A 72,089-nucleotide genomic window follows, 5' to 3' on the forward strand; every position below is an offset into this window, starting at 1 on the left:
GCAAAGTCAGATCGGATTAGATTTGGATTCCACATGACCAATTTAGTACAATCTAAATCTAACATTTTAAAGTTCATATCCGACCTATAGATTTTTCGGACTAATTAGATTGAATTAGGATTTCAGATTAATTTTACTTATTCAATACCAACCCTATTCCAAATTTATCGTAACTAGTATTTTATTTTTTTAGATTCCTCCTGTTGAAGTTTTTTTGTTCACGTCTAGTAGAAAGAGATACTAATCACGACTCCAGAGCTTTACTTTGTCTAATATTGTCTAAAATGAGATTTTCAATACATCTGAAAACCACATCAACCCCATTTTCGTTACTCCATTTGTTTACGCCTGGCATAAATATTTTAGTCTTAGTTTTTACTTCAAGTCAGGCTAATTGATGACTATAACTAGATTTACAAAAAGATGTTTTAGCAATGAGACCTCTAGTGGCATTAACATTGGTGTGGTTTTGTTCGGAATATAACAAAAGGAAAAAAATCAACGAATTTCTGCTGTTGAACTAACATTACATATACCATGGGTGTCATAGCCATTATACAAAGCATAGACGACTAATCCCAAGCTAGCTACAGGATAATAATAACTCGGTAAAGGGTTGAAAAAAAAGGTTAAAAGTATTCCCACAGAGAGGGTAAAACAAAAATATAAATAACATGTACATCCACGAAAGACAGAAATTACATGATTGCGCTTAATAAGTCTCATCATACGCTGTATAATAACCGCCACCCCTTCTGGATTTATCAGCCTGCAAAGCCATGACACCGTTAGCACAAGTGGGACACAAAAACAAAGCATAATTACTGAACAACTGGGTTCTATAGATGGAAATACCCTATTGATCAGATTCTCAAATGCATCAGTTCCATTCTCTTGGATGTACTTCTCTGCAGCAGTTAGAATGTCATCTCGCTTACCAAAGGTGTCCTTTTTCCTTGGAACGTACCAGATGTTAATGGTTTGAGGATTCACATATATAGGTCTCACGTAATGCTCATATACATAAGCAGCACCGCTAAAGTAAGGAAGGACCAACCAGCATGTTGCAATTAGCTTTGCATAAGGCCATATCGGAATCCTGAAATACATAGTTGTGAAAATTCAGCCACATGTTAAAGAAATTACCCTTGTAAATATATTTGTCACAACTTACTAATACAAAAAAGCTTGATATAACACAGAAAATACATTACAGCAATTCAACATTCTCTGGTTACACTATGAAGAATATTCTCAGTGAAGCCTTTTGTAGTGCCTTCCATAATAGCTCTTGCATTCATGCTTATGTACTAATATGTAATTAATAATTTAGCAGCTTCTTTTTCTTGATTTCTCTTAGCATAAATTACATCCTAATTAATCATCAAAAAGACTAAGATTTCATGAATATCCCCAAATTGACAGGAGGCCAAAGTCAGCCTTACCCCCCTAAAAACTAGTGGCATAAATTAACTAACAACAATTTCTCTAGAAAACCCAACAAACTTATCACCGCATTTACATAGTACTCAACAACCTTCAAGAACAATTAACCCAAACAAGAAAAATGATAAAAGAGATAAAAAAAAAATGGTGGCATACCATTCAAGGAGTTTTGCAAATGTAAGTTCAAAGAGGGTGATTAAGGAATAGAGAACCCAGTAAGTGAGCCATTGCTGATCATCAATAGGAGACTTGGTCTCAATTGCCCTAATCGAAGCATATCTGCATCATAATACAAAAACCCACGCCAATCAGAAATCACTCTATCATTCTCAAACAACATTCTGACCTAACATTTCGATGGAATAAATGCAAACGAAACATTTAACAAAAACAAAATCCTAAGTGTAAAGAAAAGAGGAGATTTGAGATTGCACTTACAGAGGATAAACAAGACTAACCACAGGCCTGCAATAGAAACAAAAAATAGACAATGTAATATATCATCAGTCTAAAAGAAAAGAAAACGCAAATTAGAGAGAGAAAAAAAGAAGAGAAACATACCCAGCAAGGACATCGAAATTTTTGAGAAGAACCTTGAGGAAATTACCAGCCCCAGATCCCATTCTGATGTATAGAGTAATTGCTTCTCTTAAGGGCTTAACTTTTTTGAGGGGGCTTCTTCTGTCACTTCTCTATTCTCACTCGCAACGGAAAGAGGAAAAAGAAAAAGAGTGTGTGAAGTGCTGTGTGCGCAATTTAGCACTGTGTGTTGCGTGTGAGAGAAAAAATTCAGAAAGATGAAGAAAAAGCAGGAGCTAGCGGTGGTGAAAGTAACGAGAAAAGAGAATAATTGAACAGAGTGGAATTGCGGTGGGAAGTTTGTTTTTTGTGTATCCGATACTACGATAACACTATCTGCATCTCACCGTATATTACGCCCTAGATTTCATCCGTGGTTGGGATCGATTGTGGAACACCGTGGTCCTCTGGCAGTGAAGTTTTCTCCCGTCACGATTTAATTAGCTGGGTTGGTTCACCAAATAAACGTTATTTACCTAGGCGCTAACTAACCCTTAATTATATAATAAATAAATCACTAATTTTTTAATGTAATTTAGTATTGATATATTTATTCATTTTCCAGAGAAACAGGTGTAATACTCTTAAATATTTATTTCTGAAACTGTTTAAAAATTTAAACTTACGAAGTCAAATTGAAGGTGAAGCAAAAGAATCTTGGTTTCCGTGGGTATCACGAAATTGCCGCCACCGACATTGTCCTAACTAAACTACCAACCTCTTTTTATTTTCTTTTGTTTTCTTAAAACATTACTTTACAGTATGCTTAATGTAAGGGCTTTATCCTTTGTGCTTCTTTTTTTCTAGAATAACTTCACTTTATTTGTGTGATCAAAAAATAACTTCCTCTACTCTGTATTAATATCTATTTAAAGGATTTTAGTTTTATATTATGTAAGAGGGATTATATTATATTTATAAAGATTAAAAAAGATAATTAAGTGTACACTCAACTATTAATTCGACTGATAGTATTAGAATGTTGTGAAAGAAAGAATAAAATATTTCATTAACGGAATTAGTTATTATTAATCATATATAAATTTCTTAAGTGGATTTTGTTACTACATATTAAAAGTTTATTACTTTTGTTTACTATTAAATATATACATTATACGGAGAGACCAACAAATAAATTTACATTCAAAATTACCTATCATATGTAATAATTGATAGACAATCTTCTCTTTCTTTATATATTTCATTCACCATAACAGGACTTATATTACAAAATTTTATGATGAACCTATATTTCAAATGGGTATTTGTGTGTGAGATGTATTAATGTTCGATATTTTAAGATATTTTATTGATACTTAACAATAAAGTATCTAATTATGACAATGTTTAATAGATATGATTTTAATTTAGATTCACACAATAACAATTATATAATACCATACTTTTAAGAATTTCTATATACTTCTCAATATACATATATAACATATTGTATCATATTATTTTCAAAATAAACATATTGACAATCATATACGTGTCGTATCTAATACATGTATCATATCCGGGCTAGTGCGGGTTACGAATTTTTGTGGGTCAGCAGACTCAATATCCTAGTTCGTGCTTTTTTAGGCGGGCTTGTGGACTGGCCTGTCTGGCCAAGCCCATATTACCACCCCTAGTTGGAATGAAGTATTGATAGAAGCTTTCAATGTTTGTTCTTCAGCTTATAACTGTTTAATTTGTTATTTAGATAATGATACTAAATTTTGACAATTTTTTCTTACAATCTGAGGTGACATCTTCAAAGTGATTTTGAAATATAAATAAATGAAAAAATGAAAAAATTAAAAGTCATTTAAAAGATGTCACCTTAAATTGTAACCTTAAATTGTAAGATAAAGTTAACAAAATTTAGTTATTAAAAAACCATTTTCCTTATTATTTTTACACCAATAATGAACTTTTGTGAAAGAGCATCTATTCCTTCTTATTCTTTTAAAGCACACAACAAATTAAATTTTGATGTTAAAGATCAAAGTATCTTTTTAACAACATTTATTTCTTCAATTATGTCACCATATGTGAGAATCCTAATTACAAATGTCATCATACATATATACATTAATTATCCATACTTATCTGAATTATTTCAAACTCACCACGAAGTTAATGATGTTGTCTAGTCTTTATAGACCCTTGATGCTTCTTGATTTGAACCCAAGTTTTTTTAATCAACAAATATATATAATTATAGAGTTTTTTTTATTGTGCTACCCTATTAAAAAACATTTATCTATTATAAATATCATAAAATCAAATATAACAAAATTGCAGGTCCCAAAATACACCGATGGCTCAGAACAAATAGTTCTTGGGTTTAAATTTTTTAAGCTTTAGTGCATCAAACTTCTTTTTGTTATGAGCACTTCATTGTTTTCAAGTATACCATGTTTAATTACCTATCAATACTTTTGAGTCTAAAAAAAATAATCAACATGCCTTGAAAAAACTAAATTAATTCAAAATTTTAAAATAAATTAATTTTAAAATTTTCTGAAAATTAAAAAATCAAAAACATATTTAATCTTAATTTTTTTTGTCCAAATTCTGGGTCACCGTCTCAATGGTCACACTGATCATAAAACAAAGGATTCGTCGGCTCCACAAATGATGTTTAATTTTTCATTATCAGTTGCCACTGCAAAGAAGTCTAAAAAAGAACATTACTCATGATGCCTAGAATTTTTTTTCCTATATTTCACTCATAATGATATGACCTCTTAAATAGGAATATTCTAAAACCGTAAACATTTTAAGAAGTTAATAATTTTGTCAGCTAAAATACTTAAGAAATAAAAGATAAGAAAAAACACAAGACTCCAATGTTCATTCCAGTAAATTTAGTAATCTCTTAATTATGATATTATTAATACCGACTCAATTTATTAAATTTAATAAACTATTATTCTAACAATAATATGTATAGTAATTACTATCCCTTTTCTTTATTTTGTTATTTATGATTTAATAAAACCAATAAAATGTTAATTAACTTCAATAAATTTTCACTAAAATGATTTAATATAATTTTTTATCATCTCTAATGATGGATGACTTTAATTTCTAACAACGTATTTGGATCTAGGAATGAATATGAGGGAGAGTGAATAGACAAATTTAAAAATATGGAAAGTTGATTATGATGTTATTTAGACTAAGAGATAAGAGATTTAAAGCAGTGGATAAAAGATTTTAAAGAAAAAATTTGTAAAAATATGTGAATGATGCAATTGATATAATAGATTAAATATGTTTTTAAAATTAGTTTCTATTAATATATTATAAATATTTATTGTATTAGAATAAAAAGATATTTTATGAAGTTTAATTAATTATATTTATTAGAATAAAAGAAGTATTTTATTGTATTTTTTTATATTATATTATTTTTTATAGAAATAATATATATAATAAAAGATATAAAATATTATTAAATATTTTTCATTCTAATATATATAATATATATCGCAAATTTTTGCAGTTATGCGAAGAAAGTTTAAAAAAATATTGACTTCGTTCTTCGTGAAAAGATGCATTGATTGTTTAACTTGATCTACAAATTCTTACTTCCTAAAAATCTCTCGTTGGAATCAAACATTACGTAAAAGTTTAGTTTAATTCATTCCAATTCAAGTCGTTTCCCTCTATCTTCTGATCTCAAATTAAATTCTATCATTTTTGTTATAGTGTTACTTATCATTCATATTATCCCTTTAAAATTGATGTAAAGTAAGTTGGACTTGATGAGTCAGTCTACCAAAACGAAATAAATATTTTTAATCCGCTAATCTGTTTTGGTCCGGTCCGTCTAACTTGCCAACATGAGCGACAAAGAGTGGACTTTTTTTATAAAATTTTTATTTAAAAACAAGTTAAAAGATCAACTTTTTTATATTATACTTTTTGTAAAGATATAAATATACATTACTATTATAATTTAAATCATTAATCTTATAAACTAAGTTTCAATTATTAATTACAATGAAGTAATTTAACATGTAAATGTAATAATTATTTTAATTAATCTAATTAAAAATATTAATTGATCAATTAAAAGCTTAAAAAATATTTATATAAATAAATATGCTTTAAATATTCATTTATAAGTATATATAAAGACAAAAATTATAAATACAAATTTAAAATTTTTTGAAAATTAAAAATTAAAAATGATTTAAGAAAAAAGTAGTGGGCTAGCCTGTCCTGTGATAGGGCAGGTTACATTTTCTGGCCCATTTATGGTAATAGGTCAACCCAATGATATCCTCTTTGGCGGGTTAAGGACAGGCGAACAAAAATGAACCGGACTATCCTGTCTCGTTACTCCTATTATGTACTAAAATGCAATTTTTAATTGAATTACTATGTGGTTATCACAAATAATTTGTAATGTCCTTTTACATCCAAGTTATAGTCATGTGGTATGTTTATTGATTCCTCCGTTGTTTTATACGATTGGTCCGAACATTCAAACTTAGGAGCCTATAGTATGATATTCTCTACTGCTTTTTCTTTCAAGTTAAATTTATTGTCTTTTGTTAAAATTGTAATGCACATACTCTTTTTACTCGCACTTACACAAAAGCTCTTAGTTTTTCAAAGTATACCTCAATCAAATATTATATCATTCACAAAAAGCATGCACTTAGGGGTAACATTTTGTGTGTCATTGATATGCAAATTATATGCAAATTGGTAAGTCCTTCGTAAGCACCATGAGTGAACTCTTATATTATTAAATGTTTAGTTTAAGGATGTAAACCTGAATTCGGTCTTTGCTTCATTCATTGAATATATTGTTATGGGCGGAAGAAAATAATAATTTTGGCATGTTATGGGCGGAAGAAAAAGTTTCTTAAAAAAAATGTGTGAAGAAAACATTGCATCCGAGAATAGACGACTCATTCATCAGACGTGGTCCCGAGGAAAAGCACCCAAAAACGTACGTTTCTACAAGTAACCAGTGGCTTTCAGCCACAAGAAAACAAAGCAAACGAGTGAGATAGTAGTTGATAATTGAATATATATAATTTATACATGAAATCTCCACAGAGGCATTGCTACCAAGAAAGCTAGTTGCATGTTAAACCAATGCCGAAACTATACAAATTAAATTGAAGTTTGGTTACTATCCAAGCAGCTGTGATGGCCATGAATCTGCAGCTGTGGGATACCTTGCATGCGGTTTACTGATAACAGAACTAGAATTTGGAGCTACTTCGTTAACATTAGGAGCTGGAAACGAAGCTTGAAGATCGGGACGAAAAGGGACAAGCAAAACTGCAGATCCTTGCTGCAAGTTAGGTTCCATAGTATGCAATTGGAGACTCTGTCCTGGAAAATTTGACTGCTCCAGTGGCTCAAGTTCCAAATTAGGAGGTACATTCAGGTCAGGTTTAGATTGAGCAACTCTTGCCTGTATCTCTCCTTGAAGTTTCTCAATTTGAGTTTCTAGGCTACAATTCTCCTCCTTCAGCTCATTTTTCTCCATGGTCACCTGCCCAAGGAACGCAATCATGTGAAATCAAAAGAGAAACAAGGCTACAGTGTGACACTACATAAACTTATCAATTTTAAAAATATGATGAAATGGTAATTTGCTCAAGGATCTGGCCGAAGTATTAAGTAAATACAAAGTGTTTCCAGTCATCCACATGTTATTTAACACTCTCAAAAGGGTAAAAATGAAGGAGGAAAAAGAGAGTCCATCTTACATAATGCGATTCAGACAACAGTGTGACATTCTCTTTCTTGAGGGACTCGATCTGAGAGAGTAAGTCTTTTAGCAACCTAGCCGCTTCACACAATATAGAAGCCTTTCCATTGTTCTCATTCACATCTATCCTCACAAAAAAAAATACCAAGAAAAGGAAGACAAAAAACACTTAAAATCATGTTGAGTAATAAGAAACCAAGGATGTAAAGTCTGAACATATTCAAGATACAGGATAGTGGCACAAGAGGTTACCAAGTGCATTGGCAAGATCAAGAAAGAGTTCATTCAAATGTTCACGTTTCATTTTCTCCCTTTCAGCCTTGTGAATTTTCTTGGGAACTTTCCCTTGGTTCATTTTACCAGAAGAAGACCTGAAGCAAATCAAGTTTACAAGAACTGAATCCAGATGAAGAACCTGTAATTCCACATAAAACTACTCATGCAAGAGATGAACTTGTAATTTCACATAGAATAGTGTCATGCAAGAGAAGTGAAAAAGTAGTGATATTAGTCCTGTTCTTTTACACTTCTCAATATGTAATTATTAGAGAAGAAAATTAAGAAAGTAAAATAAATTAAGTTTCTCACAGATATTAAAATTAGTTTAAATATTAATCAAAAACAATTTTTTGGAAAAACTGGGTGAAGAACTTCTATAAATTAGCTATTTTAAAATTTAATTTAAAATTTTAGAAGAAAATTTTATCAATAGTTCTGGTCAAATCTTTTGTCCTAACAAGTACAGCCAGACAAATTAACTAATAGCTTTCCTCCACAGAATTACAATTATATTTGCATCAAATCAATAGATCAAATGTTTCAGACAATTTCAGTAAATTTGTCCACATGAATTTGAACCAAAGAAGTACAAAAGGAATTGCCACTGTGAGAAAAAACTACCAGCCCTTGTCACATTCTTTAAAAATGAGAGACAACATGAGCATATCGATCTTATTCTTGCAGTTGTCCCAATGAAATGACATATCACCATTAAAACATGAGAATAGCTGACCTGCTTTTTGATGTCTCAACAACAGCAGGAGCCACACCTTCTGATCCCATGTGAACAAAGCCTTCCAGCACCAAAATTCTAAAATTTCCCAAACAGGAAACAACAAAACTACTTCAATACTGACTGCACTTACTCCTCTTATAAAAAGTAAGGACTAGTAAATTGAACACCCCAAGAAATATTTAATTTTCTTTTTTGAGTCGGATACCAAAGAAAAATCCATGTTTCTTGATACAATCAATTCCCTCCCAAGCAATCCAATCAGATAGAGATATGGAGAAAAGAAGTTGAATTCCCAATTTTAATTCTCACAATTCTTAGCAGCCAAACAGAGCATCAATAAATTCAGAGGATAATAAAAGGGGATAACTGAATAAAACAAAGAAAACAGAAAAATTGCATAATCGCATAAGAGAAAGAGGTTTTGCTTACTAACCGCTAAGGAGACTGAACAGAAATAGAATTGGAACAGTGAAATTGAAGGATGGAGTTTGGAGTAAAAATAAGAGAGTTAGAAAATGAGAATTAGGGCAGAAGAAAGAGGAAAGAGGATTGGGTTGTCGCGATGGCGTGTGGCGGGATAGCACCTGTCACACGAAGGCGCGTGGCCAGGTCAAGTTCATTCAGTGCAATCAGCAATCACCGATGAGTTCGCCACGTGATTTTCTTTTAAACATTTTTTATTTACACAAACTTAAATTCATACTCCCGTAAGTTTTCTTAATTTTTTCTCCATATATATATATATATATATATATATATATATATATATATATATATATAATTATTACTATATTCACCTTTCTCTGTTTTGGATAGATTGTTTGAGTGAGAATGTGTAACAAAGAAAATAAAATAAAATAAAATAAAAGAGATAATTTAAATAAACTAAAAGAAAACAAACATCATTAAAAAATAATATATTTATATAATGCATAAATTATAATAATAATTATTATTTTATTTTTATTTTTATTTATTTTAATAAAAATTACATACAAATTAATTAAGGTATATATATATATATATATTTTAAATTGTATGACTTAATTGTTAAAAATGTTAAGATAATAGATCAAATTAAGTTGTTTCTTCATGAGATCGTGCGGAAAATGTAGAACGCGTATGGATAATTTTTTCTTTTACATCATTACAATTACTAGTAGCACCCCTGTGACTTTTAAAATACCCATGCATCCCAAGAAAAATAAAAAATAAAACAAACGCTCTCACATGATCTTTGACAAAAAGAAGAATAAATAGTGACAATGCATGAACTCAGGGATAATGTGGTGGACTTCAATGGTGACTATATGGTGTGATGGAGACATGTAAACCAGAAAACCATAAACAAAGTGAAAGTGAAAGCAGAAAGAGTTAGAATTAGGGTAAAATTATAACTTCAAGGATATTTTGATCATTTTGCTTTTTACTGTGGGACGCAGGTAGCAATCACAGGGTGTAGGAAGAAAAGCTTCTTTCGGTTTTGAAGAGATCTTAGGCTCAAAAAAGAACTCCAAATCCTGATAGCACAGAGACACCAAAGCCCTTCTAATTATTTTCATTTTGAACACATATACTTTTAATTGTTATAAAAAAAAATGCAGTTTTAAGTTTTTAGGGACAGTTCTCGAATTTATCCTACTATTGAAAATAAGGAAAATATTTTTTAACTATTAAATATTTTTATATTATTAAATTTCGACAAATTTCTCTTATAATTTTATATATTATTTTTTAAATAAATTTTTTTATTCTTAATATTTTAAAATTATTTAAAAATAACATTTTATGATAAAAAAGTTATCAAAATTTATTACTCAAAATATTATTATCCTAAAAATAAAATATTAGTCTTGGAGAAGTGTGCAAAAGACATATTAAGAAGTTTTGGCGCGTGGCCTCCACAAGGATGCATCAGATGGAACCAAAGCTAAAGGATTTTCCCAACGCGTGTGCCAACCAACTTCCCATGGGAACCACGGGGACCATGTTTGCCATGTCAATTATTTTCCAACTCAGCTTCTTATTTTTCTCATATATTACACTTTTTAATTTCTTCCATACCTAAAAAAGAATGAAAATACCCCACATAAAGTGTCTAGTATGTGAAAATAGTAAAATTTGTCATACCTAAATTATAATTTTTTCCTATAATAGAAAAATGTTGAAATAATCATATTTGTTGTTAAAAATGACCATATTTTAATTTACTCTTAAATATTTTTAAATTGAACTTAAAATATAAAATATTGATTAACTTATATATAAATATATATTCATTAATTTTTAAATCTCTTGTATAGAAGAATGTTTGAGAAAAAGTTATTTATATATAAAATTATCATAATGTTTTTTAATGATTATTGATATAAAAAAAACTGTTGACAAAAAGAAAAGCCAATATGACAATTTTATAATAACGATATTTCATCAGTAATCACCACCAATGATTATGTGTATAGTTGTTATCATTTAAATCTTTTTATGAAGATTATTAAAAGAATTGTTTGTGTAAGTCTTACCTTCAATATTTATTTGCTTGTGTCATTGGTAGCATTATATACATACACTTTTGTGTTTGTAATTCTCCATGTGTTATTAGTGTCTCCTCCAGTCTCCACCTCCATTGGTTTATGTTTCATTTAGTGTGTGACATAATTGTTTCTGTCTTTCTTAGTGTTTTTTTTTTTGCTTTGGATCCACATTGTAACATTCAAGATAGTTATTTGTATTTATTATTTCATCATTAATTTGTTGAACTAATTAATAAGTGTCATTGAATTATATATTTGTTTAGAATGTGTTGCTTATAGATATTAATTGATTATATTAAATAAAAAAGCTTATAAGGTGATTGGATTGAATTGAAACTTGCATTTATAAATTTAAAACTTGATTTGTTGTATATATTTAAATGTAACTTGTAGATTTCAATTAATTTGAAATAGATTGAGTAATTCAAATTAAATTCACAATCATTAAAATGTATATTAGAAAAATTCATGAAAATGTAATGATGTTATAAGAGATTAGTTAGATTTGTTATTGAAGTAAAATGTGATATCTAATAGGAGAATGCTAACTAATACCATCTAGGTTAAGGCATAATTAACTATCATTAATTTCATCATTTTTACATTGAAAATTGAATAATTAACTCAATTAATTAAAATAATATAAATTTATATAACAAATTTTATAAAAACAAAAATACACTACTAGTAAATCTCGTATTACATGAAATTTTACTTGCAAATTTGTTAAAAAAATTTGCAAGAAAATATTTTTTTCTGTTATTTTTTCTAAGAATTTTAATTAACAGATAATTCATTTGTGGATAATCATTTCCTACAAAATTATAAAATTTGTAAGTATTTCTGAAACGTATTTTATACATTATATTTTGCAAGAAAATTGATAACAATTTCTTGCAATTTTATTTTCACAACAAAATTTGTAAGTATTATCTACGAAAAAAATTTAAAACAAAATTAACAAGAAGTATGATTGTTTTTAGTAGTGATATCTTTTAGAAATTTCCAAACAATATCTCTCCATTCAATGAAGTCTCACATTCATATTTAATTAATTTTTTTGGTAAACTTTTTAACGGTTAACATTATTTTTTTATTGGTTTTTATGTTAATTAAAACTTGTTTTTACGTATAACTATATTTTATTTTTTAGCAACATTAAAATATAATTATTTAATTAATTAGATTTGGATTAATTCAACATACAAAAGTAGTTATTATAAACTAGGAGTGAAAAATAAACTTAGTTTTGTCCAATGCAATGTTAGTGATGATAAAGGAAAAATTAAGTGTCCTAACATGAATTATTTTAAAGAAAAATACTCCACACTATCGAAATTAAGGAGCACGTTGATGTGATAAACATTGGTAAAATCTTAATGCAAGTAATATTACTTGCAATAAAATAAATAAAATTTTAATATAATTAGGTTATAAATTAGAGAAAGGAGAGAGATAAAGAGAAGAATAGGAAGAAATCATAAAGAGAAGAATAGGAAGAAATCATAGTTATATTTAAACACTCTTAGTCCAATATATCTTGTTAAGTTGTTAAGGTAAGGAAAAGAGACATTTGAAATTATATTCATTTTATATTTCATTATAGAACATAGTTGTTAAGGTTAGAGTTGTCAAAATGGGTTGGAATCCGCGAGCCAACTCGGCTCACCACGAGTTTGGATCGGGTTGGGTTGAAATTTTTTTACAAATTTTAATACGGGTTGATTTTTTACCCAGCTCATTTAGAACCCGATTCATCCGGGTTGAACCCGTGGTGAGCCGGGTTGGCTCACCAACTCGCAGATAAAAGTGTCACACAAGTGTTTTTTTATTAAGTTGGGCTTTACATTTGGTCATGTTAGGTTTTTTTTTTTTGCCAACACATGAACAATTTGTATTTTTTTTTTATTTTGTTTCATATTTGGATTGTATTAAAGTTTATTTAGATTTTAATTAGAATTATAATTTAGTTTTGATTGAAAAATAAATAAAAAAATTATATATTTTTTAATTAAGTGAACTCGTGAGTCAACCTGTTTAACCCGCCAACCCGTAGTGGGTCAGGCCGAGTTCGAATTTTTTTGGCTCGCTAGAAGGTGAGCTAGGTTAGGTTGGCTCACTAAATCATTAACCCGTGGTGGATCCGGGTCAAGTTGGCTTACCCGTTTTGATAGTTCTAATTAAGGTAAGCGAGGTGTCCTATAATTTCATTATATTTAATTATTTATTCATATTTATGCTCAGTGAGGTCTGTTATCATCCTTTTTATTTTTATTTATATTATTTATACATTAATCCTATTTATATTATTTATCTATAATTATGTATCGATCTTCTTTAACTATTTATATTTTTTGATTTTTAATATTTATTATTTGTTTTGACGAATAAATATGAAAAGATTAGTCTTATTTTTTTAAATAATAATTTTATAATAAATAAAAAATTGATGACATTAGTTGGAGGCATAACCTTGAATATTTAAATGAGTAAGTTACTTAAGATGAAACATTTTTGTATTATTTTGTTATTAATCATGATGAAACTCATTTATCCCAACTAGCCAAATTATATTCAAATTTTTCTAATGTAAAATAAAATGGAAAATTTTTGATTGAAATGTCTTGATAAGAAATTATGTTATATGAATTTTGTTCTCACTTTCATATTTCATTATTTGTGTACGAATTGTTTTTTTGAAAATATCAATTTAAATACATGGAATCGCCAAATTACCTAGACTTGTTTTATGTTGCGACTACAACAACCTTTTCGAGAATTAGTTGGATCACGAAAATTGTTCACAATTAAGTTATTTTTTTAGGAATATGTTTTGTTGACTTTAACATTGGTTTCGACTATAGAAGTGTCAATCATTCTAAAAAGACCCATAATAGAGGTGGTAATGTAGGTTTGGTTCGGCGAGTCGGCCTGCCAAAAAAACGCGGGGTGAGTCAAGATATTGAGCCCGCTAGCATGTAAAAGCCTGACCTACAAAGTCTGCAGCCCACGCGGGCTGACCTGCTTGGGTTGATTCGCGTGGGTTGACCCACATAAAAAAGAGAAACTTGCACTTGTGTATATAATTTACTTTCCTTCTAAACTTTTGCATGAACATTCCAAATTCTTATATGAATGGAAAAGATAAGTATTATGTATTTTTGAATGTCCTAAAATTTGAAAAATACATCATGTACGTCAAAGTATGAATATGAATATGATGACAATGTTGAATTATCAATTTATCATCCAACTTCCTAAAGCCTTTGTTTAATTTTGTGAACTTGTTAAAGTTTTCCAATTTGTTGAACATTAAAAGCTTTACAATAAGAGTTAAAAAAAAGAACGAGTCAACCTAACCTACATTTTACAGGCCAAGTCAGCTCGGCCCACATTTTGTGAGTCATGTGCGGGGTGGGCCTAAATGGGTTGGATCAGCGCACATTACCATCCCTAATACATAGTACATAGTGGTCAATTTTGACATACCTCCCACACTTCATATTAATCCCCTAATTAATATGTTTCCTCCATTTATGTAAAAATAAAGTAGGAGTTTTGAAAAAATATAGGAACTAAATAAGATATGATATTAATATAATACAATTTTAAAATAACCATGTGTTGATGTTGAAAACAACATCAATATAATACAACTTTAAAATAAGAGATGATATTATCCATACAAATGAATGTTAGTAACTAGAAAAATTTGTAATTATAAACTCTAGTGGAATGGAAAGAAGAAACATATAGTATCGTGGTGTAAGCCCAATGCCGATTAGGTCTTTGGGCCAAATGATGCTCAGATTCTAGGTTTTAATCTCGATCAGGTCATATGTATAAGGATGTTAGAGAATATTAGAGGTTTGGCGGTTAAAGACGCATTTAAGCGAGTCAACGAATTTAATAGAAGCAATAAAAGAGTGAAGAGAACTTTAAAGACCCTTAAAGGTTGACATGTTAAAATGTATGGGGTCAGAACTACATAAAGGGTGAAGAAATTATAAAAAATGCATAGCATAGTGAATGCTTTGACTGATTGGATTTAGTACTTTTTGCCTAGAACAAGTACAAATAAAAGAAGAAAAAAAATTATATATATAATTAGTAATGAAAAAAAGAATGAAAATAACTGATATACATAACATACTAAAGGATATATATATACTTGCTAAGGAAAAGAACTATGCGTTATATTATATACATGATATAATGTGATAGAAATAAAAAAAAAATGATAAATATCAGAAGATCAACAGGAAGCCCCAAAGCTGAACAAAGTGGCTTACATGTCTGCATGGTTTTATATTACCTAGTACGGAAAATTACAGGATTAGAACATAGACAGAACTATGTTTTGTAACAAATAAGGATTCTGAAAAGAAGATCACAGATTCTTGCATCCATATATATAACGGATAAGGCTTCTGAGTTGATAAATGGAGAACGTAATATTAAATTAACGTCTTGTAACTTTACAAGGTATTTGTCATTACTTATACAATTTTATTGTAGTGACACACTAACATATTTGAGTATTCAAATGGCGCTTACAAGTTCCTCTACTGGTGCATGTGGGAGGAGTTCTTATGTCAGCATCATTGTTTGTGCCATTGTGGGGATCTCCCAGAGTTGACCTATAGATAAAGCATTTAATTATTAGTCTATGCTGGTGGATGTTGTCTGAAATTCTAACTTTGATATTCATTTGAGTACAATGATTCAAGAATTATAGAAATTGCATATATTTTTATATACTGTTCACTGATACATAGATTCTTAGAAAAAGTGGTTAAGATGCTTAGAACATAAACGAACCAAGTATGACCCTAATGGTCATCAACAACAAAAAATAAGTTCATCAGTAATTACCAAAAGGTGAGGCAAATTGAGCTTTGTTGTAACATCAGTAGACCTATGTAAACAGAATAAATCCTACAAGTAAAATGCTAAAAATATCTTAAACTTTTGTTGTAAGTTAGAACATATAGAAACCTTTGGCCAAAAGTAGGTATTGTTTTATGTTGTTGAAGCTTAATTTTTCTCAGGAAAACATGTCACAATCACACTGCTTTATCTGTGTGCAAGAACTCAGAAAGAAAAAGGGAAGGAAGGGTACGTAACATCAAGGAAAGAAAAGCCACATCTCACATGTGCAACTCATATTCTATAAGACATGTGTAAAGACAAGAGAAAGGAGACAAGACCCGCGAGACCAGTAGATTATTGAAAATAGCCTGCTACAGCAATCTAGGCTTGAAGCACAACGGTATAAATCAAAGTTACCCTTTTCTAATTTCAAGGTGCAGAGTGTGTGTGTGTGTGCATGTTCCCAGCCACAGCTTGCATATAAGATGCTTCATATTCTATCTGCAAAAAGAAGAAGATAATGATGAATGACGGTTTTTTAGTCAGAGGACTTCCAGGGAGAAACGAATACATTGTGTCTTCTGTGGTGGCAGAAATGGGTACAACTTGAATGATGAAATAGTACAGGCCAGAGTTCTAAGCCAGATTACTCATCATCACACTGAAACAAGACCCTTTTGAAGTTTGAAGCGACTCAAAATGTTCAAACATAGAGACCAGTTAAAAAGACCAAATGCTGTTGTCACTAAAAATATGGATGATCACGGATTAAAAATATTTTACAACCTCCCTGTATCATGCAAACCATGCAAAAAGATAAAAACTGAAAAGAAAAACATGTTAAAAGATCTTATGACGATCATCATGCTTTACAAAGGTAAACTGGGGAAAACTCAAAGAAAAAAGATCAAAATGTCTGAGATTTGGAAAGTTGTAGCATATAGTTGATCGATCACCTTATACTGACACTGACACTTTTTCTTATGAAGGGAAAGTATGGAGAAAAAGATACATTTGGTTGTATTACAGCATGCAACAATAGTTAATATCAATCAACCATGAATTAACTGAATATAATCATAGAATAAAACTCTAAAATAAATGACGAAGTAGGTAAATGGACCTGGCTATCAACATCTGCAGAAAAGAAGACGAAGAAAGTACTGTAAGGATAAACTGATCTACCAAGCAATAAATGCATTGTTCTTCGGTACAATGTCATGTTATTCATGAGTGATGAGGCTATATGAACTCACATCATTTAGACCTAATCTCTTTAGGCAATTTGTGCAATAATGTGGTTAAAAATTTCAAAACGGGACCTCTGGCAGGACATATTATGAAAATGACACACATTTGTCTTGCTCGACTCATCAATTGCCCCCTACAATGGATTACCATGATCATGCAACTTACATTTGATAAAGGAAGCAGAAATAAATTAATCAAAGTTGAGGAGCTTTGTTTTACTCAAAAGTGCTGAACTTTATATTGAGTAAGTAGGAGCCAAGGGGACAGAAAATTCTGACATTGACTTGTTTAATTTGCAGACTAATACATCATCCAGAAACCTGCTTGTACTGACTAATAATCATGTTGAGGTAATTATTGTACATGATTGTGTTATTATTCTGAGTGCATCATCAATTGTAGAATTTGAGGCATGAGTTGTTATATGTAGCCCCATCTCCCAATCAATTCAACCCAATTATATGATACTTACACATCATTATTGAATTCCCATTTCCTCCAATATAGCATATTAGGAGTATCATAGACATGCTACGGCCTACACATAATTTTCATTTGTCTTCACAAAATACTGATGCATCTTTAATTTGACAATAGCTGAGATAAAAGTAAGCCTAAAAGTGCACACACTACCGAAGTGGAAAGAGAGACAAACTAGACCCTCATTTGTTTCGCCATTTTAGAGTCCACATGCTAGATGCACCAGGCAACAGCTAGGACAAATCCTCTTCTCATCACAAACATTACATGTGAGGGATGCGACTCACCGTGTTTCGGCAACTGCATTTTTGCATTATTGTACCTCCCAAACTATCACTTGTCACTATACATATATCAAGACGGAGATGGAAACAGACACGTGGCTTTACATTACTGGTCTTCAGGTTAGTTATATAACTAGCTTACAACCTCCTTACTCATTACCATAGCTTTCTTAAACTCAACTGCATAATCACATAACTCTCCACCTAATTTTTATTGTAAATCTAACATCAGCTCACACTTTCAAATCACAAACATTATGAAGAGTATTATATTATGTATTCTTTTTAATACATTAATTAGATTCTCTTTCATTTATGTTTTTTTATTCATTTCCTACGTATATATACTTTACAATAAATGCAGAATGGTTCATTAATATTATTTGAAATGGAAACAAAAATGCTGGAACCGGTTGAAACGAGAGGCGGACAGTAGAGTAAAGAACACACACATGCTTTCGCAGCATTTATCTGCCGACAGCTGTTGCAATTTATTTATGATACTTTGTGATTTTAATATTGGTACCTCAGTTATTTCGAACTTTGAATGGTTTGTTGAGTTTCAATGGGAATCTTGGTCTGTGTTTGGGGTGATGAATATGAGTTATAAACTCTCCTTTTGAAAACAAGGATTGTTTACTGAGATTGAGGAAGCATGATCTACAGTGGGAGTTTGAATTGTAGTTAATAGTGTATGTTCGTAATCGATGTGTGGTAGAGAAGATGTTGATAAAAAGTGGAAACATAAGAAAGAGAAAAAAAGAGTGGAGGTGATGGAAGGTGGTGGGTCTACACCTGTAATTACTTGTGTCGTAACTAGTAACCACCAAGCTGTAGGCTAAACGCCAGTAGGGAAGCACATGGTGCTGCCTGAACATGTATCATATTTCCCTCTGAGAAACCATGCCAAGATTAAGAGATTTTCTGGGCCCAAACGAAGGAATTAGGGATATTATGGGCCAAATATATAGAATCTGTTGCTTCTTAGCAGGTAACTTGGAAGCCACTTTTGTGCCAAAAATCTAGCGAATTTGTTCACGATTTACAGAAATTGGTGGCCTAGCTGCTCTAACTCATGCTACATATTTTTGGGGTATATCATTTACCCAGGGGGACCAATCCTGTGCCTCTTTGTACGATGTCACTTATTAGATTCAGATCCATGTGAGCAACCATGGGTACGACCCTGCTGCTATTTCCCACTCAACATTTCTTAATCATGTCACCATGTCACAAATCAAACGTTTAATTCTCAGACAAAATAACAAATTAAAAAGCCATTTCGATTAAGATGCTTCTTACTTGGCTTATGGATGGAGAAGGAGATAAGGGTGTGTAGCAGAAGCACGTGGGGACACAATAATAGAGAGATACCCGTTTAACTCGAGTATCTCAAATTTGTTTGGAAGCACAACACTGCAACAGCAGGGTATAGAGAGAGGATTCCACACTTTATATCAAAGCAGTGCCACAATTTAGTGTCAATATAATATCATCGCTCAATGCGCTTTTCATACTCTCACTATGTGTTTGAACTATTAGAACAGTGTCAAAATTTGCAATAAAAGGGAATTAAATACATTAATATTTTAATTTTTTGGAAACATGAATATGTTAACGCCTTAAAAATGACAATTTTCATTTTAAGAAAACTAAACAAACCTAATCCTATATTTGTTTTCATGGTTTTTAAGTGGAGTGATGTATATAAATAATACTTGTTTGGCAAGAAAATGAAATAGAGAACACTTGCAATTATATGCCTGATTACCAAAATTGATTTAAATACTTCCATATCAAATTTGACTAAACTTTATTTTTATAAAAATATTATCTCAAATTAATTAAATCAATCAATGAGTTGGTGAGGTCGAGTCTATCATATCCAGAAACTTAAATGTTTTAAATTAAATATTAAAATATAAATAATTGCATAATATATAATAATTAAAACAAGGAAGTGTCATGTTATATTTATAAGATTTGCATGTACAGAAGTAAAGAGCAACAATTAGTTGACACTAGATGGGGAAATAGATCAGTTAGGCTTGGTTAAACCTGTTTACATTTGACTTTGTCGAAAAGTTTTAGAAGGTCTATGTTTTATCTATTTTTTTTATGTATATTTTAAAGATCTAGTTTGTATAAAAATCTTATCTATCAGTCTATTTCAATTTTTTTTTTCACAAAGGTCTTTAAAAAATTTGTAAATTGATCATTTTATTGACCTAAATAGAACTTTGGTAGTAGTTTTCTTACATTAATATCACATGTATTATACTATATATATGTGTTTGTTTTTAAATTATTTCCTAAAGTCTTAGCCAATACGTTTACCTGGTGGAGGCAGGAAGGGGTGCAACGAAGGGTTACTCTCTTTGAGTAGGGAGAAACAAGTGGAAGTGAGGGATGAAAGAGACGAGGAAAAAAAACATAGAAATTAGTGGTATTGCCATTTATGTTTTGACTATGCTGATACCATAAAATAATATAATATAACAGTAATTATAGTTAATTATATGCCTGCAACTTTCGTTCTTCCCGTAAAATGACTGTGAACTTATCCGTTCTTCCCGTAAAATGACTGTGAACTTATCCGATGCAATTTAACAGCAGAAACTTTGAAGCTGTAAGTGCATGGTGTCTGGACTGAAAGAAACAGCGATCTTTCATCTATTCCTTAAATCAAGACATTAGTTACGGTGCACCAAACAGCACGCATCAGAATCTAGAAATAAAAATATTATGAATTATGTTTTATATGCAGAATATATATATATATATATATATATATATATATATATATATATATATATATATATATATATATATATATATATATATATGGGAAAAGCTTCATGTCCGAGTTATGGTTGTATGGCGTACGTAGTGAGATGTGGGTGATGATTTGGTTGTAGAGGTGTAACTAGCGAAGGCTAGGTGGGAAGCCTCTTAGCAGTGTCATTATCAGGTTACTGTTCTGTGCCCATAATTGGAACCTCACCAAGGTACATTATTCCATTGACCATTCTCATCAAGTAGCAGATTATGTTAATCAGATGTGGGCTTCTCCGATTATGATTTAACAAGCACATATATATACTATATTATTATATATTATTGACATCATCTCCATAAATAAAGCTGCTTTCGAATCCCATTCTGCACAACAAAGTTTATAGTGGGGGGAATATCCTAATCCCCCTTTCCCCTTCCCTACAATTTTTAATTGCATCACCATACAATTTCCTCATTATTTTACACAGGGGAGGGATATTATTAGATTCCAAAACATACAACAATAAATAATACTATAAAGAAAAAGCAAAAATATATGATGATGATATAAAGTGACGTTGTTAAGAAGTTTAAGATATGTTAACAGTTTTAGCGGACGTGGTTGTAAAAGACACATGTATGTGGTGTTGGAAATGCAGAAGAGGGGAAGATTGAGAAGAGAGTACTGTAAAAGAGTAAGTTTTGAAAAGGGTTTTGAAGGGGGGCATGAAACTGGAGATTCCACGTTTTCCCTTTGGTGGGCAGCGAGAGACCCAATCATGCATTGAATAGGAGGAGCATGGCCCATAAAATGAAGGGTCCTGATTGATGGAATGGTGGGGCATATCTGAGTAGGGTCATTAAGACTCACCATGGATCTTTCTGTGATGCCAGCAACTGCTCCATTAAAAGGGCGAAAAGAAAATTAAAAAAGAAAACAGAAGATGGAGAATGATCCACCTGTTTGTCAGTGACATTGTACATTGGTTTGGGCAATAACCAGCAGCCGGACCCCACCACCTGAGCCAACACCTGGAACCGATAAGGTTTTGACCCCACCGTCCTATTACCCCCATCTCTCTGAAAAATCTTAATCATTGATGCAGTAAACCTCGAGATTCATGGCAGAGATTTAGAATCAGAATGATCAAAAAGCAATGTAAATTTTAATACTACCGCTTCATTTTCACATCTTTCTTACTCACTCTAGCGGTAACACTGTTTCATCCCTTTTACCACACGGCCTCTGTGCTGTGGCCCAGAAAGAGAGACGGAGAAAAACAAAACAACCCAAATGCCTGTTAGGTGGGAAACTTTGCAAACCTCATGGAATCGAATGCAACTCGCTCCTTTTCTTCTCTTTAGCATAAAAACCATAACATTACAAACCAATTAATTAAAACCCTATTCAGGACAATAAATAAATAAACAAAAGATAAGATATCGTGTAGTGAAATAACTCAATCAAAGAAGACATTTTTTTTTACCAGAAAAAAGAAAAGAAGAAGCAGGCAGCGAAATACCCAATTGTTAAATAGTGTCATCTGCCAAACCCTAAAAAACCCTCCTCCTCCTCCTTTCTCCCTCCGTCCCCTCCAAAATATTAATCACACCAAAAAATTAATTTTGGGAATAAATAAAACTGAATTTCGAAGATCATCAAACCAACCTCACGTGTGTTAAACACATCCATCTATCCATCATGCATCCGCCAGCATCAATCAAAGTAGACCACAAGTAAGAAGAAGAATTTACGGTGATCACACCAACACCACATCACATGATATGATATGGTACCCTCTAGGAGTGGTGACTGGAGGTATCATGGCGATCATCGGCGGCACCTCCACGATGCGATTGCGAGCCGCTCGCCTGAGATTCGGAAACGCCGATAACCGGACGATAAGGACTAAGCCCCGCAAGCATACTCAAATGCCCTTCGTTCATATTATTATTGCCGTTGTTATTACTGTTATTATTACTGCTTCCCCCGACAGCGCCAATCCCAGAAGAGCCCAGTTGCTGACTCGGCAACAGTGCCATGGGCGTGGGGAAGTTCATGAAATGCAACCCACTAGACATGGTGCCTCGATACAAGGCACTGTTGTTAACCGGGGGGAAGGTCCATATGGGATCGCCACTCATCACTTGATTGGTGTTTGAATTGGCCACCATCCATATGTTGGCGGCGTGGCTCGCGGGAATCGTGCCTGCACTCGACTGGAGGAGATAACTCCCCATTTGGTGCTGCGAGGAGGAGGAGAGGTCTTGTTCCGTTGGTCTTCTTTTTCGGCCTAGGGTTGATTCCTCCGCGCTTGTGTCGGACAAATCCAAGGTGGAGGAGGGGGCTTCGGGCTTCGCCTGGAGCATGGATGTGTTCAGGTTGTTGGATTGGAAATTGAGGAGTGTGGAGGTGTTGGTGGGGTTGTTGTCGGAGGATAAGGCGATGCCGGGGAACAAGGTGCGCCGTTGTTGGAGGGAGAAGTTGGGGTTGAAGTAGGAGGACCGGAGCTGGGAGGGGACGGACATGGAGGAGCCGGAGCTGCGGAGGGAGATGTTGAGAGAGGTGAAGTTGGCGGGGATGGTTCCGGTCCCGGTGGCGGCGATGACGGCGGGCTCGGCCTGCTGGAGGAGCCACTCGATGGTTTCGCCATCGGACTTGTGACCGAGTTCGCGCGTGAGTTGGAAGACGCGGGCGGCGCAGAGAGCGGGCATTCGGATGCGGCGGCCACGACCGTCCACCTTCGTGTGCCGGTCCTTCGTCGACGTGCGTTTGGGCGGCGGCTTTTTGCTGTTTGGAGGCTCGGACGGCGCCGCGAGCTGGTTGGATCGGGTGGAATTGGACGTGCTGGGTTCCGCGGAGATTGCTAGTGAAGGGTAGGGGGAGGAGGTGGAGCATGAGGCCGCTTCTTGGTCCTCTTTCTTCTCCAGGAGCTGGAATGGGAAGTTCTGACGGTGGTGGTGGTGATGATGGTGGAGATCGTCGCCTCCCTCCATGATCGCATGGAGAGCGTTTGAGTGTGTGTGTGTGTGTGTGTTTTTGTGTATGATTGTGTTTGTGTGGGTGATCGTTTTTTCTTATGAGACAGGTTGTGATCAGTGAGTTTGTAGTTTAATTTGTGTGGTGGGTCTTTCTGGTCTTTAAGAGGAGGGAGATGTGTGTGTAGTTATTTGTTTTGTGTAAGGGAATGAATTTGTTTTGAAATAGAGAGAGAGAGAGAGAGAGAGAGAGAGAGAGGGGATAAGGGAGAGGTGGGAAGCAACAAAGATAATGAGTGGGAATTATATGTGTGAGGTTTAAAAAGCATGATTTTTTTGAGAAAAGAAATTGGTTTGTTGTTATGTTTGGTTGTGATGATTTTGAAGGAGTAAATAAAGGGTTTTGGTTAGTGTGGAAGTGGAGGAAATGAGAGAGATTTGAAGGGTGTTAAACTAAAGTAAAGTAATGAAAGGGGAGAGAAGGGAAGGGTTTTTATTGTGGTTGGACAGAGTCTTTGGTTCAGAGTCCACGTGAGGTGCTCTTTTTATGATTCAATCCATAAAGACAATGGTGGCCGAAGTGGGACCCGATCCCAAGTCAAAAAATTGAAAGACCTGGAAAGGAAAGATTATCGAGCGGGTCCCGTCTCATTCAAGTAATCATTTCATTTTGCCTTTGGCCTTTGCCTTTTGTTCTGCACCTTTGCTGGGGAACTTTGGGATTCCTCAATCCACCCTTTACCTTTTCTTATCATTCTAATCCTCCTTACAAACCACACCTTAATCCATTCATTTAACCGCTAATAAGATGTTTCAAGTATTTCAGATAATGAGTGGGATTGAGGAATTTTGTAGTCACTCAACATATATGCTATTGCGGGTTATCATGTTTAGTCCAAGGACCACAAGTGGCACATGGAAATGGATCTAAATCCTTGTAAAGTTTCAGAGAGAAGAAGCACCATTTCTATTGCTTCGCTAATGGGGCTTTCCCTCCCTTCAACTTGAGGCTGACACTGTTCCTTTTACGCCAACGTGACCCAGCTCCATTCAACCCAATTTCCCTTTCTCTGCATTTATGAACACCCTCTACTTTCTTCTTATACCCTAAACTAGCTCCACAAACCAATAAATTCAATTTAACCCACAACTTCACTCTGTCACATATGCTATATGATTGAAACAAATGAGGTTAACACGTATTGAACACGACAGTGAATCTTGAACTCCATCACCCTCTTCGGGAATATGGCCAAGCTTTTCCTTTTTTCCCATTTTACTTTCTTCGCGCTTTTTCTTCCACATATATTTACACACTTTTTCTTTTAACCCTCCACTTTCAAGCAGGTAAAACTTCAACTGTACTTTCGTTACTCTCAAATACTCAGCTTCTTTCATCACTTATTGTCACATGCAAGCCCACCAATTCGACAACGACAAAATACCCCTTCCCTTACTGGAAAAACAAATAGGACAACTTCTGTTTATTTCATTGCATCTATATAATTAATCACCAACCAATTTAATTCTGATGCATGCAAATTCACTTAACCTGCCTCTCCATTTACTTTTCATTACTGTACTTTCTCATCATGCAATTTCATCCATATCTTAACCATTCAAATATTGCAACAATTAAAACCTTCACTCATATTCTTTCCCTTTGTATATATAATATATTAAGATTAAGATTAAGAGTAAGATTATTGCGGCACTTTACAACTTTGTTACATAACAAATACTATAATTAATAACGTGCTTATTTCAAATTACTGAAAGTCGACCTCTCACCTACTTTACCTTTTTTTTTTTTCAAGAAACTGAAAATACAAATAAATGCGCAACTTAATTCCTAAAATTTTAGGACACAATAGAAAGCGCCCACGTGAGATTCCTCAGCTTTTTACACCACACATGTAAAAGCCCTTGTCGCCAAATTACATGCCAAGAAAGGCAAAGACTAACGTACCGACAAGTTGACAAATTTTTAAACGCTCCCTTCAATCCTTGATAACGACTCTAAACTCAATAGTAAAATCCATAGTCAAAATCAAACTCATAACATGTTTTTAACTCCTATCAAACAATATGCATGCATGCCCTATATATGTATATATAAATTAATACACACTCACTCCACAGTTTTTTCTGTCTCAAAACACCAATTTCATATGTCTTATGCAAAAGTATGTTTAAAAATCTCAAAACTTCTCTGCGCACATAAAACAAACAGTTAAGCGTCATTCTTGACACGCATGAAACTGCTAATTGTATTACTCTCGCACCTTATCCTTACGCACGGATATCAATTAATCAGCATATATATATATGATGATTTAGTTAATCCTATTGATGAAAAATATTATTAAGTTGTTGATAAGAGTAAACGAACATTGAAAAGGATAGTGTTATTACGTAAAAGAATGAGTGAAATGTACGTGTTGTGTCCTATCCACGAGGGTTTGGCAGAGGTGCGTTGTAAGGAAGTGGACCAGATAGATATTAAAACTGTTGCTGCCCTAATTACCACATACATGCCTTGCTACTTATGTATGTCATATTGAAAATGACATCTTACCCTCCGCAAAATCAACATATATCTTCTAACAATGCGCCATATTAAGCTAAAAGACTTGAAGATAAAGCAGAAAAGACGTAACTATAATCTTTTGGTTTCCCACAAAAATATCCAAATTATTTTTATTTAAACATAATCTAACCATGATGAGTGTTTAGTTTTAGCATTTTCAAACTGCTGCCACCAAACAGTAACTTGCTGATAAATCGGACAAAATAGCTTGCGACCCAACAAGAACAATCTCAGAACCGGCCGGTCAAAGCATGTTTGGTCCCACTCTGGTTGCATTTAAATTTTGAAAATATTTTAACCCAAAGTTTAATTGTATTAAATGAGGATGCTATAAGGATTTATATAGATAGGGGAGATTAATAGGGATTCATGTGAAGGGATATAGGATGGTGACACTAGGTAGGGCAATTAATTGGTATTCTGTGTTTGGTGGTTGCTGTCATTCACACTTCACAGAGGACTCGGATTCCACTATCTACTTCTTCTTCTTCTTCTTCTTTCCTCTCAGATTCAGAACTACAAATAAAAATATCTATTCTCATACAACTCACACACCATGCTTTCCACTGCATTAATTATCCCTAATTAATAATTTGTCTGCGCTAAATCACGCCCTTCAATCACCTCTTTATCTAACTACATTTTCCCTCTTTTCCTTCTGCATGTTTCTGCTTAATATTGATAAAATAGTATTCTATTGACAACTATATATTTTTATATATATATTTGGGAAGGAATAAATACACACTTTAGTAAATACTGAAAAAAATATTATTATTATTATTATTATAGTAATTAATTTAACAAAAATTAGATAATTAAAGTATTCATGATAAAATTATAAATAAAAAAACATTTTTTATATTAATATTAAATTAAGGATATTTTTATAACCCGTTATATCATCTCTTTTGTTGTCATATCAATAACATTAATTACAATTTTTCTTTTTAATTTAAACAACTTCACCTTTTTTTTTTCACTCTAACTTCAATCAAATAAATCATAAACCCTACTTATTATGAAAAAAGTTTACTAAACAAATTAATAGTAATAAATAACAAAAAAAAATACTAATCTATTGTCATTTAGGTAGCCTCCATATTAAGATTGACCTTAAATTGTTAGATCACTATTATGAGTTTACACTAACAATATAATGTATCCTGACATAGTTATTTAACTATATCCCGTTGTAAAGATTTTAAAATGTTACGGTAATAATTTCATGTTTATATACAACAATGATTGGACAAATTTTACAACAAATCGTTACAATGAAAATTTTCTGACATTTTTTAGTGATGGTGCATAAAAGTTGGGATGAATTAAACAAAATTTTGAAGTGAAACAAATTTCATTAGCAAATGAGGCGTAATTAACGAGAGGAATACCTAGAAAAGCAACACTATAATAATAAAGAGTTTTTATGTATGTTATTTGCTTTTTACATCAACATAGGTTCGATATGATAACTTAAATTTATATATGTTGAATAATATCTCCGACAAAAAATTATTTTAAATCACATCAATTTAACATAAATTTACGTCGGATAATAATATTCTGATGTATAGTTATCGCTCGCTATAAATAGGAAAAAAAAATTCAAAGTTATGTTTAACTATATATACATTCCAACTTAAATTAACGTTGAATTTATCTTAGATGTAAAGAAAAAACTCTTTCATATTTGAACATTGAAGAATTAATGTAAAACTCGTTGATTTATTTATAATTTATACAAATACCATGTTATCTTTTTTTTTATGTGTATTATTAATAAGTCAAAAGTAATTTGAATGATGTAAAGAGTTGGTTTTGTGTGGGTCTAAAGACACTGTATATACGATGAAGATTATTTTATTAAAAGAATGAATTAAACAATATATATTTGGGTAATTTAACGAAGAGAATAATTGGACGTGAATTACTTAAAATAATTAGGTGCATAGATATAGGTATTTCTAGGATCCAATTATTAATGTGCAGTAAGAAGATAATGGAAAATCATAGAAGATATATATATGCATCTTAGTTGGCAGTGACGTTTGATAAGAATTGGCCAAGTGCCTCTTTAGTTTAGACAGTTGGAATCTTGGCATCCATCCACCTAAACTCATCACTCATTTACACTTTCAATGCACTAAAATTTGTAAGCCTTTCTTTATTATGTTTATTATGCATCGATACTTCAATTTGGATTATGTATATGTATTCGATATGTATTGTGTCCGATATTTTAAGATACTTTAACAATATTTATCAATAAAGTATTTAAGTATTTCATTTATAAAATAGTAGTACACTATAATAAAATCTTTGAATAGTGACAAATTTTAGTAAAAAACATAACTAGTCACTATATATGACCAAATTGACAACTAAAATAGTTCCAAAAAATTATAATCGGTCTCTAAATTGATAATTAAAATAGTTTAAATGATAAAATAATTTTAAATTGGTCACTAACATTTGATACATGGTTTTGACTACCAAAATAATTGGTCTCTAATTAGAATTTTTGGATTCACACATTAACAATCATACATTTATTATGTTTGTAAAAATTATTGTACACTTTTTCATTATTCATATATCACATATCGTATCCTAATATTTTAAAAATAAACGTATCGACGTATCGGATACGTGTCGTATCCGATACACGTATCGTATCTGTGCATCATAGCACTCCATTTCACAACCAAAAAGAAAATCAAAATAAGAGACTCAAAACTGAATTTATTTAAATTAAAAAACAATGAAAATTTTACAAAAAAAATAAAATAAAAATAACTTAGTGTTAACTTAACCAATGTTGACATTTTTATTTTAATGTTTATTTAAATTAGTGTTACAAGTTGATGCTAAACGAATTTCAGTTTTAATGTGAATTTAATTTTTGTATAAGCGTGACCAACATTAATAATGATGATATTTAAAAAGGTATTTCATAATTCTAAGTAAACAATTCACAATCACCTCCATCTTCATTTCAACACAAAAATAATAGATAAAGTGAAATAACTTTTGTTGATAATAAGTTGAATTGAAATAATAATGAAAAAATTCAACGACGAAAAAATAGGAGAAAAGGGACTTGATAAAACGAATGTAGCGTGTTATTCACGAGTAGGTGAGTGCGAGTATTGATGCATTTGTATTTGAAGATTTAACGATTTGGGAGTGATGATTTGTTATTGAAAGCAAACAACCTCATATTTGTATATAGAGATGATCTGCGTGGATTGATTATAGTAGGTGACGGATCTTCGACTAATATTTTGGGACTGACACAATTTTTATTAAATTATTGTTTTGATTCATTTTTTCGTTCAAAAATGTCAAGTTAGTTCTTTAGTTCAAAAATATTTAATTTAAAAATTTGATACAATTTGATATTTTTGTTAAATTTTTTGAAATGGGACAAGTATTTTTCATCAAAATTGAAATTAGAATTATGTCAGTTATACTAACAAAACAAACCATCATTATTTACAATTTCAATTCTGATGAAAAAACTTTGATTTGATTCAAGAAATTCAACAAAAAATGACAAAATTGTATCATTTTTTCAACAATCGAAACTAAAAAACACGGAAAGACCATCTTGATATTTTTGAATGAAAATAAGAATCGAAAAAGTAATTCCAATTTTTTTATACAAACCAGTAAAAACATTGTATCTAATTTTTTTTAATAATAAAAAAATAAAACTATAATTCTTGTTATTATTATATTATAAAATTAAATATAAATAATTTTTACAGTTTATAATAATTAATTTTCATTTATAATAATTATTTAAAAAATAATAATCAAATAAAAATAGTTAAATTACAAAAATATCACTAAAAATAATTACTTTTATTTTATAAAAAATTTAAAAGGTAAAATTGAAAATTAAATATAGACAAAAAAAGTATTTATATAGATATAAATATTTAAATTTTGTAAAATATTAAATATATAAAATATATTAAAAATATTTAACTTTTAAAAAATATATTTAAAATTATATAGCATGAGTATAACATTGTCATAATTCCCTGAGTCATTACTATGTTCCGTCATTGACTATAGAGTATAACATTACTGGCGTGCCCTTGCTTTCTTTATTCTGTTCTGCAAATGCATGGACAATTGAAGCTAATCCACATGTTTCTTTATATTTAATAACGACAAATTAATTAATAATATTATATATTTTTAATTCAATATATATTTAAAACTATATTTTGTATTAATTTTAACTAAAAAAATTTATTTTCTATTCATTTTAATTACAAAGCCAAAATAATAATTTTGAATTTTATCTATCAATTAATTTTTTTAATACATCGCATTCATAAAATAATTAAAAAATTTATATAATATTTTTTTGAAATTTCTTCATCTATCTCTTCAAACAAACAACGCTATAATCTCCTATTCATCTTTCAAATTCATCTACTCCTCTTCCTTAGATTATTTTCTCAATCCAAACACATCCTAAAAAAAATTATAGGTTGCCGCCACAAATTCCATCCCCAAAAACCATATTTGGATTGTGCATCAACTATATCAACTGTACTTAAACTGTTAGATAATCCTAGTCGGTGATGACATTACTGTTACCATCTCTATTACAGAACCGTACATGAGATTTTCATCTCATACGGCTCCTTTAAAGCCTTAAAAAAATATAAGAACCCGGCCGATTATTTCTCCCTTGATATATCCCTAAGATAGATAAGATTCTATTTTCTCGGACGGTTCTGAATTAGACCCATGGAATTCTGTCTTTTTAGGACACGCATCAATCTGCTTTCTTCATGACATTTTCCTTCTTATCTCAAATCATACGCAAAGATATCTCCAAACTAAAGTTATTTTGTGATGATATAATCCTAAACCATAAAAAGGAAAATTCTATCAAACTTTTGTGGCTTCACTACGCATACTCGTAAATTACAAATAACATGTACAACTTTTTGCATACAAAGAAATTACTCACGCATACATTCTAATTATAAACTACAATAGAACATCGTCTTAATATCGAAAAAATAAAATAAAAATCCTCTAATATAAACTAAAACCAAATTTTTTATAATTTTAATTAAAAACATCTTAAAAGAATTGAAACGTAAAAATTCTTAAAATAATTCCCCTTGAATTTTCACACCCCCTCCCAATTTAAATAAATTTCCTGAAAAAAAAAAGACATTTGTTTGAACAAAAATTAAAATTGACCTATTTGTATATATTTTTTGTATTTGAAAAATACTTAAGATTATTTTTATATACACATTGGATTTTAAGATGAGGAGTGGGTAGTGAAGTGAAATCACATCACTCTTTATTAGCATTTTGCCTGCCGCTATTGGGCACTTTCATGAAAAGTAGCGCCCAGTGAATCCAATAAAAACAAGGGGCAAATTAGTAAATAAGTTCATATAGTATTTCATAGCATTAAGCCACGTGGCATGCACTCTCATATTATTATTAAGGTATATCCTCCGCATGCTACTCAAAAATTCGTTACAAATAATTTGGATGTCAATCTCATTTCATTTTTCACTCAATCACTCCTCACCCTACCTCCACTATCTTTTTTTTTTTTTTATCTATATATTTTTAATAAAACTAATTCAATTTTCTTCTTAAATAATATATTTCAAAAGAAAACTGTTTAATTAAATTCTGTCCACTTTATTTACCAAAATTGTCTTCTTTACTTTTTGTCTATTTTCTTAATATTTCTTGTGAAGTTTTATGATATTAAGATCGTGTTCGTTTGCATAGATGATAATGTAGATAAGGATTTGTGAAGACGGATTTTAAAAAATCTCATAGTATGATTTGAAAGGATAAGCGAGTAACGATTTGTGGTTAATCTCTAAAAATTCATTCCTTTATTTTGCAAAGATCTGAGAAGATTAAAAGTCATTTTACTAATATATCTTCTTTAAATTTTATACAAAAAGACATCTATTAATATAATTATTAATTACACTATACTATTATTATAATTTATTTACAATTAATATTTTATTATATATATTAGTAATTATTAATAATTTCAATTATTTATTTATTATTATTATTTTATTAATTATTATAAATATATATATATATATATATATTATTTATTATTATAATTTATTTTATATATACATATGTAACCGTTACATAACATATATATTACATATATATTACATATATATTGTATAATGTAACCGGTTATATATATATATATATATATATATATATATATATATATATATATAATAAATTATAATAATAAATAATATATATTTGTATATATATATATATATATATTTAATTAATAATTATTAATAAATAAAACATTATTTAAAATATAATATGTAAGGTCTTATTTTTCTTATGCCTTTAACAAGAAGGGTTGTCCCAAAATCTGATGGGTCTAAGAGCTGGCCCAAAGTATAAGCTAAATCCTAGTTTATCCTAACATTTCTACTTTCACTCTTTTAGAAAAATCAGTTGTCATCTTACCCCTCTCTCACGGGACGCTCTGCTAGGATTTTGCTCTAAGTCTTCTTCGAGCTAATTCACATCAATTCCTACTCCACATAAGTGCCCCTTTTTAGGTTGTGTGGTTTCCATTGATCTTCTTCGTATTTGACAGTTAGGATTTCGTAATAATCTGCCCCTTTGTTCTGTTTACCTTCTGTTTTCAGCTCATTAGCCCGCTCCTAGAGCTGCAGTGCTTGTTGTCGTGCCGCCAAGGCTTCTTTTAACCCCTTCTTCCAGGTACGGGAAGTTAGAGTTCGAGTTTAAGTTGTTTTTTTGCCTGTTCTTGAGCTTGCTAAATGTTCGTATGGATTAATCATTGTTCTTGGTGCGTGGAATGTTTTGTGTGATTGGTTGGGTTGAAAAATACATCTGCTGCAGGTGAGATCAGGGCGAGAACTGATAATCTCGCCTAAGCGAGTCTGGCGGAGGCTCGCACAGACCTTTTGAGCGAGTTGTCGCTTAAGCGGGTGGCCTTGATTTTTGAGCGAGCCACTGCCTCGCTCAAGCAAGGTGAGCTTGCCTAAGCGAGTTGGCGCGTTGGTTTCTGCCAGTGTTATCGCACTCTCGCCTAGGCGAAGGAGAACTCGCTTGAGCGAGACCCCTTGGCCTGAGCGACGAGTTTGGGCGAGGGTACGTGCTGGTTGGGTGTTTACTTCTCTACTCTTTTACGTTTGATGTGCAATTGATGGGGCTATTGTATGATGGTATGTGGGGTATAATATGAATGTGTGAGAGGGTGTATGAGTTTATGAATGACAAACTTGAATAAATCCTTGGCATGAAATGAGCATGATATGGTTGGTATTAAAGAGGCATGATAACGAGATGAGTTGGAAATCCTTTATGCATGGATGGTTTATGATGAGTTGAAATGAGTTGGACCTGGAACATGAAAGGCATTGGTTTTAAAGGTTGGTGTGACGAACGTATACATGCATGGTGAATGTTATTTGGCTGTGTGATTATGTTTGGTTTGTGTCAGTGCGTAATTCCTCGGAGTCTCTAGGTGAGACTTTCAAGGTCGCGCTTCAATGGTCGGGACGTAATTTCATGGCCCCTGTTAGTGAGTTTCCATGGTGGTGCCCCATCGGTATAAGTAGGTAAGGATTCCAGGTAAGGTTGCATCCTGACACTCTAAGGAGTCAGTTAGTCTCACCTAGAGCGGACTGACTCCTGTGGTGAGAGTAACAGGAAGCCTGAAATTCATTAAGGGCTAACCTTGTGGTTAGGGAAATTGATTCATTGTAACACTGGTAACACATAGCTCGGGGGTGAGCAGAGGTATCCACCACAAGTGCAAGCATCCGCTGAATCCGACCACGTTATACGTATCCGAATGAGTCGAGTCGTGTCGTAGTGTATTGCCTGAAAAGTCATAACATGTTTGGTTGATTTGGGTGTATGATTTTGTGAAATTATATATGATTTGATGGATGAAATCCTTTTTACTCTAGCTTACCCTACTTTTATTATTGTGTGTTCTGCTGTGTGGTACTCTCTTTTGCGATGATCATCAACTTGTTGATGTGAGCAGATGCGAGAACACCCACGGGCAACAGGGAGGTGATGGTTCTGCTGCATAATCTGCATGGGCTGGTTTTTAGTTTCGTTATTGGGCTTTTCTTTAGGGCTAAGGCCCATGTACTTATTTGTCCTTGGATCTACATGCTTTCTTTGTAAACTTTTTATCCAGTTTTCTTTTGGTGCCTTGGATTGTAAGGAGTTGAGTTTTAAACTCCACAAATGCGCTATTATGTTATCTCTTTGTAACGCTTCCTTTAATTTCGTATTTTAACTTAAATGGGGTGTTACATAATATTTAATATATTAATATATAATAATTAATAATATATATATATATATAATGATTATTATTAATTAATAAAAGTATACAATAATTAATAATATTTGTAATATTGTTAAAAATTAATAATATATGTAGTTATTATTATTAATTTATATATATATATATATATATATATAATATTAAAATATAATTAAAATATTTTTAAATTTTAATTTTTTTAACTTATTCAATTTTAATTTTATTAATTCTTTATTATGAAGGGTATTTTAGTAAATTTCAGATTTTATCTATTATTACTTTCTTTTAATCTATCATGTGAATCAAATCTTTCACTAACTTTCATAAAAATTATCTCTAAATCCACTCATTTAATCCTCTAAATCCACTAAAAAAAACACAAATATCCATCCACACAAATCTACACAAATCTATATTCACACTCTCCCTCATATCCATCATTACAAAAGGAACACACCGTAAGTGCATTGGTTCACATATATTTTAGGACGGTAAAACGTGCTACCTTCGAGAATAAGCACGAGTCAACTTAAAAATGTTAATTCGTCTCTGTTCTGATTGGAACTGTTTAATATGTCAATTTGATACGAATTAATATGGTTTGATTCGTTGGCCAAATTTTTTAAATTTAAAATTAAAATAAAAATAATGAAAACATTAATTTTTTATAGTATGGTTAGAGGTCTATATCGACTAGAAATAAAACAATTTCATAATATATAAGTGAGGTACAAATCTCATTTTACAAGTCAGTTTTGTAAAGTTGAATTAAACTTAAACTCCACTTCTAATATGGTATTAGAATCATTTTATAATTTAACATATAAATATAATAATTATTTTAATTTATCTAATTACAAAATTAATCAATTAATTAAAAGTTTATAAAATATTTTATATAATTAAATATGTTTTTGATATTCATTTATATTAAATATATAAACAATTTTTATAATTAAAAAATTTAAAAATAAATTAAAAAAAAAGTGATAATCAGCCAAACCTGACACATTAGTCTCTACAAGATGAATTATTATTATTGGTCTATTTTAATTTGATGAACTTTACAAAAATATATCAGTCTTGTCAAATCTATTTTGTCACTCCGTTCATTAATGAATATTTAGAAAATATAACTAATGACATAATTTAAATATATATATATATATATATATATATATATATATATATATATATAACAGAATTAATATGATCCTTCTTTCAAAATTTGTGTTGATATATATAGTTGCATGTATGTGAAATTAATCATTGACATTTGTATTTTTTATTAACATAGTTTATTTTATGTAATTAATGTGTTTTATTGTCTACGACTTTTTTTAGTAGTATTTCGACAAATGCTAGTAGTTTCCGGAAAACATGTAACCAAACACGAGAGGATGGATATCCAAAATTATGGTTTTATAATTATATATCTTCTGAAATCAAGATTGAATAGTTATGATATTGTTTGAGTTTGTTACTTATGAAAACGATTATAGTATAATATTTCTTATCTTTTGGTAATGGTAATGAGCCATAAAATGTTTTATTTTAACTTTAATCATATATGACTTGAATTAAGAAATTTTGACAACTAATTGTAACAATTAATAATTACTACATTAATTGTAAAAGTACCAAAAGTTTATTTTTTTTCTTCTAGAACGAAAATAAATGAATTATAACAAATAATAGGATAAACCTGGGCCATCTTGATTTGATGAAATACAAACAAAAAAGAAATGAAATGAAGATGTGGGTGGCGTCATAAAAACAATAAATCTATTGACAGCACTTGAGTTGTAGTGATGTGCTTCTCAATAATCTTATATTAGTTGTTATTACTTGATTGTTTGTTTGAAAGTAACAAAGGGAAAATAATTCACTGTTTATTTTATTTTATATATGTTAAGAAATTAATAAACTTGCCTATAAAAAAAAGGAATATAATAACTTTTAAGTAGGAATAATAAATGAATATATATGATTATTGTCTAAACTTGTTTGTGAATATTTTTTAATCTATCTCAAAGAGAAAAATTATATATGATTTTTTTAAAAAAAATATTTAATTAATATTTAAAATAGTAAAAATTAAATATGGACGTGAGGAAGAATATCCTCATTTCCTACCAAGACACTAAGATTTTATATTGATCAAATATAAAAATAAGGATAAAAACAATTTTTTAATCTAATAATAAAGATGAGATAATCAAACTCACTTCAGTTCAGTTATTATCCTTACTTTCATAGGAAAAAAAACATATATTTTTTAAATATAAAAAAATTCGAAAAAACTAAACCCAATCTGAAGAACCAACATAACTTTTGACAGATTATATATATATATATATATATATATATATATATATATATATATATATATATATATAAGAAAATTATGAATTATTAGTTATGAATTATTAGTTATCCATTGATTTGATACAAATACGCATATAATTGATATACTTATGATTTATTATTCTTTTTGTAATATTTTGTATTAATTATTTGATCTATTATTTATCTCTTTTCTGATTATCATGTTGTATCTATAAATCATATTTTTCCTACTAGTAATAAGAGATAGAAAAATGGTTCCTATTATCTCATTTTCTATTGTTTCTTTTATTTTCTATTATTTTTTTTATTATTCACTTTATTTTATAACAAAGATGTAATAATTATGTCACAAACACGGTTAAAATATTTTATATATTAATAAAATATTTACATATATTTGATTATACTTTTAATATCATTAATTACATCATAAATATTTTCTCATATATTTGCATATATAATTAATTACATTACAAGAGATAATCAGTTATATTTACACAAATATAATAAAATAGTTATATTTTTCTTAAACAGATGATTAAGCAGTTTAATTATTATCCTTACTTCCATAGAAAAAAAACATTTTTTTAAAATATGAAAAATAAAACCCAAACCGAGCAAAACCAGCGTCACTTTGAACATGATTTTCCAAATATATCTAAAAAGAAGTAAAGACATAATAATTATGTCATAAATACTATTAAAATATTTCAAATATTAATGAAATATTGACTATATACTTGATTATTCTTTTAATATCATTAATTATATCATAAATATCTTCTCATATATTTGCATATATAATTAGTTACGTTGCAAGATAATCAGTTATATTTACATAAATATAATAAAATATTTATATTTTTCTTAAACTAATAGATGATTCAAATAAAAGTATTATAATATTAAATAAAATAATTTAATTTAATTTAATTTAAATTTAAGTACTTTATAAATTTGATTATTTTAATATTTAGTAAATAATGTTATGAGAATTTTTAAATTAATAAATAAAGAAGTATACATAATTTATTATTAACTATTTAAACACATTAACTTTTAAATTGTAATTAATTTTACAATATTTAAAATTTTTCAAAATAATTATTTTATAATTAATTATTAATTGTAATTAGATAATTTATACTTAATTATTTAAACAAATTAAATTTTAAAATTTAACTAATTTTTACAATAAATTTTACAAAATAATTATTTTATAATTAATTATTAATTTTAATTCATACTCCTTCTTATTAAAATTTAGTTAAAGATATTATGATAATTTATTATATTACTCAATTAATTTAATTTGTTTTTCTATAATATCAATCAAATAAACTACTAATTTTCCTTCACTTTCTACATTTTTCTCTCAATGTAAAGAACCTTATTTTTTACTTTTTTTCTTTTATTATTTCCTTTTTCACTCTCTCATCTATACAAAATATTAAAGAAAAAAAAAGAAAATAAGTAAAAGCATATATTTTTTATACTATTGATTGATAGATTAGAGCCTTTAATTAGTAACTTGTGCATGAATATTATTGAATACCTGTTTTTTTTTTTTTTTTTTTTTTTTTATATACAACTGAACGATTCAATCCAAGTTTTAGTTTAACACTTTCATAACTTATTCAAATAGAATAAAATTAGTTATTTAAATATTATCATATTCTTATATGAAAGATGAGTGTGCAAGAGAATAACTTAAAAGTATTTTGTGATATAAATAGGTAAACACGCAGGTTATGAGTAACACAATGTTTAACATTCATTTTAAATCTTAAACTCAACTTCAATGTAAAATTAAAATTTATTTTTGTTTCAAATTTTCAGAGTTTAATTTTAAAATTTTAAAATAGATCAAGATAACTTTTCTAATTCAATTGCGTAAAATTTTTTGAAATGTTAAACAATATTTTAGACAAATATTTAAATTATTTATATAATTTGATACATTATAACTCAAATGTTAACATAAAACATAGTTTAACGTATAAAAAAAAAGTTAACATTATTAATTAAAAGGACAATATCTATTTATTTTTTAAATTTAAAGATAAAAATATATCAAAATTTAAAATAAAAATAAATTCTAAAGATTAAAAATATATTTAATCCTATTAAATAAACTCTAACGATTAAACAAACTATCTTTTCAAAGTGTGTTTATATATCAAGGAATAAAACTCTATTTAGTTTCTTCCTGGTTTATATATATATATATATATATATATATATATATATATATATATATATATATATATATATAATTTTGGTCCAAGTTACGTCTCTTATGTATTTGGCTATGAAGTGCATTGGAATAAGAATAAGAATACTAATAAAAGAAACTTTGACTTGAAAGTCAATTATGAGTTATTTATAATAAACATAAATAATATCTAAAATGCTGTTGCAAGTAATTGTTGTTTTACTTCATAAAAGAAGTATAAATTTAGTTGTCGTAGTGGATTGATCGCTTTACTCAACAAGATATTGTTCTAAAACAAGATAAATAATAAATTATTAGACTAATTATCTCTCACCCTTTTAGAAATAATAAATAAGTTAGTATATATTTATAATAAATAATAATAATAATAATTATTATTATTAATGAATATTTTATATCTATTAGAGATAAATTAAATTTAAAGTATATATAAGTGAATGTAAACCTCATTTTAGTCGATAGTATAATATTTGAGATATTGCCTACAACATCTTGTAGTTTAGACCACACTAAATTAGACAACGACTAAATAAATGTGACCTAAATGTATAATAAACCATATTTTTATAAATGTTGTATAAATATCATGAAAACTCATGATTATATAATTGTTGCTTTAAACTATGTGGACAAAACCAATAAAAATGTAGTCTAAAATTATAGGTGAGGTTTAAAATCAACTTGAAAAATTGTTGTCTAATGTAAAGATTTTAAACAACAGTTTTAAAAGTATTGTCGTACTAAAAACCGTTGTTTATTACTTATAGTTACCCTATCTATACCATCCCTCAAAAATTATAGTCTAATCTTTAGACACAATTTTATATTATTGTCTAAAGTAATTTTTGTTTTAATACAGAATAATTTATTTCTATTTATTTCAAGTCATTGGAAAACTGCAATACAGCGCTTTTATTGAAGGTAGCTTTATATTTCTAATGATCAATTCATGTTATAATTGCTTATAAATTTGTAGATGTATAAAATAATGCCACATATTAATAATTGATTTAAAGTCAACTTATAAATAATTATTTGCTTTGGATGATTCTTTCACACACAACTTCGAACAATCATACTACTTTGAATCCTTCTGTAGAAGGTAAATTGTTTTGGTATCCATCCAACATTTGATATTTAATGACAATTTATTTATAACTTCTATGAAAAAAAAATCTATTGAATGATAACTACTTCTTTCATTACCATATATCATATATGTTTAATTTTGACGAGGCGAAATAATAAAATTTTCTTATTCTTATCTAATTAAAAGAAAATAACATAATTGGTGAGATTTTCCTTCGACATCCCTCAAACTTAAAAACAATAGTTCTTATACACTTTTTAAGTTGTTAAAGATTATAAAATTAGAGAGAACAATTATTAAATTTCCAAAACCCCATGTAATATCACAGGAAGCTCACTAAAATGGAACCAAATAAACTCCATAATGATGAACTGTTTGGAAATGCTAATTAAAGGACGAGAGTGTCCATATCTATGTTCATCGAATCATATCTTAGAGAATTAATGAGATTAAGATTGTTTACGCTATAATCCAAATGATTGAGATGAGTGATTAAAGTAGAAATCAATGCTTTAGAAATATAAAACGTTGTTTCATGCGAAAAAAAATATATAATATTAAAATGAGTGTTAGTATGAGATGGCATGCTAAATTGACTGGTGGACAGTAACATGATATAACATGCAAAGGAAGTGATTGTAGTTTTGGTAAAATAGGAAGAGTAACATAGTATTTATTCCACCGAGAGTGGAAAAAAAAGATTCATGAAAATCTGTGCTTTCTACGTGCCACTTTTTCAGTGCACAAATATGGGATTTTGTCATGGCTTGTCACTTTATTCTCCAAAAAGATGAATTCTGAATTGACCTTTTACTGTTTGTGTTACAGAATAATTTTCAGCACAGCATAGGGCAAAAGGAAAATGATATTTTAACTTACTTTTTTTTATTCATTTTTAACCCATTGTTTTAATCATCATTAGATCATCTTTTTTTATTTTTAGTGATGTGATGTGATGTGATGATCTAATGATAATTAAAGTGGTGGATTAAAAGTGAGTCAAAAAAGATGGGTTAAAGTATCATTCTCCTAAAACCCTAATCTCTCTCTGTAATTTTTTAATCAGAAAACAATTATGTGTGGTTTTTCATATTATAATAGTTTTGCTGTCTCCAACAATAATTTGAAGATGCCATGCATGTTGTGTCCTCTCGTGTGCCACAAAATTAAATGCCAAAACCCTCTGTTACTATTTTGTTTGTGCTGTCTGAAAAAGCTGCATCAGTTTCTAAATCCTCAAGGCTGAAAATAACACGTCATTCAAAATATTTCTCTCTTTTCTGGACAACAATGCTTGAGAGATTCATCATTGATTCATCCACCTACAGAGGGAACTCAAACACATGCTACAAATTTTGTAGGGTCGTGTGGATATTAGAACTGCAGAGAGAGAGAGAGAAGAATGAAACCAGTGGATGGCTATTAGCCTCACAAATATCTCATTGTCTTTGCTGAGATTTTATTTTAGAACATTGTGAAAGTATAGATATTACATATGTTATAAATGTTATGTGAGATTATAATGCATGTGCATCATTGTTGTGATTACTTTATACACAATTATTGGATTTTGGCTCAAGTGTCATCATCATCCAGTGAAATTTTCATACTAGCATGTTTCTTCACAGTTTCAATCACATTTTACATATATATCTGCAGCTCAAAAACAGATATTTTTCTTGGGCAGAAGAAGAAAGTCATGAAGAGTAGTTGTAAATTATAATATCTACATTAAATCAATGCCAGCCATATAAAAAGTGAGGAATTTCTATAGATATGATATGTTTTAAAATATGGAGCATTGAAGTAATCTCCTTTTTATATATGTAGATAAGTATCTTCTGAAAAAGGCTATGCAGTTTCAATTTTATTTAATTCAGTTTGATTAAATCTTTTGACTTTAATTTTCAGTAAAATGGACTCATTTTCTGAAAAGGAAACAAAAAAGGCTAGACTATTTTTTCTTTCTGTTTCATAAATGAACATTTGAACAGGTCATACTTTTTTGTCTCATTATCTCACCAGATGAAATCAAAACATAACTATAACAGTGGATGGTGTATTAATGAAACCTGGATCTAGCACAAGTGGCAAAGATTCAAATTTTGGCTCGCAAGATTTTATATTTAATGTCCAACAGTATATCATCATTTTTTGTACAACAAATTCGCAGAACTGTGAAGTTATTTTTTTTTTCTCTTCAACAAAGGAAAAGACATAGGAATGAAATGGAATAGGAATAGTTACTGAATCAGGGAAGAACAAAAATAAATAAATAATTGTGGCAAAGTTGGCAACACTGATGTTGACTTGAAGTTTAACCCATTATATACTTTTACCTTGCATACAAGGTCGTGGTCAATTCTTAAATGACACCAACAAAACTCCACGATTTGATTTGATGTGTGGAGGTTTGTGGTCCATGTTAGAAAGCCAGCAAAAAACACGTGGGTCTTCAATGTTCCAATCCTCTGAATCATGTCTTTCCATGCTTCAATGTGTCTCTGTGATGATATCTAGAATGAAAGTGAAGCAATTTTACTGGAAGCAACATTGCTGGGTATCAGACTGAAGAGGAGCGAATATCTGATCTTGTTCCAGTGGGCATTGCATCATGAATACCAAACATTCTTCTAAAGCACCCACCAACAAAAAAGGTTAAAAGTCCTTTGATTATTGTGTTATGGTGTGCAGTACAATTGAGGTGGTGACTTCACTCACTACTCCATTCATCAACCTTGTGAAACAATTGGTAACCAAGTACAGTGTCTAAATCTGGGGCCACTAAGTCAATCTTCTCACTTTGTCATCACATAACCACACACATCTCTTCTTCTTTATTATGTTCATAATAACACCTACCTCAACATTTTCATCTTACATTGGATCAAGTTAAACAACATATATCTGCAATTCACATTCAAACTAAAACTAATTTTAAGACCGAACACGTGTGTCTCCGAATTCATTGTTTCTATTGTCAAGTTGCAACTTGAGGTTAGAGTTGAGAGAATGTTTTGTAGTTTGGTCCAAGATATAAGTGGGGCTTTGTCACAGCATGGTTCAGCCCAATTAGATGTTCTGTTTGGACCAAAATTTTTGTATAGGGTGCAGAGAGTTGGACCAAAATCTGTATTACTTTAATAAACATTAAATTACTATCAATCCAAAAAGAGAGCAGTTATGGTACGCGTGCAAGATTTGATGAATAGAATCTAAACAAAATGTGAGAAACTAAAACAAAATTAAAGAACTGATTTAAAAAAAAAAAAAAAGATGAGAAGTTAAAATAGTTAAGCCAAAAAACAGAGAATACGGTAAAATTCTCCTTGTAAATTAATAAAAATGATTTTTCTTGCATGTATATTTAAAATTATGTTAAGTTTGTTGTTTACCTCAGTTTTCCTCCTTAATTTAAATCAAAGCAACAAAAACAAATTAGGATATATTTAATATTTTATAAATTTTAACCAAAATGATACTTGGTTTACCTAAAAAGTAGTTGAACTTCTTAGATATAAAAGCAACGTGTTCCGTTGTGAACAATGTTTAGGTTCCATCATTTCGGTTTATTTTTCATTTCTTACCTTCGGTGACAATGATCATTAGATTTGTATACTTTGGGTCAACATCTCCAGGTGCTTCCATTCAGCATGGAGTAATTTAAAAATTTTAAAGGTGTAAAATTTGAACTGTTTTGAATTAATTTTTAATTTATAAATATTGTTTGGATTTTAAATTTCATTAGAATAATTTATTTTTCACTTATAAAAAAAAACTAAATATATAATTAAAGTTCAAATTATCAATATTAAGTTTTTTGAAGATAATATAAATAATGTTATTTTGAAGTTAGTAAAGAGAAGAGAAAAAAAAGAAGAAAATGGATGCTGACAAATAGAAAATAGAGAGAAAATAAGAAGAGTGAGATTAACAAAAAATGAAAAAATAATAATAATAAAAAGATAAAAATATGAGATAATAAAAAGGTTAAAATAATAAGATAGAAAAACAAATAGAAGTAAAGTAGAGAGAAGAGATGGTGTAGACAAAGAGAGAAAATGAGATGAAAGGGAGAGAGGGACAAAAGCATAGGAAGGAAAGGGACAGAGTATGGATACAAAGGAGAGGAACAGATATAAGAAACAAAAAAATACAGAGGAAAGAGAAAAAAAAAAGCAAATACAAAAGAAAATAAAATAAAAGAGAGATAAAAAAACCGACTAGAAGGAAAGTTATTTAAATTATTACTTTTCATAACAAAATTTTATAATTTTAACTAATCAAAATATTTCCATAATATTTTGTAATTTCAATTTTTTAAGATGTGTCACTCAAATAATACACTACTTCAAAAAATTGTAATAAAAGCAAATTACTCTTTTAAAAGTTTTCATTGTTTATTTAGAAATCCTTCTCCAGCCTTATTATAACACATTGAGTTGTTATATACATGTTCGGTTGTGAGAAAGGTATTAATGTGAATTTCATATTGATATGATCAGTTATAACAGTAAATTGTGTGGGTTGATAATAATTGGTTAATAACATATTATCAATAAATAAATAGAAAAGGAAAAGAAAGACCAAACCAACTTGGAAAAACAGATGGCAAACCATTTGAAATGGTGGAATATCTTGGCAAGATTCCTGAATAGTAATTTTATGATAACAGATCCAAATATACAATAAATACTGTAACTTTACTATGTAATTCCACAACAAAGAACAGTTGAGAGAACTAGTATACCAGTAGTAACAACCCAAAAAAAGTGCCGGCAAAACAACTTCACAGAATAATTAATAAATTATGGTCAGAGAACTACTAACTTTCTAGATAGTTCCACCTGTTAAAAACCTTGAAAAAATGGCAATGGCCACCATGCCCAAAAACCTACATACTCAACCAGAGAAAAATAAATACGAAAAATAAACACCACCATAAGGCATTTTTCAAATGTCATTGCTTTCCTCCTCATCATCATCATCCTCTTGGTCATCCTCATCCTTTTCCTGTCAATGATAATTATACTTTCTAAGAAAATATTTCTATCCACTATATTTTGGAAGTCCTAATGACATTTAGAATTTAAAACACATCTTAAAATGCTATTATTAAGTAAAGTAGCAATAACTTGTATCAAACATCTTAAAATGCATTCATATTTTTTGTTGTTTACAGATCATGAATGATTACAACTTTCAGGATTTTGATGTATCTTCACAAAAACCGTTTTTGTTATTGTTGAATTGAAATCATACACCTCCAGATATATTAAGGAGTAATAAAGAAAAAAGAAGATGAAACACTGAATTGATATTAACTTAGATGTATACAAAAGTATTGACATATTCATAAAACCTGTGGTACTAACCCATCTTTATAATCTAATCCTAACTAACTCAGGAACTAAAGCCTGATAAAATAAATCCCAATGAATAAGAAAAATAAACTAACCCTCAAGAAATTATGATATGATAAAATATTTTTCCATATATTCAATTATTAAATAGAATTCACATCACATTGGTGTTTCTTGTATTCGTTTTCTTTATGTTAACATCTATATAACCAAAAATTAAAGCATTCAGTTAAACCTGAGTTCAAAATACGACTGCTATAAGTGACTTGTACATGTTCAGCATTAAACTTTGAGTCAATTCTGATTTAGGTTTAGTATCCATTGACTGAATTTGGGACGAATTAAAGCACGGACCCAGCAAGATTCCACAAAACATAAACAACAATACTCCAATCATATTTGTCAATTATCTATTCTTTTCTAAGTAAATTCGAACTTCAATTACCTCATCATCACCTTCATCATCAAAATCCTCTTCGTCAAACTCCTGTTCCCAAGTCAATTACCATTAGAAACACCATGGGAGAAATTAGCAAAGTAGGATGAGTAATTAAGTGTGAGTTTTGAAAATACAATACACAGAAGACAAAAAGGTTAAAATTTAACTTACATTGTTGAAATAAGTAAGTGGATTTGGCCATAAATCTTCTTTGATCAATTCTGCAACCTGCATTTAGTGTGATTAATGTTTTGGGACCAAAGTGAAAAACAAAACAGAAAATCACTAAAGAACTTCCATCTGGAAAGAATCTTATAAGGCTAGACAAAAATATACCTCATCATGAATTTCATCCGCATCTTCTTTCTGTTCAGAGTCACTAAACCAAGTAAAGAAACTGCATTTATTGACACAAGAAAATTTAAATACTGGCCATTGAGTCCATCATGGCAGGAGATTTATTAACATTTCCTTCAAATATATTAACTAACAATGATTAACACCAAAAGCTTTTGTTGACACATGGGAAAGAAGTTTTATTAAAATTACCCAGTTATTCTGACTTGCTTAAAATTATCCAGTTAAAACATTTGGTCAGGGCATCAAATATTTGCATGCTATCATCCTTGTTCCGATTTCAAAACAAAACTGGAGATTTCCAACTAGTACGAATAGATTATTTCTACCAACTCTGCATAGGTCAATGCTCTTCACACTTTAAATAGTTATTCTAGTGTAGAAAAGTATACTACTACATAGAAAGTGCCACTAATATTTCAAATAGTTATTCTTGTATAGAAAAGTATAATACAACATAGAAAAAGTGTCACAGGGAAACACATTGAAAAATACAGCCATGTCTTCTGAATCAAAGTGGAATATGACATAACGAAAGCAAACATCACAAACTAGGTATATTTTCTTGATCTGTCAATTGATCAATTTGAATGCCAGAAAACTGCAGCCTCCAACAGTAGTTTCTCTTTTTCTTTTTCCAAAAGAAAAGGCCTGGCCAAGAAAACGAGAGGTCTAGTTTCCAAAAACGACAATGGGTGCATAACCATGGCTATCTTTGTTTATAATATTACTGTGCTCAGAAACTAAAAAAGAGCATAAAAATAAAAGTTTAGGTATCAACCTGATATCAATACGACCCCGCTTCCCATTCTTGTCAAGATTGACTCCGTTGGGTAATCCCTATATAATCAAGGATTATGTTTCAAAGTAAAAACTGTAGGTGCTGATGGGATGGTGAGAATAAATGAATTCATGGCCTTACCTTGCCTTCTTTCCATTTAATGGGGGTAGCAGTTATCTTTGTTGATCCTTCTTCAAAGAAGGTAAAAGTCTTTGTAAGCTTTGTATTCTCAAAATATGGATTGGGATTGAAATTCTGGAAAAAAAGAATTAAAAACTAGTCAATTTTTGTCTGTAGAGAATTAACATCTGGCTAGCCTTAAAGGTGATTATCAACTGGTCCTTGTATGTAGACACTTTTAAATCACTGCTATAAAGGATAGCACCACTTAAGTAAATACAAGGTGTTTTTCTGGGCGTGAGAGAGTGCGAAAAAGAGCAAGAATAACTTACAAAGGTGATTGAGTAACCAGATTTGACATCTTTATTATCTTCAACCTCGAGAGAACCCAAATACTTAAATATCTACAAACAAAGGGTACGGAAAATGATTCAAACTTCATCAACAGGTTTATCAATAATCAACGGAACAAAGCATTGAAAGCACTCTCATGTAAACCTCACAAAGTGGCAAAACACCCCAAGTAAATAAATAGATTGAATCGATCACGAAGGACAATTAACATAATTGCAAAACTTCACCACGTATGAGGATAGAAGTCAAACCTTTTGATCCTCTAAATTCAGAAGTTCACAAAGGGCAGGGTGACTCATAAACTGCACAAGCCAAACAAATCGAACAAAATATTTCAAATTCGTATCCATCAGAACAATAATCAAATCAACAAAATGAAACTCACAGCAGTAAACCAGAAATCAGGAATAGATTTGACGATGATCTCATTTCGCTTATCGTAAACTGGCTTCCTTATCTCGTTAAACTTCTGCTCTACTTCGAGGACCTTATCACTCGCCTCCTCATTGATCTACAACGACATCAAAATAGAAATTCAAATTCAAATTGAAATTCAAAATCAATGCACAATAGCAAAATTTTTTAATTCATCGTCAATGCACTAATAGCATAAATAACATTCACAATTCATAAAATCCAATTTAGTTACGTTAATTAAAGGAATCCTAGAAATTTGGGACAGTTTAAAACGGAGAATGAAAACCTAAAAACCTGAAAAATATGAATTCAATCTATGAGTGAGAATTTAGCGTAGAAAGATGAGGTGGAATGGGAAACGATGAAACCTTGTCGAGTTCATCTTGGACCTCTTGCAACTTCTCAATGGAGAGGATGAGTTTTTCGTCGATGGTATCTTCCAAATTCTCAGCAATTTTCAACTTCTTCGTCTTGTCGCCAACCATCTTCGCCTGAAACGCGCGTTTTCAAAAGCGAGGGGTTTGTTTGGTGTGGCAGAGGAAGCCAAGTGAAAAGTGTGGGAAATATGGTTAGGGTTTTGCGGGTTTAGGCTCGAAATTCTCGCTGACTAATATAAATAGACTATCCCAGGACAAGTGTACATCGAATGTGTTATTGACATTTTGCCTAAGGAGGTGACGTGGATACATGAATCATCAACATTCAACTATAAATGGATAATTAGAGTTCCCTTCTCATAAAAGGAAAAGTTAGGATACACAAATTCTATATTAATGTTTAAAATTTGATATAGATATTTATCTCATTCCGTTTTTATATGTTAAAACATATTATAATATTTTTAATTTATTAGATAATTTAAAAAATCTTATGAATATTTGTTTGAATCTTTACATTAGTAACTTAATATATATTTTTTAATAGTTAAATATAATCTTGTATTATAATATAATTATTTTTTATCATAAATCTATATTCAGTATTAGTTTTAAATATAATGCAATTTAGATATTTAAAAATATTTATGTAGTATAAATGTTAGTTACGTAACTGTTTAATAAATATCTAACGTATGCATTGTTGTTCAGGCTACTATACTACTCCCACACTACAAATTCATATCATTCCTTCGTTTCTTCATAGAAATTGAAATTTAATATACTAACAGTAATGATGAGTTTTAATTCAAATTAATATATTAACATAACTTCCTCTCATATATAAAATTCCATGCATCTAATTTACATTTATCTAAAGTAAAATATTTAGTACTAACAATGCAAGTATTTTATTGTTTTTAAATTTTCATTTATAATTTTCATTTGAATTAAAAAAATCGAACAATGCAAAATTTTTCTTAGTTTATATTTTCAAATTTAATTTTCGTGTATTGTAATTTTTTTTTATTTTTTTAATATATTTGTAGTATTATTTCAATATTAAAAACACAACTAATTACTATTAAAATAATATTTTTAATAGGATTATGTTTAATGTTACAAAAGTTTAATTTCACTAACTATTTATTTTTTAACATTTTAACAAATAGTTAATTATGTTTAATTTTATTAATATTTTATATTTTTTATTATTTGTAATCTTATTTTAATAAATAATATATTTTTAATATTGAAAACACAATTAATTGTTATAATATTTTTAATATTTATTGGAACATGTTTAACATTATAAAAGTTAATTTCAATAACTATTTTATATTGGATTATGTTTAACTTTTATTATTATTGTTTTATATTTTAATATATGTTGTACTTGTAAGGTCTCCTTTTTCTATTTTAAACTCTATCCTAAAGAGGAATTGAGTCTAGCCTTTTCAAAGGTCCAAGTTCAACACACTTTAGACCCCAAAACTTCCTCACAATCACTTACTTCTCATCCTGCCACTTCTTACAGAAAACAGTTTTTCCCTTGTAGTGTTGCAAGAGCTCTACTACCAGCTTTTGCCCCTTGAGCTAGTGAATTGTCCTTTTTCGAAGCTGCCTGAGCTCATATCACCTTGTAAGTTACATTAAAACCCCGTTTTCTTTCCACTTGTCTTTGTTCCTAAACTATGGTCTCACGTAGTCTTTGTCAATGTCTCATTTTCATACTTGTACGTCCTCTTATTCAGCTTCTTATACTACTGTTGAGTTGTAGTGAGCCTTGTTAGAGCTTTCTTACACTACAGTCCTCTTATTCCAGATAAGGGAAGTTAGATAAAGGAAATGTCTAGATAAAGGAATGTATCCTGAACTCTAATAATCGTTCACGCTCACATAGAGCATAATTATTTATGTGGTGAGAGTGACAGGAGGTTCCTGTCTTGGAACATATTGGGCCCAAGACATTAGAGGATTAACTCTGTGTGTGGTTGGGTGATAACTACTTGTCTCTAGACTTTGCAGAGTTTAGAAACCAACATAGACACATACTTCCTTTAGAATTCTATATCAAGAATATAATACAGTAATTGAGTCATAGGGTCCTGCATTTGTTTGCTATCACATGAATTGGGTACTTATTGCTTTGTATGTTTATAACCTGATTTAACATTTACTTGCTTAATAACATGTTGAAAATTATTTTTACTTTAGCTTACCCCTTTCTTTTTGTGTTTGTTCTCTTCTTTGACTTTTCCTTTTTGTAATGATCACCCATTTTCCTTTTTACGATGATCACCAAATCTTTGGTGTGAGCAGATATGAAAACTCTTGGTGGTCGTGATGTTAGCAAGGAGGTTGCGATGTAATTAGGCTTCCTAACATTGTGTGTCTTTGAGTTTCCATTCTAGTATAACTTAGGATAATTGAAAAAGGTTAATTCTAAATATACTTTATGTTGGTGCCCTATTTTATACTATAAACATGCAGCTTTCTATTTATTTGAATTATTCAACTAAATTGGGACGTTACAATACTATTTGTAATCTTATTTTAATAAATAATATATTTTTAATATATCACTTATTTAATATTAAAAACATAATTAATTACTATAATACTTTTGATAGTTGTTAGTGTTTTATATTTTAACAAATATTGAATTACGTTCAACTTTTGTTATTACTTTATATATCAAATGAGTTAATATAGTCAAACAATATATATTAGACAAATATAATAATATACATTTGATGAGTCTATTCATAAACTAAAGTTTATTCCTACACTAGTTAGGCAAGTTTAGCCATATAAATTAAATGAATTTTTCCATGCACATGTAAGACGATTCTATTAATATACACTAAACGAATATGTCTATAAAGGTTAAACGAGTATATTAATACACATTAGACGAATTTGTCTATTCACTAATTAAAATAGTCTAACCATATATATTAGATGAGTATGTTTATACACATGTTAGATGAGTCTATTAATACATATTAGATGATGTCCTTTCACTTATTGGATGAGTCTAGCAACATATATTAGTAAAATCTATTCATACACTGATTTGATGAGCCTAACAATATATTTTAGACAAGTTTGCTGATACATGAATTAAATGAGTATATTAATACACATTAGATAAGTATGTTCATTGACTAATTAGATGAGTTTTACAATATACATTAGATAAATTTGTTCATACACATATTAGACGAGTCTATTAATACATATTAGACAAACTTATTCGTTTATTGATTAAACGAGTTTTGCAATATATATTACACAAGTTTGTCAATACATTGATTAGATGAGTTTAATAATATGTTTTAAACGAATTTGTCCATATACATATTAGATGAGTTTAATAATATGTTTTAAACGAATTTGTCCATATACATATTAGATGAGTCTATCAATACATATTAGATATCTATTTCCATTAACTAATTAGTCGAATATAACAAAAACCATTATAGGAATCATTCCACATATTAATTAAATGAGTTTAAAAATATACATTATACAACTTTCTCCATCCAATTATTAGATGAGTCTAATAATATATATTAGACAACATTGTTCGTACATTGACCAAACAATCCTAACAATGTATATTAGATGAGTTTGTCATATGCTGATTAGACGAATCTAACAATATATATTTGACAAGTCTATCCATATACAGGTTAGACAAGCCTATTAATATACACTATCTAAATTTGTCTATACACAGGTTACATAAGTCTATTAATACACATCAAATGATTTTGTCCATTGCCTTATTAGACTAATCTAATAATATATATTAGACAAGTCTATTTATACATTGATTAAAGGTGTCTAACAATATATTTTAGAGAATCTATCTATACACAAATTATATGACCGTATTAATACACATTAAACGAAAATGTCCATTGATTGCTTAAATAAATTTTGCAATACACATTAGTCGAGTTTGTTCATATACAAATTAGACGAGTTTATTAATATAATTAGACAAGTCTATTCATTTATTGATTAGACAAAAACTAAAGAAGATTGGTTTAATTCAAAAGTTCTTCATCACTAAAGGATACTATTATCAGACTTTGACATTTCTTCATTTTGGAATATCTTTTTCTAAATATAAAGAGATGTTTTAGTAAATGATTAGTTGCCAAGTCTTTGTAACCAGGATACAATTATCAGACTTTGACATTTCTTCATTTTGGAATATCTTTCTCTAAATATAAAGAGATGTATTAATAAATGATTAGTTGCCAAGTCTTTGTGACCACTTATGCCTAAAAAATGACGTGTTTGTAACCAAATGATCATTTGCTGGGTCCAATCTCAGTGATTATAATGGTTGTCTCCAACAAGGCATCTCTAAAGAATTAGACACCATCCCTTTATCAATAGTTCGTTATAGGGAGGTAATGTCTAGCCGGTCAAGGGGAAACATGAAGATACACTAAGACAGTCACCGTAACACATAATATCTGAACATTGTACAAATAAAAATAACGTTGCCTAAAATTCTTCTTTCTGAAAAAAGGTGATTGGGACCATTAATTTCATGGCTTATACGAGCAAATAAAAAACAAAATGGAAGAAAACAGATGAAAGTGTACCTATAATCAGTAAAAGCTGGACAAGGCACTTTATTTACCATAGTTCTGTAAACATTCACCATCATCTTCCATGTGCAGTCCATTTCCCGAAGATACATGCCAAACATTTTCATTTGAAGCTGTTGCCAATTGGTTTTCCATCACAAAATACTTATGGTCATTACTATCATGCTGCACTCTTCCAGTGATCTCTAAGCACAAGCCCTTGCTTATACCTTTATGTGATTGCTTATCTTTAGCAGACTTCCTACTAAAGCCCAGGTCCACAAAAACCGGTTGAAACTTAAGAGTTGGGTTTGGTTTGATACGGTTGGCTTCCCTATCATCCCGTGGACGTAATATTCTATTTTCAGACTGTAATTCTGAAACTTCGTCTTTATTCACAAGGACCTGCAAGACATAATTCAGGGTCAAAAATGGAAAACAGGCGCTCTGCAGAATAGAAGGATTAAAAAGCATACAAAGGCTATTTATTATACATACAAGCAACAACAACGGGAAAAAAGGTGAAGGCATGTAAGACAATGGATAGTATATCACTGAAAGGACTTTCGCTTGACACATTCAAGATTTCCATTCTATACAAACCGAAACATGCAATATGCAATACCATCAAAATAATGAATGGAAGCATGATAACTTGATATACATCTGTAGATACCAGGAAATAATCACACAAGAAAAAGACGTTTGTTTCAAATTCTACACATTCATGGTGCAGCAAATCCAACTAGTAACTTTAGGTAAAACCACATGGTTAAAATATAAACCTTGCGGCCAACAAGATCAAAAGTCACTACAACTCTATTCCGTTTGGCTCGTTCAGCTTCTTCCATCTCCTCTTGCTTCTTCTTCAATAGTTCTTTTTCCTAAAGAAGGAAGACAAAAAAGAAATTCTCAAATGCATCATAACTCATTATACAACTATCACATGTGAGCAACAATTACAAGTGGTAATCAGAGTAGAATACCTCCTTTGACAACCAACTGTTTCCATCAATCTCATAGTAGTCACTTTGGTCATCAATAACTGTTGTACGCGCTGCAGAGTTCCTATCATATTCCACAAGCCTTTTTGCATAAGCTTCAGCAGCAGCCTCAGCATCTGACAAGGGAGGCAAACCTTCTTCCAGACCGGCATAGGAGCTTCCCTCTCTCAACACAAGTGCACCACAAAAATGACAAGGCCCTTCTCCTTCTTGTTCACAAACTATTTTGCCACAGGACAAGCAATTGCTGACCAGCCTGTGTCGACGTGCTTGACAAGAGCATGGCCTTCCCTGCTGGAACACAATTGACCCTTTGGCAGCCTCAGCAAGGGAAACAACTTTCCCAGCTTTCTTCTTTTTGGAATTCACTTGGTTTCCCTTTTGTGACGTTCTCGATTCACTTCCACCAGTTGGAGTCTGATTTTCCTGATTGCTGCTAATCACATTCTTGCTGGGTTCTGCTTGATGGCTGCGGCCTGAACCTTTTGATGCTCTAACTGATTTCTTAGTTCCACCAGCTGATGTCTCAACAGATGGCGGTTTGACATACGCATGTAATTTGGTAGTTGGAACATCTGAGTTGGCACTGAACTCTGAATAACCTCTTCGCCGTAAATACTCTGCAATCACGGTTTTCCCTGCTTCCTGACCAATTATATTCTGCAAAGCAAAATAAGATAAAGATAAACCTAATCAGAAATAAAAATGAATGCATTGTAAGGATATTCAAAACGATTAATCCTTAAACTTCAATTATAAGTGATTAATTTAATAATAATTACAATCCGAGCACATTGAACCCTAATATCCTAAATTTCCAGAGAGTGAAAAGATCTGTGATTTGGATCACTTGCAGAACAAGTTTTAAAATAACAAATAAAATAATTACGGATTCGAAGCAATAGGAACCAAAATTTCATAAAATAAAATAAAAATGGTTATCCTTGGCAAAGTAGAATAAAATTACGTCAAGGTACTCTTTGGCATCTTGTGGCTGGGCAAGGTCGCAATAAGAAACGAGGCCTTTGATGATCTCTTCATCCAAACCTAAACCTAAACCAGTTTCAATCTTGGAGCACAACTCCACCAGCGCCTTCTCTAGCCACTCCCCCGCCGACTCCATCTCTTCTCTCCGCCGCGACTCCGGTACGGTACGGGATTGATCTTTATTCTTAGGTGCCGTTTTTTCTTCCAAATCTTCACTCCCGAGCTAGTCCCAAAATTTTAGAACACAGTAAAACAAATATCACATATTCACATTCCTTTTAGGTGCACACACTAGACACCTATTTTTTCTTTTTTAAAAATAACATTAAAATTACAAAAAAGAAAGGGGTTTCATGTAAATATAAGGCTAAAATAGTTTTTTTTTTTATCCCTATTTTCATTAATTTTTTTTAATTCGTCATAATTTTATTTAAATAACTTTCAAATTTTGTCCATTTTATTTTTTTATCGATATCTTTTAAATCATTAAAAGTTATTCTTTAATTTTTTTTATTTTATTAAATTTTTAGGACTTTTAAATATTTTTAAATATTTATATCAAGTTAGCCGTAAAATAATATTATATATATATATATATATATATTATTTTTATTCTTAATTTTATTTAAATTTAAACAATTTTATCTTCATTTTTAATTTAATTCTTAAAATTTTTATTCTAATTTTGAATTAGTTATAATCTTAAACGATAATATTTAATAAAAATATTAATTTTAATATAAAAATTAAAGTTGATCTCAAATTAAAAATAAATATAATTATTTATATCAAAAATTAAATTTAAATTTAAATTTAATAAAAATAATAAATATAAAGATATTGAATATAAAACATTTTAAAAAGATTAAACAAAAGAATTAAAAGAAAAAACCAGAAAAATCATACATAAGGAATTATCTTTTAATTACTTATTTTAAGTATACATGTTATATATCAAATTTATATAGATTATATTCAATAACATGCAGTGGAGCTTTAGTAGCTTGAATGATGGGGGAGGGAATGGAAGAAGGATGGGTTGTTTGTCTGCTTAGAAAGTGCAGAAACCTGAAACCCACGAAGCAAATCCACGGTCACATCGTGAAAACCGGTCTTCACGCAGATCCCTTCGTGTTTGGCAAACTCCTCCTTCACTGTGCCGTTTCCATCTCCGATGCTCTTCACTACTCTCTCAGCCTCTTCCGCCATTTCCCCAACCCCGACACCTTCATGCACAACACCCTCATACGCGGACTCTCACTCTCCCAAACCCCTCTCCTTTCTCTCCACCCATTCATCCAACTGCGTCGCCAACCTACCCTCTACCCCGACAGCTTCTCTTTCGCCTTTGTCCTCAAAGGGGTTGCCAACTCTCGCCAACTCAGACCCGGCATTCAGCTGCATTCTCAAGCTTTTCACCACGGCTTTGACACCCATATCTTCGTTGGGACAACGTTGATCAGCATGTACGCTGAATGCGGGGACTCCCTCTCCGCGCGACGAGTGTTCGATGAAATGTCTGAACCAAACGTCGTCGCATGGAACGCTGCTGTCACTGCGGCTTTCAGATGTGGTGACGTGGAAGGAGCGGGGAACGTGTTTGGGCGAATGCCTGTTCGGAATTTGACCTCGTGGAATGCCATGCTTGCTGGTTATGCCAAGGCAGGTGAGCTTGGGTTGGCGAGGAGAGTTTTTTGTGATATGCCTCTTAGAGATGAGGTTTCTTGGAGCACTATGATTATTGGGTTTGCTCATAATGGTTGTTTTGACGAGGCTTTTGGGTTTTTCAGGGAGTTGCTGCGCGAGGGAATTGGGACAAATGAAGTGAGCCTCACTGGGGTGCTGTCTGCTTGTGCACAGGCTGGGGCGTTTGAGTTTGGGAAGATTTTACATGGGTTTCTGGAGAAAGCTGGGTTTCTTTATGTTGGTTCTGTGAATAATGCTCTCATAGATACCTACTCCAAGTGTGGGAATGTGGCTATGGCTAGGTTGGTTTTTCAGAATATGCCGGTGGCAAGGAGCATTGTTTCTTGGACATCGATAATAGCAGGGCTTGCTATGCATGGTTATGGAGAAGAGGCAATACAGCTTTTTCATGAGATGGAAGAGTCTGGAGTTAGGCCAGATGGTATTACTTTTATATCGCTACTGTATGCTTGTAGCCATAGTGGCTTGGTTGAGGAAGGGTATAGTTTTTTTTCTAAGATGAAGAATGTGTACGGTATCGAACCTGCCATTGAGCATTATGGTTGCATGGTTGATCTGTATGGTCGAGCTGCTAGGTTGCATAAGGCCTATGAATTTGTATGTGAAATGCCAGTTTCTCCTAATGCTATCATTTGGAGGACACTCCTTGGGGCTTGTAGCATTCATGGTAATATTGAATTGGCAGAGCTTGTGAAAGCAAGGCTGGCTGAAATGGACCCAGACAACTCTGGTGACCATGTACTACTCTCAAATGTTTATGCCGTTGCAGGGAAATGGAAGGATGTTGCCAACATCAGAAGAACCATGACTGAGCATAGCATGAAAAAAACTCCTGGTTGGAGCATGATAGAAATTGACAAGGTCATCTATCGTTTTGTGGCAGGTGAAAAGCCTAATGAGGTCACAAAAGAGGCTCATGAAAAACTGAGGGAAATAATGTTGAGACTCAGAGTAGAAGCAGGTTATGCGCCACAGCTAAGGAGTGTTCTGCATGATATTGAAGAGGAAGAAAAAGAAGATTCAGTTTCTAAGCACAGTGAGAAGCTTGCTGCAGCTTTTGGAATAGCAAAACTTCCCAAAGGAAGGATTTTAAGAATTGTGAAGAATCTTAGGGTTTGTGGGGACTGCCATACCGTGATGAAGCTGATTTCTAAAATTTATCAAGTAGAAATCGTAGTGAGAGATAGAAGCCGCTTCCACTCGTTCAAAGATGGATGCTGTTCTTGCAGAGATTACTGGTGACAGGTGATTGATCCAGTAGCTTATCTTGACTGCCTTTGTTTGTAAGGAATATACACAATTGTTTCTTGATTTTCTCCAAATTGGCGATCTAGATAGCTCCATCCTGCGACATGACAGCAATTTGGCATATGTGAGGCATGTTGGTCTAATATAATGGCTACTAGAGAAGCATCTAGTTGTTCTGTCTAGTGGTTTTTCCGCCCTTACTGGAGAAGTATGGTGAAATGGTTAATGCCCTTTAAATGAGAAGAAAGCCAATAACTACTGTTTTTTCTACCATCATTCCTCTAGAGTACAAGACACGTTGGAAGACAAAAAGAGACAAGTGAAAAGGATGGACCAACAAAGCCATACAAACTAGTGAGGAGCAGCGCTTGATTGAGTTATTCAGAATACAGCGATTACGGTCACAACAAAAATAATTGTCAAAACATCACTTTACCCTCACGGAGACAAATAAACATGGAATGTTTCAATCCGCTGATGAACAAGCTGCTTAAGGCCTCCCAAATACCATGCCACTTAGATTTTCCGGCAACATCAATTCTTTGGTAGTAACTTTTTCAATGGAAAGATGTTGGCTCAGTTCATTGCATCGGCTTAGTGAATATAGTTCCATTCCATGGCACCCTTAATGCATCAAATGCAAGAAGACAAGATAACAAGAGTGTTCCTCTCCATATGAATTTGGTAAAATTCTTTTTAATGATTGATCATTATGCTTAATATCTTTTTTGCCCTTTTGGTTGGCGCTTATGGTTGTATTGACATAATAGAATCTTCCATTACCAACAAAGTTTGACAGAGTTGGTAAATAGTTGGGTTTTTAAAAATGCTGATTGGGTTTGATTATTCCTCTGTATGAAAAATCTTTTGTTGCAAGAAGACAAACCTGTTTCGATTATCTTTATACTATATGGTTTTTCTTCTTCAAAAGAAAATTGTGGAGAAGAAAGTGCCAGACACAATATATATCATTACTTCACTCACAAGTTATGCCAGCAGCCTCTGCATTCTACATTTACAAACCAATTAGCCAGACTGAGCAAATATAATGCTTATGCTACATTAAGAATCTTTCTTTTTGCTTCATAACTCGCATTCTTTTGTACTTATTTTCTTTTCTTCTTACTATTTTCTGATTTCAAATATGGTGCAGGTGACATGGACCAGCACAAACTTAAACTGCAAATAATAATGGTCAAGTTTGGGTAAATAATTTAGATAAGCGTTTTACAAATGGAAGAGTTTATAAGAAATTAAACTTATGTTATCTTTTTCTACATAAACTAAACTTTTTTTTTTTATTAAAGTAGCTTGTGATCTCCATAAGCATTTTTAGTTCATCTTAACACGATTCGCAGCGAACTTGTAAACAAATTCCCCGGTAATATAAGATATTAACTTATTGAAGTACTTAAATGTATGATTTATCCAAATACAGATTAATTGAATAAAGCAAATAAGTTTAAGTTTGCGTGCAAAATTTATTAAAATAAGTTCAAATATATTTTAATAAGTTTTTCCATAAAATGTATTTACTTTTTATAATCTATCCGAAAACATTCAACCAGTTCATTTTCATTAACATGAACTCTCTAATTCTTTGTGGTGATATTTTAATAATCTATTAATCTTCACTTATAATAATTAAGTCTTTGTGGAGACGGGAGGAAGAAGAAAGTGTTCATATAAGAAAAATAAATAAATAAATATAAAACATAAAAGTTGTTTGGTTTGTTGAAAAATAAATATTTAGATAAACTGCTTAGTTGAAAAGAATAAAAAAAAGGAAAATAAGTTTTTTCTTAAATCACTGAATTGAAAAAAAAAATGAACTTTCTATTTTTAAATTATTTATGTATTATAATCAATTATGTATAACATCATGCAACATCATTAATTGATTTTAATCCTCCATAAACTTAGCATGATCAATTATGTTTTAAATATAATGTATTATGTTAGGTATATGAGCCTCAAACTTTGAAAGTTGAATGAATTATAATGTAATATTATTAATATAATGTTAGTTTTTAGACAGGAGGTTGTACATAGTCTTTCATGAAAGAAATATAAAACTCATTGAGCTATATATTTTCCTAATAGTACATGAAATCGATTTGATGAAATGTTAATAAATTATAATGTTTAAAATCCATGACAACAATGCAAGGCCCTCGGTAAGATATAAACAAACTTAGGAGAACACAAACAAAGATGCTTAGGAGAAGGGTACTTTAGGAGAAAGGTTTTACACGGTGGTGACCGGTTGCAATTTCTTTGCATTTTCATGCATTCAACTGGGTAGAAAGAAAAATCATGATATCCACTTTATTTTTACCATCATTTTCACTCATTTAAACTATGGGTGATCTGGATTGGATTTTTAATGATCTAATCCATATCCATTTTAGATCCAAATAATTGGATCATTTTTTTATCCAAATCTATTTTTTCAGTAAAACTAATTTGGATTTTTTAAAATTCAAATCCAAATATTTGGATAGAGATTAAATTCAGATCCAAATATTTAGATATAGTTCAAAATTCATAATTTATTTTTTATAAAAAAATTAAATTAAATTTTCTAAAACTTGTGTTCTTGGGACCGACTCGGTCGAATTTCGATCGAGGATGACTCAACTGAGTTCAACTAAATTTCGGTTGGTGTCAAGTTGGCTGACTACTGCAAAATTTCGACTATGACTGGCTCAATCGGAAGGGCCAAATTTTTCCTTGGATTGACTTGGCCATATACTTCCAAATTCGGGTCAGAGTCGACTTCGCCAAATTTTCATCATGGCCGACTCGACTAAATTTGACCGAATTTCGATCGAAGCCAATTAGGCTGAATACGACAAAATTTTGGACGCGGCAGACTCAGCCAAATACGACCAAATTTCGCTTGGGACCAACTTAGCCTAATGCAGTCAAATTTGGGTCGGGGTTGACATGACTGAATACAGCCAAATTTGGTCGAGGTGGATTGGGCCAAATTTTAGTTGGGGTCAACTCAAGTGAATTTGGCCGAGTACAGCCAAATTTTGTACAGGATTGACTCAGCCGTATACGGCCAAATTTGAGCTAGACCATCTCGACCTTCAGTCTAGCCCAAATAAAAATTTATATTGAAAATTTTGATTGAATTTTTTAGATTATCCATTTTTGAAAATCCAGATTCAGATAATGGATATTCAATCCATAAAATATATAAAATGTAAATCAAATTGAAATCAAGATCCAATAAAATAAATTTTAAATAGATCGGATTTTTAATAAAATGGATCTTAAATGAATTGGATAAAAAAATTGGATTTTTTCCCACCCTAAACCATTCTAAACAATTTAAAATTATACTTTACCCATTACAAATTACAAAATGTGAGTTAGGTAGGCAAATCAAAGCAGCTTGAAATGTGTAACTCGTGCTACCATTTTAATGGTGGACCTGCGTTGCCAACCCCAAATTTCAAATACCAACATCTTTATATTACCACAATTCTTCAATTCATTATAATTATTTTCTTAAGTTATTACACTTAAACTTAAACATGAACGGTACTCATTAATATGATTTTTCTTATTCGATGATTAATGATGACAAAGATTTGTTTAATTGAATTTTGGATGATAATGTACTTCTTCAAAAAGTTGTTACAGATAATAAATTTAAGAATCATACGAATGATATATTTTATTTTTTTGGAGTTAAAATTTTTTAATATTCAAATTAAAAAGGGTAAAATAATTTTATTTATAAACGAAATATGACAAGTTATACTAATTGCCTTATGATGAATAATGATGGTACGATTAAGTACTGTACTTGTTTAATTACATATGCGGGGTATTCTTAGAAATATTTGTAATGAATATGTATATAATTTTTCATCTTTTTTATACTTCTATTTATATAGATTTTGATTTGATATGTGACACTTATATTTTAGAGTATGGTTAAAGGAAGTGGTGTCTTAGAATCTTAAAGACAATAATATTGGTGTTTGTATCTTTGTAAATATATATAGTTCAAAGCTTTTTCACTTGTTTTTTGAAAAAAAATCATTTTGCTAATAAATTGATTAATTTTTTACTTTTATTTATACAAAACATTATAAACAGTTTAATATTTTTACCTTTATATATTTATTTAGATTCTTTTATTAGTTTATCTCTATTTAATGAGGTGTGTAAGTTTTATCATAAAAGGGTTAGTGTAGTCTCTCATTATTTATATTCTTTTTTCTTTTCTATTTTAATAATATTTTATGTAATGACAATTAAATGATAAATCAACTTTAAAATATTTATTTAACTGAAATATCAAACTTCATAAAAATATTTTATCTAAGTTTATTTAAAGAACAACTATGTATACACGTGGATATTAGAAGAATAATATTGAGATAAATTAAAAAATATAAAATCATGTTGTTTTTAAAAAGTTTTAATGTTGTTATATACTATTTTAATAAATTTTGTAATTTTAAAAATACACCGTAATAATATTATTATTTTACAAAATATGTGGAGATCGATTTTTTTCACATCTTTTTCCTTACCGGTATGAACATCTAGTTGACACAACTCGAGGAAGCATAGTTTTTGATTTTTGATTTTACCATCACCTACCAAAAATCTCAACGACTCCTAGGTCAGCATTTTCTGCTGGGTCATTAAATTTTAGGTCTTCAATTTTTCAGTTTAAGCTTCCACCACTATCCATCGAAGCTCTGCTGCATTCTCCAATGGCTCTCTACGCAACATTTATGCCTTCCTCATCTCCCAAATTTAACCTTTACGCCAAAATTGGGGCACCCTTTTACCCTCACTCTGTCAGATTCCTTAGCCCCTTAAAAATTCGGGCTTCAACTACTCTCGATTATTCTAATGTCTCTGCCAACGACAAATCCTCCCCTTTGAAGGTTAGAATAACTTCCAGCTCTAACTGTTAATGACTTTATTTCATTTCACTAGTTTTGTTCTCCAAATTACTTTCTCGGTTTTGTTAAATTATTGTACTGAATTCGTGGATGCGTGGATGATCATTTTCACCCATTTAACTACACACACTTTCAGTATTTAGAAGGTTAAAGTGAGAAACTATAGTGATAATATTACTTTAAATGTTGTTTGGGTCTAGTGTTTTACTAAGATTTCAGAAAGAAGACTTCACTATATCAGAAATTCAGAAGTCCATTATGTCGTTAGTGTAATAAACATTCTATTGGTTTTTCTTCGTTGGCTTATAGAGGCAATTATCTTTTCATTGGATATTTAAAATTGAAACTCGGAATTTGGATGCTTTTTTAATTGAGAGAAAATATCAAAGCCTTGTCAGAATTTGCAATCATTTCTGTTGCCTTACACATAATGGTTTTTTCTTTTTCCATCAGACTAGTAATTGGCAATGGAAATTCAAGGACAATGTTATAAATATTTATTATGAGGAGCATGTAAAGGAGAGCCCGGAGCCTTCCCAAAATATCTTGATGATGCCAACTATTTCTGACGTAAGCACTGTTGAGGAATGGAGATCAGTGGCCGGAGACATTGTTCAGCGTAATGGCAATGCCAATTGGCGGGCAACAATTGTTGATTGGCCGGGCCTGGGTTATTCTGATCGGCCAAAGATGGATTACAATGCTGATGTCTTAGAAAAATTTCTGGTTGATTTTATCAATTCACCAAATAGTCCCATAAAACAACCAGGTACTTGTTGAGGGGCACTCTATTTTGTAATAACTTTCAGTTGACAGTTAACTTAGATTAATCTTTCCAGTTTTGAAATCTGGGCTTGCAATTATTATTCATCTCTTTTTAAGAATATTTTCTTATAATTAATTTTACGATTGACTTTGTTTTGGGCAGTTTCAGTTTGTTTTTTATGCATAATTTTTTAATTCAGTGTAGAGAATAAATTTAATTATCAAATTTACTGCATTGGATTATGTGTTTGAGGAACTTTGTTAAGCTATTCTTTTATTTTTCCTTTAAGATGTAATTTCTGACCTACTTGGCTTTTGTTCTTTTTTTTCTCTTATTCCCCCTTTAATTGTTGGATATGAGAAATCTACTATCAGCGCATTGGATTATATATTTGTTAAGTTATTCATGTTGATTTTTCAAGATATAATTCCTTACCAGCTTGCTGCTTCTGAGGGTTTTGGTTTTCTTTTTATTCTTTTTGTATTGGCGAATTTGGAATATTAAGGCTGCTGAGAGTATTTGTTTCATTCTTTCTGCTTTATGAGAACAAGAAGCTTTTTCCTCTGGAGCTAGGAAATATTTTTTCCATTAAGTAGATACTCTTGTGGTACCAAGTTTCTTCTTTTGTTATATCTAGTATCTGCTATGATGCATTTGTGAACTGTGAGGTCAAGTATATCTTTGTTTACCCATTAATTGTGTTAGATATATTAGATTATTCGATATTTTATCTTTATCTTTTATCTTCAGTTTCTTTGTTATTATTCTTTATTTGTATTTTATTTCCTTTATTATAAATGCAGTACCCTATGTGTATTTTCTACACAAGGGATATTAAACTCAAACCTATTTTCACTACAATCAATAAATTGTCTTCTGTTGAAATGATTTTTTCTAGAATGTGTATCTGTTTGTATGAGCAGTTGAATATGACCTCCCTTTGTATTATTGAATAATGTTCTTGACTAACATAATTAATGTTAAACTAGAAAATGATCTGATAATTTTCGGAGGAGGGCATGCTGCATCTATAGTGGCTCGTGCTGCAAAAAAGGGTTTGGTGAAGCCCAAAGCAATAGCAGCTGTTGCACCAACTTGGGCTGGCCCTCTTCCTATTGTGTTTGGTCGAGATTCCAGCATGGAAACAAGGTACTTTGATGCTCTCTTTTTCCTTGCTGCTTACTTTCACATTGCTTTCTGATTTCTACTGGGAGGAAAACAAATTTAAGTCACCGAGCTCAAACATTGCTTTCTGATTTCTTGCAATTGTTGAGGTAGTAGAAGGATACAGTTCTGGTTTTTATTATATCTGTTTGTATCAAATTTAGTTTTGAATTGTCAAGCTAATTTTTGAACCTTCAGTTGTAAATTGTATTGAAATGTATGATTCATCAACATAGTAAAAATAGCTTGAAATGCACTGTGTAAATGGTGTATGGTGCATTGGTGCTCAGTGTAATAATCTTAAATTGGGAATTGAGTAAACAATTTGTATTGTAACCATAGATCTCACAAGTCATAACCAAGTCCCACTATCAACTGATAGAAACTGATACATAAAAATACCCACAACACATTGCTATAGCATTGTACCCAATTACACTCACAAGTTTTTTCGTAATTATTTGTATGTTTCCAATAAATGGTAGCTCTTCCCAAGAACAGTAGCGCACATTGTTTATAAGAGACATTCAACTGATTAGTGTGGTGTGTTTGTCTATTGACAAAAACAGTACAATGTTCTTCCCCGTCTTTGCCTTACTAACCACAGCCGATATTTCTGAACAATGAAACAAAGCAACGATATAACCTAATAAGGTTTATATAGAATAAGTGACTCTGAGGCCTCTGTTCTAGAAGAACAGAAATTGAGAAATAGAGGGAAGGATGACCTTTTCAGAGAAAAAGCAATGGAATAATCAAATAAGGTGTATTCAGTGGTGTGTTCCTTTAGTTCTTTTTCATACGATAATTTATACTTAAACAACTTCTCACATTTATTTTTTGTTGAGAATCGGAGAAAACATAAGCAGCAGTAATAAATACCTGTAGAATCGTATGATTCATATGGGTGATAATATTAAGTCACACAGGTTCGTGCACATATTTCAAGATTCAAACCTCAACCTCACGATAAGAACTGTTAGCCTTTAGAATCTTTTGGATTTAAGTTATTCAAATTGTAAATCCTACGACTCTAACAACCGTGGTGAAAATAACTCCACACTCTTGGCAACAATGTAATATTCTGTGGCTCTTACAAGATCTTCTATTTTTTCCTCTGCCAATTTCGTTTGATTTCTATATAATTCTCACTGATATATATTCAAAGAGCCTTGTCTTATAACATAAATAACTGATGTGTATTTTTTGACTCTTCCTCGTGAACCTGACAGGTATGGTTTTCTAAGGGGGACCTTAAAGGCTCCTGCAGTTGGGTGGATGATGTATAACATGCTGGTGAGCAACGAGAATGCAATCCAATCACAGTACAAATCTCATGTATATGCCAATCCTGAAAATGTAACTCCAGGCATTGTAGAAAGCAGATATGCATTGACAAAACGAAAAGGAGCGAGATACTTGCCGGCGGCGTTTCTGACCGGTGAGTTAGATCCGGTGACATCCCGGGAGGAGTTCCTGGAACTCTTTGCAGCTCTGGAGGGAAAGACACCGGTGCTGGTTGTATCAACCAAAGGATCTCCTAAGAGATCCAAGGCTGAGATGGAAGCTCTTAAGGGAGCTAAAGGGGTGAGCAAGTTTGTGGAAGTAGCAGGTGCTCTTCTTCCACAAGAGGAATATCCTGCTTTGGTCGCAGAAGAGCTTTATCAGTTCTTGCAAGAATATTTTGGCTCTGTTGCTTAGACTTTATAGATATTTAATTTCTTTTGATGATTTATGTATCAACCGGAGAATATCAATATCATTGATGTTCTGCAACTCTTCCCCTTCAGTAATGTTGGTGCATCTTTTGGAGGTACAAATATTAATTGTTGAGGGTGTATACAACTATACATGTTTTTTTATGTAGTGTGTTTTTTGTTTGGTTTGTAAAGAAACCCTAGTGTATAAGAAGCATACACTTATCATTTGTTTTAGCAATGCTCTTTTTGGACATTTCACATGTTATCACTGGGATTAAAGTTGATATTGTTTTATCTGGTTAAAGTTGATACTGCTTTATCTAGTTTCTTGATTAAGGACATTATGTTTAATTTAACTCCTTTCAGGAATTTTAAATTTTTAAGTTTTTCAGTAGTGGAACTCATTATAATAAGAACCTTAAATTCTGAATGTTGTTTGGAAAAAAACCAAAATCTTGTTATACCAAATGCGATATTAATTGGTCTTACAAAATATTTGGACCGTATAAAAACATAACTATGCTCATTTCTATAATCTCATGAACACTATTGTATTTAATATAGAACTACTGTGTCATGTTAAGTGGCTACGATTAAAATATTTTTTAGGCATCTTTTAATCTTTAAATTAGTTAGACCTGTTGATGGGTAATTAATTTGAATTTACTTTTGTAGACACCACAATTATTTGTTAATTGATTCACATGCTCAATAGTCAATATATTTATGTCTTTAATAATAAATCAAACAGGTACTTAAATTAGTTTAATTTAAATTCTACGCTAAAACATGTAATAAAAATATAAAATCAGTGATTATAATTGGATTAGTAACAAGGGACATGATTAGAAGTTTGTATCAATTGTCATATACCTAAACTTCATTGTTACAATTATATCAAAAAATAAAAACTATTGAATATTCTTTAATTATCTTAAGAAATTTGTTCGGTAAACTGAGACGGGTATACTTTATTTACATTAAAACATATATATATATATATATATATATATATATATATATATATATATATATATATATATATATATATATATATATATATATATATATATATATATATATATATATATATATATATATATATATATATATATATCAAGAGTGGCTTTGACAAATCACACCATTATCCTATAAGTTGACCAAAATCTGTTTTACAAACTTATTTCAGTACTTCTCAACTAAATTTCAGCAAATCCGTATTTCAATTTTTTTTTTCATCTTTATTTATCTTGAATTTTTTAATCTAATTCAATTTAATTCTGATTTCTTAAAACTTATTCAATTTGGTATATGTCGTTAGTTTTTCAAATCGATATTAAAGTTACTATCATGTGTCAATTTGCGGATTTTTTTTATATTTTTTTTGATTTTTTTATATATGTGACTTCACAATTGTGTCATATGGCATAGTTAGTATGACGTGACAGTAGCAGTGTGATGTAACAGTGCCATGTCAACATAGTCGTCCCTACATTTAATTTTTGTAAAAATAGAAAACCATATTGTTCCTCTTCAAATTGAGACTCAATTTATTTTTTTATAAATCTTATGTTGATATTTTTACTAAAATTGACATTTTTATTAAAAAAAAATTGAACTATTTTTAAACTAACTTTAAAATCTATATAAATTTATTTAAAATCATGTTAGTTAGAATTTGGATGTGATTATTAAATCTATTGTGAAACCAAACGCAAATCCTTCAACCAAAAAATACATGAACAAATTAAAATTAATAAGTTGAGTAGTATACTTTATTAAGATTCAAGTATTAACTCCATATCAATTCATCCATGTAACTTGTCCTAAATATTTTATAGATTTTAAAGAGAATTTAAAAATATTTATGGAAATATTTAATAAAATTTCCAATTTTAATAAAAATATCAACATAAGATATATACAAAAAATAAATTTTGTCTCAATTTAAAGAGAGACAATATTACTCGATTCTTACCAAAATTGAGACTAAATTGAATCTAAAAAACAAATATAGGAACCAAATCCAGATTATTTCCACGTGACACTGACACATTACTTTGCTACTGTCACGTCACATTAACAATGTCACAATACTGTGAAGTGAAATATGTAAAAAAATAAAAATAAAAAACTTTCAAAAATATTTATGAAAAATCATAAACTAACACGTTACACTAACTTTACCACCATTTGTGAAATACTAATAATAAAAATTAAATTGAATCAGTTTAAAGAAAATGAAAACCAAATTAAATCAAATTAAAAAAGTTGAGACAAATTGAGACAAAACAAATATGAAAAATCGACATGACATTTTTCAACGAAAACAAAAGGGAAATAATTAAACCTACAATTTTTTAAAACAATCAATTTAATTTATTCGAAATCTTCTTTTAGTTATTTTTAAAGCTATTTTTCCTCTCATGTGCTACTTAAAGTGTTGAAGAATAAATGAAACATAGTACCAGAAATGGCGCAACGCAATGTGCAAACACAAATTGGTGTTATTATGGTTTGATTAATTTGCATGATGACATAATATTTATATGCTCAAAAAAATCAAGATTACGTAATCAAAGATGACCTTATAGTTGCAATTATTGAGAGTGACAACAACGTAAATTTGTAAGAGAGATCCACGTAAAAGAAGCAATAATATTGTTAACTTGTTATGGGAAGCTAGACACTTTAATTTAACAACAAAAAAATTGAAAGAAAAAACAACACTCTTGCCATGTTCAATATGGTTCTAAAATAAATTTAAGCTGTGTTTATCACAATCAACATGGAATACAGTTCTATTCATGTATTATTTCAATGAACAGTCTGACACTATTTTTCTTTTCTTTTTTTTTTCTGTATAATCATAGCATCATAAAGAAATTGAGTACAAAGTAAAAAATAAAATAATTCATTAATAAGCTGAATAACCTAGTATTACATGTATGAAAGATAAGGAGCATGAAGAGAAGGCTAACAGAAAAATAGGCCCCGCTTGTTGCCACGTAACTATCAGCTACTATCCAAAACACGACACCCACATAAAACAAAATACCTTAATCTAGAACAAAATCTTTTTAAATCAATTATATTTATAATAATACAGTATTAGAACACCATAATCACTGTATATGATAAAACCAAAATGGTTGAACAATTATATCCTGTGACATGTCTCCATTACAACATAGTGTCGTGACCAAATTGCACATTTAGAGCATATGAAGTCCAATTTTTGGTTAATCCACCATAGATATGAATGATTTTGTAAGATTTAGAATTTTCCATTGACAACATCGTATGATTAATATTAATAGGAATATAATCTTAAAAAGATTAACTAAATAATAATAATAAAATACCAGAATAAACAAGATACATGTAACCAACTTAAAGAATTAAAGTATACCCATTTAAAAAAAATTAAAAATATCTCACTGAGATGTAATTAATATTGAATAAATTAACACAAAAAAAATATAAATCCATACTTCTTATAAAACATTAACACTATTTTTAATTCAAAATTTTAAAATAATATATTTATGAATTTTTATTATTTTTATTTTTACTTAATATAAAACTTAAACTCGTACTTCAATTTTTTACGATTTAGGAATGTCGTATTCATATTTTTGTGATGATGAAGATCGAAGATTTTAACTATTATAAGTATGTTATAAATTCATAAGTCAAAATCAATTTTCTTATCACCTTTCAAAAAGTTAAGCTTCTTAGTTTTACATGACATCCCAATCCATGGTATGATTACAAAGTTTGTAAGTTTTATATAAAATTTTATTTTTTAAGTGATTCGATACTTTTTTATCAAATTAAAGTTATAATAAGAGGAAATTTTAATCAATATTTATCAGCAAAAAAGCATAAAATAAAAATATTTATTTTTTTAAAGAATATGCTTAATGGACCGACTAATAAATAATTTATAAAGTTATACTAATAAAGTAAATTTTAGTTAGGTTTCATTTCAAGAAACTACAAAATTAAAAAAAAAAGACGTTTTAAGTTTTAAAAACATCATTAAAAATAACATTAGGTGTAGTATCTAATAAATTTATTGTCAAGTTTATTGAGATTTTTAATGTTTTACAAAATAATTCATTGTCGGATTTAAAAAAATTTAAGATCTAATGTAAGATCATTTACTAAAAAAATAAATAAATCAAACTTTAATATAAACCATTTCAAATCATTAATGATCAAAATGTATCAAGCAAATTACTATCATTGTCAAAATTATATCATAATTTTGATCCTTTAAATTCATATATAAATTTTTACTCACTAAGATATTTTTTTTAATCAAAGTAATATAATAATTACAAAATAAAAGTATCAAATATCACAATCTTTTGTATGGTCACTATCTTCTTTTTCATTTTCATTCGTGTGTAGAGATGATCATAGTGGATGGGAAGATTATCTTAAATGTTGCATTACACTTACTACTTGTTTTGTAGTCTTTATTAATTGTTTTCTCATTTCTAGTCATGTGTTTGTTGTCTTGCAACTTTTGTTTCATTTCTACATTTTGTTGTTCTTATCTTTTTAATAATTCATTTAATGCTTGAACTTGACATCTTCATAGCAAACCTCAAACCTCAGTGTTTGATATTGAACAGAAAATAATGCTAAAGTCACAATATTAAGAAGGGATCGAGAGATTGAATTCAAAATGATATCATGTTTACTTGTATTTCCGGTAGGGAAACTTTCACAAATTCCTAAAAATATGAAAAATTTACTAGTAAAATTTAACATGGATATGAAATATTTTCTACTAAAAGTATTTTATACGAGAATTTTTGTGCCTAAAAATTCTCATAAAAAAAACGCAGGTAATAAAGTATTTTTCTAACAGTATATATAGTATCTTTCTGAAATCAGCAACCTTAATCTGAAATTATTGAAATATCCAACTTTCCTGTCTACTTAGGTAGCTTCTGAAAGATATATGTAAAGTGATTTTGATTATTCAAACACAATTTAATATTTATACTTATCACGTGACTTCATTTTCACCATTATCAGATATTCTTAGTATAGAGAGCAACTTCTCAATATCGCTATACAGACATTACTACCAAAAGTAGTGGTCACCGTTGCTTTTGTCATCATCTCTTCACAAAATATGCAATCG

At 30.2% G+C, this 72,089-nt stretch overlaps 7 protein-coding genes and 1 long non-coding RNA gene across 13 annotated transcripts; 2 read left to right on the top strand and 6 right to left on the bottom strand.

Annotated features, from left to right (window-relative positions):
* Nucleotides 1-447: 447 nt before the first annotated feature.
* On the bottom strand, nucleotides 448-2,307 carry LOC114176394 (HVA22-like protein a). Its single transcript, XM_028061436.1, has 5 exons — nucleotides 2,008-2,307; nucleotides 1,885-1,911; nucleotides 1,603-1,725; nucleotides 856-1,099; nucleotides 448-769 (listed from the first exon to the last, which is right to left on the bottom strand). The coding sequence occupies exons 1-5, from the start codon at nucleotides 2,067-2,069 to the stop codon at nucleotides 713-715; spliced, it is 513 nt and encodes a 170-aa protein (XP_027917237.1). The 5' UTR covers nucleotides 2,070-2,307; the 3' UTR covers nucleotides 448-712.
* Nucleotides 2,308-6,972: 4,665 nt separating this feature from the next.
* On the bottom strand, nucleotides 6,973-9,482 carry LOC114176257 (transcription factor bHLH47). Of its 2 annotated transcripts, none has more exons than XM_028061232.1 (5): nucleotides 9,208-9,482; nucleotides 8,772-8,849; nucleotides 8,012-8,130; nucleotides 7,758-7,882; nucleotides 6,973-7,540 (listed from the first exon to the last, which is right to left on the bottom strand). In XM_028061232.1, exons 2-5 carry the CDS (start codon nucleotides 8,819-8,821, stop codon nucleotides 7,172-7,174), a joined length of 663 nt encoding a protein of 220 aa, XP_027917033.1. In that variant the 5' UTR covers nucleotides 8,822-8,849; nucleotides 9,208-9,482; the 3' UTR covers nucleotides 6,973-7,171. The 2 variants fall into 2 exon arrangements, with proteins under 2 accessions (XP_027917033.1, XP_027917034.1); XM_028061233.1 differs by having other exon boundaries at nucleotides 8,012-8,174; nucleotides 9,208-9,412.
* Nucleotides 9,483-15,743: 6,261 nt separating this feature from the next.
* On the bottom strand, nucleotides 15,744-17,710 carry LOC114179888. The gene is made up of 3 exons (XR_003603541.1): nucleotides 17,304-17,710; nucleotides 16,598-16,681; nucleotides 15,744-15,948 (listed from the first exon to the last, which is right to left on the bottom strand). It is a non-coding gene; the product is annotated as an uncharacterized LOC114179888 (long non-coding RNA).
* Nucleotides 17,711-21,326: 3,616 nt separating this feature from the next.
* Nucleotides 21,327-24,411, bottom strand: LOC114178685 (transcription factor TCP14-like). 4 transcript variants are annotated; one of them, XM_028064736.1, is made up of 2 exons: nucleotides 22,643-24,411; nucleotides 21,327-22,327 (listed from the first exon to the last, which is right to left on the bottom strand). In XM_028064736.1, exon 1 carries the CDS (start codon nucleotides 23,968-23,970, stop codon nucleotides 22,774-22,776), a length of 1,197 nt encoding a protein of 398 aa, XP_027920537.1. In that variant the 5' UTR covers nucleotides 23,971-24,411; the 3' UTR covers nucleotides 21,327-22,327; nucleotides 22,643-22,773. The 4 variants fall into 4 exon arrangements, with proteins under 4 accessions (XP_027920537.1, XP_027920536.1, XP_027920535.1 ...); XM_028064735.1 differs by having other exon boundaries at nucleotides 21,327-22,332; XM_028064734.1 differs by having other exon boundaries at nucleotides 21,327-22,332; nucleotides 22,461-24,411.
* A 20,812-nt stretch (nucleotides 24,412-45,223) lies between these two features.
* On the bottom strand, nucleotides 45,224-49,041 carry LOC114176478 (NAP1-related protein 2-like). The gene is made up of 10 exons (XM_028061526.1): nucleotides 48,785-49,041; nucleotides 48,385-48,510; nucleotides 48,251-48,301; nucleotides 47,978-48,049; nucleotides 47,667-47,780; nucleotides 47,526-47,584; nucleotides 46,724-46,784; nucleotides 46,559-46,615; nucleotides 46,394-46,435; nucleotides 45,224-45,598 (listed from the first exon to the last, which is right to left on the bottom strand). Exons 1-10 carry the CDS (start codon nucleotides 48,899-48,901, stop codon nucleotides 45,539-45,541), a joined length of 759 nt encoding a protein of 252 aa, XP_027917327.1. The 5' UTR covers nucleotides 48,902-49,041; the 3' UTR covers nucleotides 45,224-45,538.
* A 4,193-nt stretch (nucleotides 49,042-53,234) lies between these two features.
* On the bottom strand, nucleotides 53,235-55,681 carry LOC114179946 (activating signal cointegrator 1). Its single transcript, XM_028066460.1, has 4 exons — nucleotides 55,381-55,681; nucleotides 54,396-55,073; nucleotides 54,195-54,293; nucleotides 53,235-53,814 (listed from the first exon to the last, which is right to left on the bottom strand). Exons 1-4 carry the CDS (start codon nucleotides 55,534-55,536, stop codon nucleotides 53,455-53,457), a joined length of 1,293 nt encoding a protein of 430 aa, XP_027922261.1. The 5' UTR covers nucleotides 55,537-55,681; the 3' UTR covers nucleotides 53,235-53,454.
* A 713-nt stretch (nucleotides 55,682-56,394) lies between these two features.
* On the top strand, nucleotides 56,395-59,713 carry LOC114175983 (pentatricopeptide repeat-containing protein At1g74630). 2 transcript variants are annotated; one of them, XR_003602951.1, is made up of 2 exons: nucleotides 56,395-59,039; nucleotides 59,509-59,713. XR_003602951.1 is itself a non-coding variant. In XM_028060855.1 (2 exons), exon 1 carries the CDS (start codon nucleotides 56,409-56,411, stop codon nucleotides 58,347-58,349), a length of 1,941 nt encoding a protein of 646 aa, XP_027916656.1. In that variant the 5' UTR covers nucleotides 56,395-56,408; the 3' UTR covers nucleotides 58,350-58,352; nucleotides 58,442-59,341. The 2 variants fall into 2 exon arrangements, 1 of the variants encoding a protein (XP_027916656.1); XM_028060855.1 differs by lacking the exon at nucleotides 59,509-59,713 and having other exon boundaries at nucleotides 56,395-58,352; nucleotides 58,442-59,341.
* A 3,213-nt stretch (nucleotides 59,714-62,926) lies between these two features.
* On the top strand, nucleotides 62,927-67,229 carry LOC114175987. The gene is made up of 4 exons (XM_028060860.1): nucleotides 62,927-63,277; nucleotides 63,749-64,064; nucleotides 65,051-65,210; nucleotides 66,458-67,229. Exons 1-4 carry the CDS (start codon nucleotides 63,101-63,103, stop codon nucleotides 66,924-66,926), a joined length of 1,122 nt encoding a protein of 373 aa, XP_027916661.1. The 5' UTR covers nucleotides 62,927-63,100; the 3' UTR covers nucleotides 66,927-67,229.
* The last annotated feature ends 4,860 nt before the right edge of the window (nucleotides 67,230-72,089 follow it).

The sequence above is a fragment of the Vigna unguiculata genome, chromosome 3 (genome assembly GCF_004118075.2).
Source record: "Vigna unguiculata cultivar IT97K-499-35 chromosome 3, ASM411807v1, whole genome shotgun sequence".
NCBI classification, from domain to species: Eukaryota; Viridiplantae; Streptophyta; class Magnoliopsida; order Fabales; family Fabaceae; genus Vigna; species Vigna unguiculata.

Bases quoted from the DNA above. Each gene is read 5' to 3' on its own strand.
- LOC114176478 (XM_028061526.1), bottom strand. From the start codon at position 48,901: ATGGTTGGCGACAAGACGAAGAAGTTGAAAATTGCTGAGAATTTGGAA. The intron at 48,050-48,250 runs GTTTGACTTCTA...CTTTGTTTGTAG, and splicing joins TGAATTTAGAGGATCAAAAG to ATATTTAAGTATTTGGGTTC. The intron at 47,585-47,666 runs GTAAGGCCATGA...TTGATTATATAG, and splicing joins TTAAATGGAAAGAAGGCAAG to GGATTACCCAACGGAGTCAA.
- LOC114175987 (XM_028060860.1), top strand. From the start codon at position 63,101: ATGGCTCTCTACGCAACATTTATGCCTTCCTCATCTCCCAAATTTAAC. The intron at 64,065-65,050 runs GTACTTGTTGAG...ATGTTAAACTAG, and splicing joins TAGTCCCATAAAACAACCAG to AAAATGATCTGATAATTTTC. The intron at 65,211-66,457 runs GTACTTTGATGC...TGAACCTGACAG, and splicing joins GATTCCAGCATGGAAACAAG to GTATGGTTTTCTAAGGGGGA.
- LOC114176257 (XM_028061232.1), bottom strand. From the start codon at position 8,821: ATGGGATCAGAAGGTGTGGCTCCTGCTGTTGTTGAGACATCAAAAAGC. The intron at 8,131-8,771 runs GTCAGCTATTCT...GATTTGCTTCAG, and splicing joins GTTGAGACATCAAAAAGCAG to GTCTTCTTCTGGTAAAATGA. The intron at 7,883-8,011 runs GTAACCTCTTGT...TTGTGAGGATAG, and splicing joins TGATCTTGCCAATGCACTTG to ATGTGAATGAGAACAATGGA.
- LOC114179946 (XM_028066460.1), bottom strand. From the start codon at position 55,536: ATGGAGTCGGCGGGGGAGTGGCTAGAGAAGGCGCTGGTGGAGTTGTGC. The intron at 54,294-54,395 runs GTATTCTACTCT...TTCCTTCTTTAG, and splicing joins ACAGTTGGTTGTCAAAGGAG to GAAAAAGAACTATTGAAGAA. The intron at 53,815-54,194 runs GTTTATATTTTA...TATGTCTTGCAG, and splicing joins TTGATCTTGTTGGCCGCAAG to GTCCTTGTGAATAAAGACGA.
- LOC114175983 (XM_028060855.1), top strand. From the start codon at position 56,409: ATGATGGGGGAGGGAATGGAAGAAGGATGGGTTGTTTGTCTGCTTAGA.
- LOC114176394 (XM_028061436.1), bottom strand. From the start codon at position 2,069: ATGGGATCTGGGGCTGGTAATTTCCTCAAGGTTCTTCTCAAAAATTTC. The intron at 1,100-1,602 runs GTATGCCACCAT...TATGTATTTCAG, and splicing joins TTTGCAAAACTCCTTGAATG to GATTCCGATATGGCCTTATG. The intron at 770-855 runs GTATTTCCATCT...ATGGCTTTGCAG, and splicing joins TTGAGAATCTGATCAATAGG to GCTGATAAATCCAGAAGGGG.
- LOC114178685 (XM_028064736.1), bottom strand. From the start codon at position 23,970: ATGGAGGGAGGCGACGATCTCCACCATCATCACCACCACCACCGTCAG.